The sequence below is a fragment of the Pinus tabuliformis genome, chromosome 2_2, assembly GCF_031772625.1.
Source record: "Pinus tabuliformis cultivar Carrire ecotype Pingquan chromosome 2_2, CPIR1, whole genome shotgun sequence".
In the NCBI taxonomy this organism is placed as follows: domain Eukaryota; kingdom Viridiplantae; phylum Streptophyta; class Pinopsida; order Pinales; family Pinaceae; genus Pinus; species Pinus tabuliformis.
The window spans coordinates 437,469,997-437,542,085 of record NC_142300.1 but is presented as its reverse complement, the minus strand read 5'-3'; the positions used below and the strand labels follow the sequence as shown (position 1 = coordinate 437,542,085).

Genomic DNA, 72,089 nt, shown 5'->3' with positions numbered 1-72,089 from the left:
ATTCAATTGGAATTCTGATTGCCAGTTGGCATTTGAAACCTTGAAAACAAAAATTTCTGAAGCACCCATTTTAAGAGGTCCAAATTGGAAACTCCCTTTCCATATTTCAACAGATGGTTCAGATACAACTTTGGGAGCTGTATTGGGACAAAAAGATTTAGTTCCTTATGCCATTTACTATACCAGTAAGAATTTGACTCCGACTGAGTTGAATTATACTGTGATTGAAAAGGAATTTTTAGTTGTTGTTCATGTAATTAACAAGTTTAGACACTATATAACAGGCTATGAAACCTCTGTTCATACAAATCACTCTGCATTAGATATTTTATGAATAAACCTATTACTAATGGTAGAGTTACAAGATGGCTTTTACTTTTGCAAGAATTCAACATTACTGTGTTAGATAGACCTAGAAAACAAAACACAGTTGCTGATTTCTTTTCCAGGATTCAGAATATCAAAGAAGATTCTTAGGTTGAAGATAAGTTTCTTGATGAATATCTTTTTGTAGTAACTAGTCAAACTCCTTGGTTTGCAGATATTTCTAACTGCTTCACCACAAGAAAGTTACCTTCACATTTGCTTCCTAGAGAGAAAAGAAAAATTATTCAGGAAAGTGCAAGATATTCATGGATCAATAACAAATTGTATAAAACAGGGCTAGATCTTATGATCAGAAGATGTGTCAGGGAAGATGAAATGCCCAAGATTCTTAAGGCATGTCATTATGAGCCATGTGTTGGACACTTTGCTGACAAGATGACAACCTATAAAATCCTTTCTTTAGGATATTATTGGCCATCCATCTTCAAAGATACTAAATAATATGTCACGAGATGTAACAACTGCCAAAGGGTAGGGAAACTTGCTCTCTCAAATGAAATGCCATTACAAACTCAGGTACTAATCAAACCTCTTGAAAAGTGGGCCTCAGATTTTGTTGGACCAATTAATCCTCCATATAAGCAAAAAAAGTATATATTGGCATGCACTGGTTATGTCACTAAATGGGTAGAAGCCAAAGCATTACCTTTTTTCTAATGAAAATTTTGTAGTTAATTTTCTTTTTGAGGACATCTTCACTCGTTTTGGTGTTCCAAGAGAAATTGTGACAGATCAAGGATCTCAATTCACATCTAACCTGGTGGAAGGGCTTGTGGAAGAATACAATATCAAGCATAGGAAATCTACTCCCTATAATCCACAAGAATGGTCAAGTGGAATCTACAAATAAAGTGATTGAGGGAATCCTCACTAAGGCTATGCATCTACATAGAAGAGAATGGGCAGAAAGGCTTCCTAAAGCCTTATGGGCCTATAGAACTACATGGAGGAACACAATGGGGCATACACCCTATGAACGTGTTTATGGGAAACAAGTTATGTTCCCTATAGAGTTCAAAATCAGAACATTCAAGATGGCTGTCCAATTAGGACTAGATTTATTAGAGGCACAAAAGCATAGGCTGGAGAAATTAAATGAACTTGATGAAATCATGTAAGAAACAGTTCAAAGGACTGGTATAGTCCAACAAAAAAGGGATAAATGGCATGACAAATATATCAAGGACAAGAAGTTTCAAGTGGGAGATTGGGCGTTGTTATTTAATTCAAAGTTTAAAAATTTTCAAGGGAAGTTTCAAACTCATTCGCTTGGGCCATATGAGATTGAAAAAATCTTTAGTAATGGAGCAATGAGGATCAGAACAATAGATGAAAGCAAAACTCCTCTTCTTGTGAATGGTCATAGATTAAAGATATATCAGAAACCCATTTCAAAAGAGGAGTTTATTAAGATTTTCCAAGGCAATTCTGAAATGAAGCTAGTGAAGAAGAATTCTTCTTCTCCACTAACTTAGTCTTTATTTTTCCTATGTGTGTGTGTGTGTGTGTGTGTGTGTATTGTATAAGGTTGAAAACCAATCATTGATTAGCATACTTATACAGAAAATACAAGGTGAAAATTAGAGGTTTCTGACACTATATTTTCCATTTTCTTTCTGAATAAGTAGTGACAAGAAGCCACAGTCACTTTGTAGTTTAGATTCTACAAAATTCATCATCTCATCTCACCTCACTCCATTTTATTTTACAGTCTCACTTCATCCCATTATCATATTTCATCAATAAATTTTCCTTTTTCAGTATTCATTCCATCTCCATTTCATTTATCATCTTGTCTTACATCTCATTTCATTTCACTCACATAGCCATTTCCATTTCATTCATGATCCATAATCCATATTTTACTTTTTGTTTCACGTTCAGCAGCTAATCTGATTTTGAAACTACAATTTGTTTATCAGTTTAGGCACAAATGTATAGTTCATAATAAAATCATGTATGTAGGGAATTGAATAAAAATAAATTTTGAAGACCAATCATGCTCAAGGTACCTCTGGATCAACATCAAAAAAATTAGCAAGCAAAAGGTAAAGGTTCCAAAGGTAAATGAAAAAATTTATTTCAAAAAGAAATTTGAAAACATAAGTTTGTATAGTATGTATAATCACATGTCTCCTTAACCACAATCATTTGATTTGACCGCCACGATGTCTTTGCCATATCTTCCAACTTTAATGACAAATGGTCTCAATGATTCTTTCATAACAAATCTCAGCTTCAAACTCCATAACCTGTACTCAAACGGTCCTCCACAACTACACCTGTTAACGGTCAAGATGACGATGTGACCTACTTATCTACGACTCTCTAAAACCTTACTATCTATTTATTAGATGCCAACTCTTAAGTTTTTTTTCTCATATCCACGTAGCCATTTCAATATACACACAGTCTTTCCATTCTCATATATACACAGCCATTTCGTTTTCCATACACACAGCACTCGTTTTATAGAGAGTGAGAGTAATTTTGAAGGTTAACCGAAAACACGGGATATGGGGCTTATTGTCAGAACAGAGCTCGTAGGGGTAAAGTATATGGAGGGGTATCCACAGCTTAAAGGGATGCTACAGAAGGCTGGATGGTTAAATATTATTGAAAAATTGATGGCTACCACAAGGAAATTACCAAGTCTTTTGCAAGGTCATTTGATGGCACAGAAGTGGAGATAGGAGATATTAAATTTGCAGTCACAAAATCTTTCATAGCAGAAGCAACAGAGCTACCAAGACAAGGAGAAAGATGGTTTAAAAACAAGGGATTTCATGGTGAATCTTGGAAGGTGATCCTTTGAAACCTAGGTATGGATGTTACAATATTTAGAAAGGGAATTCCTATTACAACACTCAAGAACAAATGGAGTAATATGTTATTAATATTGCAAAAATTCATTACATGTGAAGGAAGATTTGGGTCTATGTATGTTTACCATATACGCTTATTAATGAAATTTTTAGAAAATGGAACATCAACCTTCCCTTCTTCCTTCTAAACAGTCTAAGAAGGATGGCTACAAATGTTCAAAAGAAAATTGAATCCATAGAAACAACTATGTATCATCATGGATTAGTGAAAATACTACTTGAATTCCATTTGAGAAGTATAGGGGATACATGGGAAGATTTCTTGGTAAGAAATTTTTTCCAAGATGCTCTAGAGTCACCTGAGAAGAGTTATGGCAAGAAAAGTAGGAGGAGAAAGATCAACATTAATATTCAAACCTCCTCACAAAAGAATGGTGCAGAGACAGCTTCTAAACCAGAGGATAGGAAGCAGAAAGGAAAAATGAAAGAGAGAGTTGAAGAAATCGATGAAGACATTCCTGAACCTTCATCACCACAAGAAGATGAACAGTTACTCTCCAAAAAATTGACCAAGATTAAGGAGCAAATCAAGAAAAATAAGGGGATAGGAAAGAGGAAGGACACAAGAGAAGAAACCATAAGCTTCCAAAACCTAAGAAGGAGCTCTAGACTCTGAGGTAAGGTTAGAAAGGTAACATAAAAAGAAGCCCAGTTTATAAACTTAGAAGAAGAAACCCCAGTTCAGTCTCCTAACAATATTCCATCTGAACACATTCCACAAGACTTCCCTCCACAAAATTTTGAAGGCAGTCTAAGCAGAGCTTCTCCTGGCATAGATCCAATACAGCAGCAAATCTATGACTACATAGAGTCATTAGAGAAAATGAATACTTCAATGGATCCAATTTCCTCAGCCAATCCAGAAAAACCTTTCAATCCACAAGAACCTCTGACTGACTCACTCAAACAAGAAATCTATGAGTTGGAGATATTGAACAGGCATATTAAGAAAGAAAACAAAGCCCTAAAGGAAGAAAGAAAATTGGATAAATCCATTCATGACAATACCATACCGCACTTAGGCCTATGGTACAAGAAAAATAGGAAGTTGAAGAGGAAGAACAGAAACTTGAACAAAATAGTGATCAACCTTAAGTACAGACTTCTCATGAAGAAACCAAGGATGGTTGTTACTTCAAAGAAAAGAAAGAGAAGAAAGTTAGATGTATTGGCAGAGGTATCTGAGCAGATGAAATAAGGAAAACAATTCACAGTTTTGGCAAAATTGCATGAGGACATGCAATGATTTTGCAGTGGAAATATGTTGAGCCTCAAAATTACTCTTTCCCTAACAACTCTTCTCATTCATTTTCTTTGTTTTTCCATGAGAAAGATGCATTCTCATCACCAATGACTAGTATATACTGTCTTAAGGAGGACATTTAGTGATTTACATGTTATGATTTTATGTTTTGCTGTTTGAATAAATTTTTGTATATTAGCTATGGAATGCAACCTATTCTACAACTAATCAGTTGTTCCACAACTACCTTCATGCTTTAACAGGTTCCAAGTGTCAGAAGGAGAAATTAGCTACATGGGTAGCTTAGAAATCATCGTGACATGGACCCTGTCCTCTTCACTTAGCCCAAGTCGAAAAAGAAGATGGCATAAGACTACGGTTAATGGAGAAGTCAAACGCAGAGACCAAAGGTAACAGGACTCTGTTTTGTGGTAATTAACACATTTCACAGTGATGGGAAGCATTATCCGAAACAACTACCTGTACCAACGGACTCCATCAGCCACCTGTACAGCCGAATCCAACAGCCACCATGTCTTGGATTTATGTCTCCAGCAGCCAAGGAAGAAATTCTGCATATCTGTCTTCTACGTGTTTGACTGTAGCATGTTTTTCTCCACAAATAGTTACATGGTTTTTCTTATAAATACTTGTGTAAAGGACCGTAGAAGTTAGTGGTGATAGTGATAGTTTTATTGTGTAATCAAGTTCTAAACTCTATAATTTCTGGGCATTTTGTGTTCCTATTTTTAATATGAAGACCGCATGTTTTATTTGAATCTGAAGGAGTTTCCTTGGAGTTGATTGAGCAAGCGTAGCCTAATCAGTTGTAGAGGGCCTCTGCACTGAAGAATGTTTCATTTCATTTTTATTTTTCTTCTTCTTGTTAACTGTAAATTCATCATTTTCTTTCACAGTGTTTATAGTCATTTTCTTATTGACAATGTTTATAATGCAATTTCCATCATTTTCTTATTAACAGTGTTCATAATTTAGAGTAGCTTCCATTTTCTTGGTCTCTTTCTAGTCTTTATCAGTAGTTAGAAGATGAAACTCAGTAATGTAATTTAGTTTACTTCATTCACTGTTTTGCTAGTTTAAATTCTCAATTAGACTGATCTGTGCCATTTGTTGTCTTTGCCATTTTATTTTTAGTTTATTGACTCATGGTGTTAATGAATGTTTCTAAAAAACACTTCGAGTTGATAATTTATCCTAAACTAAGTGGTTGAACACTTCATTTATACAATGAGTCTTTGTTGCATCTCTGTATTTTCTTTCTCTTAGATTAATGAAGTATAGAATTCCTCAAATGTCATCCCAAGGAGACTTTCTCCCAAAATTGAGAGGCATAGTAACTAAGTATTTCATTTAGTTTTATTTATGTAATTAGTTAGGCATCAATTGCAAGTTTCACTTTTAGTTCTTAATTCATGAGTTGGAAATAATGGTAAAATAGGAATAGAAACTTTGTTTTCATTTCTTGCTTAAGCTTTGCTTCCAAGTCCTTCTCAGCTCTGTTTTCATTTCTTTCTTAAAAGCTCTGTTTTCACTTTTTATATTTTGAGTAGTCCTTACAAACGTTAGATTTAAGTTTTTGATAATTACATTGTAAACCATTAGGGATTAAAATACCAAAAAACCCCCCAAAACAATGAAGTAAGAAGGGTTATCTAGCACAAACAATGCACTACACCATCAGTTTACGATACTCAGATTGATAATTTATGTAGAGCAATTTAGGACACTAAATTGACCAAACACCTCCTAAGGGAGATGTGTGCAATTCATTAAGAATATTTTGTTTGAGTTGTGAATTCTTACAGAGGTATAAGTGATCTTTGTACCATAATGAATCATTTTTCCAGCTAAATGTATCAGATATACTGGGATCTTGCTGCAAATTTTGAATGAGTGCCCACACTTCTTCATCATTCTTCCATTCATCCCTTGCTTTGTTTATCTAATCTGGTTGGATAATATAAATGGCACAAAGCAATGCTTCCACCTCCTCATCCTTTCTTGAGAGTGCATTTGCAACAACATTTTTCTTCCCTTTTTTGTAGGATGATTTCAAATTCATAACCCAACATCTTTGTGACCCATTATTTGTGCTCTTTTGAAGATAATATTTGTTCTAAAAAGTATTTAAGACTATCATGATATACTTTTACCTTGAAGTGTCTTCCCATTAGGTAAGGTCACCATTTCTTAAGTGCATGTAGTATTTCCAACATTTCCTTCTCATAAATGGCTTTGTGTAAATATTTTCCTTTGATTAGATGACTTTCGAAAGAAATGGGTCTTTCTTCATGCATTAAAATGACACCAATTCCATTTCCCGAGGCATCACATTACACAATAAAGGCTTTTGTAAAGTCTTGTGTAGATAAGATCGGTGCTAGGCACGTTGCGTCTTTAAGATGTTCAAAGGCTTTCGTTGCTTCTGGAGTCTAAGAAAATGCATCTTTCTTCAGTAATGTTGTTAGAGGTGCTGCTATTCTCCCATATTTCTTAACAAAATTACAATAGTATCCTGTCAACCCAAGAAATCCTTGCAGATGCTTTATGGATGTGGGGATTTTCCATTCCTTAATGACTTTAATTTTGCTAGGGTCTACCTTAACACCTTCATGAGATACAATATGACCCAAATATTCCACCTCTTGTACTCCAAAGAAAAATTTGGAGGTTTTTGGATATATTTGTTTCTCCTCCAATAGTTTGAGCACTCTGTCAACCTGTTGAACATCATCCTTCCAAGACTTGCTGTAGATTAGTATATCATTAAAAAATACTAAACCCAATTTTCTAAGGAAGGGTTTGAAAATGAAATTCATCAAACCTTGAAATGTAGAAGGTGCATTGGTAAGGCCAAAAGGCATGACAAAAAGTTCATAATGACCCTCACGAGTTCTAAATGTTGTTTTCAGAATGTCTTCAATCTTCATTCTGATTTGATGATATCCTGAACGAAATTCTAACTTGGTGAAGTAAATTGCTCCATGCAATTCATCCAGTAATTCATCAATGACAAGAATGGGGAATTTATCTTTAATAGTGATCTTGTTGAGCTCCCAGTAATCTAGACACATGCGCCATGATCCATCCTTCTTGTGCACCAATACTACTAGAGTAGAGAAAGCACTTTAACTAGGTTGAATTATACCAGCCTCTAGCATTTCTGCAACCATACATTCAATTTCACTCTTTTGGGCATAGGGATATCTGTAAGGTCTAATGTTTGGAAGAACACTCCCTGGAATCAAATGAATAGCATGATCATGATCACGAAATGGTGGGAGGCCTTTGGGAGTCTCATATACCCTAGAATGATTGTCCAAGACTTTTTGGATATCTGGAGAAATATATGATTCCAATGTGGGAACCTCTAGCAAACATAATTGTGAAATTACTCCTCATTGTTCTTTATTTAGAATCCTTTTCATGCCGTTAGAGCTGATTATATTTCCCAGTTTCCCTGTGGTTCCCCTTAATTGAAATTCCTTTCCTTTCAAAACAAATTTGAAGAAAATTTCTTGAAAATTAAAAGTTATCGTACCCAAATATTGTAGCCATTGGACTTCTAGTACAACATCAGTGCCACCCATTGGAATGGAAAGCATTGGACTATTGAACACATATTCTCCAATGGATAGCTTGACATTATGGCACTTTCCAGAGAAATTTATGGTTCCTCCATTTGCAACCATCACTTGAAACTCTGGTGCTAGATATAGGAAGCAATTCAATTCATTGACTATCTTACAACGAATAAAATTATGGGTACTTCCCAAATCAATCAAAACTATTACCTTTTTCTTCTTCATATGTCCTTCTATCTTGATAGTTTGAGGAGTGGTAATTCTGGCCAATGCATTACAAGATATGGTTAGATTCATTTCTTCCTTCTATAGGGCCTTTTTTTGGTGTGTATCCTCTTCTTTTGATGTTTCTTGTTCCTTTTCTTCCTCCTCTTCACAATATATGTAAAATATTTCTTCTTAGCACACTTATGACATTTAATGTATTTGCTATCACAACTATAACAAAGGCCTTTTTCTATTTTTTCTTCCAATTGTTGTGGTGTCAACCTTGTAGGTTGTGGAAGGCTAGGGGCAACAAAACTTCCATATTTATAGTTGTGAGTGGTAGGCTTCCTTGTTTCCATAATTTTGCTTTCAATTTTTCTTGCCAACTTGAATGCCTTCTCCAATGAATCAGGTTCCCAAAGGAAAACCTCATGTTGGATGTTATCCTTTAAAGTCCCTATGAACACATCAATCCTATGCTCCTCTAGAATATATTTTACCCTTATATTCAATTTTTGGAAGTCCTCAATGTGCTCCACCATTGAACCCTTTTGTTTGAGATTTATCAATTGGCTAAAAAAGGTGTTGCTTTTTGTATCCTCATAATGTGCTATCATTTCTTCCATAAAAATTTCCCAAGTGAAAATTTGTTTACGAGAGCAAAGCCATCAATACCATACAAATTGATTGGGTTCCAAATATAAAGTTGCAATGCATACCTTTTGTGTTCTTTGCACATTATGGATATCGAAATATTGCTCCATCTGTAGTATCCATGTTACAAGATCCTTGCCATCAAATTTCCTCATATAGATATTTGGAACATGGTGGGTCTTTAGTCCAACATTAGAGTCTATGAAATCATGACTAACATTTCTTTTGTTCTCATCACAAGTTTCCTTTACTACCCTTTCTCCATTAGTAAGCATTTCTTGTAGCAAGTTTGTCAAATCTATCTTCAGATCTTCCATGTTGCCTTTAAGTCTTACTTCTATACCATTTATCTTAGCTTCCATGCCATCCATATTATCTTCAATTCCATTCTTTAAACCATCCATCTTAGCTTTAGTTACCTTTTGTGAGGGAAAAAATTGTTGCACTTGGTCTCATAATTTTGATAAATCATGTTGCATTTCTTCCTCTTCTTCATGTATCATAGTAGAGATTTTAGGTTGCTTACTAGGTGTTTCCATTTTATTTGTTTGGGTCATCAATGAATGATAATTATGCTTTAAAATTCTCGTTGAATCACTTCAAACTACTTTCTAAAACACGGCTTATGAGTCTTCTTTCCAACCCCGCAAGTTAGATCGCAATTGGATTCCCGAAGAAATAGCTATGTCTAATCTCCCGCGATGACCTAATTATAGACTGGTTCAGTAGATAAAAGTTGAACGATGTTCCAAATGTCCCTATTTCGACCTTAGGCTCTGGAAACAATACCCAACAAATTACAGTCCATCTGTTTTTTGTCACCTTTTACGAAATTTGAATCAGATGCTCCGAGAGAAAGTTACAACAATTTTCCCAAGGTGACCTGTTTGAGATCCAATTCTGGAGCTTGCAACAACCCTAAATTCCTCAGTACATATCTTCCACAATATAGTGAGAAAAGATCTGAAATTCAGTCATGTGGTTCATCACGATTTTGGCTCAAGTGGGTTTTAATTTCAACTTTTGAAGCTTCGTATAAAAATAGTTATAGTGAAAATGCCACAATGATCTGTTTGAAGCAGCAAAACCCTAGAATCCAAAGCCTCTGATACCAATTGTTGTGCAACCAGCTCAAAAAAATAGAAGAAAGAGATAGATCAATGACTTAAAATGTAGCCTCTTTGAGGGGGAAACCTCATTTACATTACATAAATGAACAATTCTTGGATGATACAAATGAAAAGACCTCCTTTCTATATATAGGAGTCTAAGGGGTCACAATATAATGAGAGCTAACATAACAATAATAATGTAAGGGCACAAAAATAACCATAGTGGGCTTTTATAGGGAAAAATAATAACAATATGGGGACAACATGGGCACGACAATAACAATAAGGGGTACAATGACAATAATAATAAGGGAATACACTAGTATTATAGGGACCTAACTGGAGTAAAGAGAAGCTACAGGAGTGACAAGCCAAGACAAAGCAGACCTATCACATATGCAAAGAGTAAGAGCCATATCGGAGGAATGAAGAAATATTGATATGTAATAAAAACATATTAGATATATCGCACGAAATATTGGAGGAAGTAATAAACCATGGAAACCCTTTTAAGTTCAAAACGTATGTAATAAAAACAAATAAGAGAAATCATATCGGCAATTCTATTATCCGCCACATCACAAGTCTCTTTAAATCCTTGTCACATTGAAACCCCCGATTGTGATTTGAGATGCGGACCTAATTGCTCCATTATAACATGCCCTATTGTAATATCACATTCACTGTATCAAAACTCTTATATCACAAGTCTTAAAGGATGTCACACTAAAAACGTCGTTTGTGATATGTACTGTGGACCTGACCTCTCCATTAGAATACACTTTTATATAACATCGCGTCCACCTATCAGGAGTTACACAAATCATAAAGGGTTGTCACCATTGGACTGCCAATTGCGATAGACCTGACGAATCGCCGATTGCGATAGTTTCACGGACTGCCGATTGTGATAAAGTGGTGGACTCGATAGGCTTATCAAAAACTACTTAATAGAATATTGCATCTATAGTATTGCTAGTTTCAAAGGGATGTTAAAAGCTTCGATTGCGATAATATTGTGGAGCCAATTGGATTATAAAAAATATTTTATTGAATATCGCATCAGCTATGTTATATCGAAAGACAGAGCATGTGCATAACTTGAAATACCTTCAATTTTCATGAAGGTTTCGATTGCGGGGGTAAGGTGATGATGTGGTAGGTGGGACCACCCATTATCTAGCATAATATGGTTTTTTTCTATGTTGCTATGTAATTTCCATGAATAACAAGTCTATGTTCTAATTGGTTTAATATTAAAAAGTTCCTTCGATATATTTTAATATACCACCTCATTCATAAGTCAACCCCTCCGCCAATGAACGTGTCTTTTCATTTATTGGTAAAACTCATATATATATATATACAAGTTAAAATGATTCATTTGAGGTAGGTGAATCGGGCATCGATTACAGACAGAAGAAGTAATAGTTCATAATGCGTGAGCTTGAAGGAATAGAGGAAGTTGAAGAACGAGTGGGAAGGAAGAAAGCCAAAGGTCCAGCAGGAAGGAAGGAAGCCGAAGGACGAGAAATTCTGTTGATCGGGTTAATCTTTGAAAGGGTCGAACCTATGATGAATTAATCAAGTATAGAACGCAACCTGAAGAATAGTGTTGTGAAGGGAAAATAAAGTTTCATCTGTCATCGTTTGAAGGGAGCAGTAGCTAGCACCAACATTGAAGTGTTTGTGAGTTTGTTTCTTGCAAGTAAGATATCGCGACAGTAAGAACAATGAGAAGCAATCACTCCTTAAACATTTTCCACAATAGTAAAGAACAAAAGGTTTAAAACAGAGAACTGTCTTTGTGTAGACATTGAGGGCTTAGCACAGCTTATCAAAGATATCCTATTGAAAAGCATTAGCAGATCTTGGAGACATTGTTGGGGATCATGATGGCTATTTAAAATCACCAGGAGGTAACTTCGTAGGCTCTATTTGGGAAATATGAAGAGTTGTGAAGACTCCTTCATATGAATACAGGTTGTCATTGATGTAGCAGTGAAACTTAGTAGGATTATCTTTGAAGGGGCGCATATTGTTGATCAAAATCAGGGTGAATTTGTATGCCCTATTTGTCTCCTTGCAAATTCGGTTTTTCAAGTACTTCCTCATGGGCCAACAACTAACATCTATAGAGAATATATTATTCTTACTAATCCCCATATGTTGTTCTCAAAGGAGTCTCTATTGGTTTCATCCATTGATTTTCATAACCTTCAACTTCAACAAGCTTTATCTTTGCTTATCAATGCTAAAGATTTGACTGGAAAATGTGGATACCGAAAAACTGTGTCATGGAAATTTCTTGAATCTACACAAGGGAAAAATTCATATGCATAAACTCAGAGGCTTAATATCAAAGTTATTAACACATAATAACAAGAAACAACTCGCCTATGCACTAGATATGAGAAATGAAAACCACATAAATTATCCACAATGATAATGCTACAACAATTATATAAGAATTTTCTATCCTACTTACTAGTACAAGTATGCCTTTCCAACCTTCTTATTAGACAAGAACTCATATCTTGCTAGATTATGTGCTAGGACAAGACATTATTAAACCACTAATACAACCCATCACTGCTATCCCTCCACAAAAGTAGGAAAATCATGACACATAATAAAATTAGCATGTCTCAAGCCTACTCACTCGGTCAGGATTCATATACACATATGGCTTCATAGATATTCATTTTCCAACCATCATGCACACAAAATGAGAAAAAACACTATGTTGATATTCTTTCATTTCTTTTTTGAGATAGAGCCCATAAGGTCCAAGTGTTGAACCTGGGAGCTCTGATACCACTTGTAACAGACCCCCTTATGGGATCTAATGGTTTTTTTAGTTCATTGTTGGACCTTTTACACATCTAGGGACAATGTTAGAGTTGCTCAACATCACCGTGTTTGATAAACCAAACTGAATCCTTTCAAGAAGTGAACACTATATATTCAAAATACTAAAAACTTCCAATACCATATTGCAGGGGATAACTATCTACAAGGAGTTAGTGAAGTTTGAACTACATGGTTCAACAACCTCCTACTAATGTTTTGGGTGTGCCCTGCAACCTACATGCCTCTTGACATAGCCCATGATAATTGACCCACTAAATTGGTGAGTGTCCTTCTCGTGGACAACCACACATCCTAATTATAAACCAAATCCACACCCATATTAGTGCTAGAAGTACAAACTGGGTGTACATTGTATCGGTAGAAAATACCTATGAGTTAAGTTAAAATGTGAGAAATTTAATTTATTGCACAAGCATAGAATTATAGAGTCCAAACTCCCCTCCAATTGTGTGACCAAATCGTGAACGGGGTCAACAAGTACATGGCTAGATAATCACACTAGGTTTGAGTCCAATGGGCCCGCAATGGACTACAATGGTATTTATAGTCAATGGGAGATATTTTGTCCTGTCTCTCCTCTCTATATGTCCTATACTTTGGATTATTTACCATGTAATTTGCACTACATACAATTTATAAAATAAGCATGATATGGTGACTTGATATAATTTACCCCTAGGAAGCTCCCATCATTCACATATTATGATCATATTCGAAACAATGGGAATTTGATAAAACCATCAATCCCGCCCCTTGAAGATTCTAAGAATATTTCTAAACATTAAAGGCCATAATTCATAAGCTCCTATTTAGCTTAAGGTCATATTTACAAACAATAAATACCCTGATACATTGTTGTAGCAACAAGGCAACACAAGCAGTTCAACGTTCTAATGCTAATATTTTCCTCAAACTCACCTTTGGTGGTGAAATTTTTTGTTCTCTTACATTTGCATTATAAGGAAACATCATTCATATGAGTAAGATTGAAAAGATTCATGTATAAATTACCTCCTTACCTAATTGTAAGGGACAAACCAAATAACCTATTTCCCATTATAACTCACAATCTATATACAAGATTCAAAAGACATGTCTTGCTAACACCACAAGTGACATACATCAAAATGGGAATTTAGAATGCACAACTAAGAAAATATGTTAGAACAATATATGATGGATCAAATGCCACACTGTCAATGTTGATTCTAAAGTAAAAATAATACATTGACCTATTTTTTGAAAGCCAACATACTATCCTACCAAGAATTATATCGAGTGTTGTGGCACATTTTCAAACACATTATAGATCCGTCTAATTTTGGGGCATGATTGTAAACCATTGTCACTGTAACAATAAACCTTTTATTGAGAGAACAAATGCATCTAATATGACATTCAATATTCAATAAACTTACCTCATGGAATACATCAAGGGTGAAAGAAATACTAGTGTGCCTCCTTTTCCTGATATAAGCAATGATAAATAACATTTATACAACTAATAAACATGTTTTATAAATGCAACTCATTATAAATAGTACAGTCACCAAATGTGTATGACTACGCAAAATGTATTAGAACAATATGATGACAGTTACAACATTCGACTGAAATATCTCTAACACTTTTATGCTATATATATATATATATATATATATATATATATATATATATATCCTAGGGAATGGGTTATCACCTTATGAATTCTCAATTAAACCCATCACCTTTACCTCCTAAAGTAATATTAATAAATGTGATTGATTTGTTGAAAAATAGGACTTCAAACTTCTCCTTACTTCTTTGTAGTGATATTATATCATTGTTGGAAATTGATATTTATCGCAAAGGATTAGAACATTCTTTGACAACTAGTGTTAGATATAGTTCCAATGAAATTGTATATTCCTAGAGTAAAATGGTTTGAAGTATTATGGAAGATAAAAAAATCCTTATCCATGTATGTTGCATATGACAAGGAGCATTAGCATTTTCATGTTTAAAATTTGAACGTGTAGTAGCTAATGTGATCATTATTGTAAACATTTTTCATTAGGAGTAAAATTAATTGCACTAAATTCATTTCATATTTTTACGACTTCTACTCCTTGCCCTATGACAATGGGTGTTCACTAATCCATACCCTTATCACTTCTTGGATGTTACAATCCTGATTAGAGTGGTTGAAAAGAATCACATGTATGGGCTTGATGTAACCTCCATCTATGACACCAACACACATTGCTAATATGCTTCCCGGGTAGCCCGAACCTAGGAATTGCATACGACAACCGATATTAGTTATTCAAGTAGAGAGGTTTAAACCCCATTTCTTAGTTTTATGAGCATTTGTACCTTTGGGTATGGTGAAACCCTATATATGTGTGTGTGAAATTAAGCCTGTAGGTTTTCCATAATCGCTTGCTCTTTACACTAGATGGATTCTTGCAACAATAAATTTCTTACATTAAGAACTAAGTTGAATGTTCTGCCTATACAGGAATATGATGCATCGTAATCGTACATCACATTCCTAAAAACACTTAACAACACTTTCCATTGTGCATAAAGAAATTTAGTCATTTAAGGGCTCTCATTAGTTCTAGAAGCACATATAGCTAAGTTATTCATAATATTTTAGGTTCTTATTCTTAATACCACATAACTTCTACCTATCCCATATCATGAACACATATAGCATGCAATTTAAGTATATTTACATATATATTTCAGGTTTCACGCTTATGAGATCAAATACATTCGCAAATTCGAACAACATAAAACCAACACAACCTAAGAACAACATTCCAACAATACTGTGTCATATACATGTTTACCAACATATTTATAAACATGTATATACCTTTCCATGAGTCATACAATAGAGTCACCACTATAGATGATGCTTAACAGATAGCCATAGTCTAGTGTGCACTCAAAAATAGTTGTAAATTGCAATACCATTAACATATGACAACTTATATCTTGAACTAGAATGGGAAATGATTAGGGACAAAACTCACCTGCCAAACCACAAACTCACTGCAATCAATTTTCTTATGCAATTGTATCTCTTGAGCTAGATTCCAGGGTTGGTGAAGGCTGCTCCAGGGACTAAATGATGCATTCAACTGAACACGAAATCCTAAAGTCACTGCAGAACCAGTCAAGATCCTCTACCCCCTTGAATTTTGTACTCCCTCACTCTCTAAAAACAAAGTTTCCTCCCTATCCGAATTTGTTTCTCCATGTTTATTTTCCATTCTAGCCTCATTTCCTTTGACCAATCAACATAATTCCTTCTTTCCTTTTCCCTCTGATTTTTATGGTGGTTGGCCCAATCATCACTCGTTAGTTTTGCATGCCAATCATCCCCATTCCATTTGGTAATTACCCCATGCTTGCCATCTATCCCAAGCATCATGTCCACCTCAGCCCTAAAACCAATAGTCCCTTTGACTCAACCCATGTGCATATATTTATTTTTAATTTAAAATAAATTGAAAAGGTAATTTGGGTTGTCATAGTCCACAATTATGATAACATTGAGTAATGTTATCCTTTCTATGGGACACAACTGGAGCACCTATAAAGCTGACATAACACAGGGTTCCTAGGTTATATCTTCTATGATAGAATAAATGTATGTGGCCTTGGAGTTAAGATTATGCATCACACTTTTAAGTGAGCCTTTTGGCACATGAGTTATATACTTAGCCATAAGTATCTCCACATGAAGATATTCCTATAGAATGGAAGATTGTTTTCCCTTTGAAGACTCAAGTTCTCCATAATCATAGACATGAGTTGAAAGATCCACATTAGCATTGAAATTATAAATGTTCGGTGGAATTTCCCTCAAACTCAAATCACTTTGGTTTCCCTCTTGTTGAGGACCAAAATTAGGAACAACACCAATAAGAAATTGTTGACCCTGGGGAAAGGGTTATTTAACACAACCTACTAACTAGAGGAGGCCTACTATGCTAACAAGCACTATTCATATTGCATAGTAGGGAAAATATGAGTCAGGTGATATCCCTTGCAAAGCTTGCATGGGAAATTCACTTTCCTTTTATGTTCCTTCTTAAACCCTCCAGTATTATTGTTTACATTAGGTGCATTATCCTTACCCTCTATGCTCTTCATTCAACCCTTAGTATTTCTCTTCCCTCGAGGTTTTTGGTTCCTTTTAGGAGTAGAAGACTAGACCAAATTAACTATGGATGATTAAGAAGGGATTAAACTATAGGTTAAGTTTTCTCGGCATATGATTGATGAAAAGACAAATCATCTACTAAAATTGACTTACAAGCAAACTAGCAATGGTTGAATCAAGAGAACTCACCATCGATGTGAGGTCCTAGATTTGGTTTGACTGAATTAGTATTTGGTCTCAGTGCATCTAAAATGATATCATAAAGAACCCTTGATTGTGAGTAAATTATGTCTAATTGTGGGGATCTAAAGATAGTTTTCTCTTTCGTTTACACTCTAGAGAGTGGCACATATTTTGAAATTGGTGGTTGTAAGGACTTTAAGAACCATTCCAATAGAAACTAATCAAGAATTTCTACCTTTTTCATTCGCTTCATCCTACGTCATTCCTAAATGTGGTCAGATACGTGAGTGGATTTATATTATTTTAAGTTAACTAGGACCTTAGTCCTAACATCATATCTCACAGGGTGTTGCAAATGATTCAAGAATATGGTATCCAAATTGCTAAAAGTAGAAAATGATCCCCCCTTAAGTTCAATGCATTACTTAGCAACATTTCTAGTTAAGGTGCATTGAAAGAGTCTCAACCTAATAGAATCATTAATCAACAAGTACAAAGACCACAAAAGGTGAAACATGGTAATATGATCTGTCATACCCTCACTAGAGTTACCTTCAAATTAAGGAATATCTGATGGAAATAAGGTGAGAATTGGATGCCAATTTCGATTGTATTGCACTGAGTCATTTGTCATATTTCAAATATCTAGAAAAATCATAGTTTATATAAAAGGAAGACATGGTTGAGTCATTGGGATCCAAGCCCCAAGAGTAGGATCCCCATGATGGCCCAAAGCTAGGAAAATAATAGATTGGGTTTTGATTGGCCCTAAATTTCCAAGGGTTGTTCGTAGAATCCCTTAGGTTAAAATTAAAAGGTTTATTTCTAGGAATACAGGAAGAGAAACCTCCACTAATGGGATTCCCATAAGAATAAGAGGGGTAACCCCCTACCCATGTTCCACAAGAAGGAGGAAATCATTAGAGAGGGTTCCAAAAACTAGTGAAAGGTACATATATATATGGTTGGTGGTCATAAGCCTTATGGGTTCGACATTACTTAGGGTCGAACCCATAAGGCTTATGACCACCAACCATATATATATATATATATATATATATATATATATATAGAGAGAGAGAGAGAGAGAGAGAGAGAGAGAGAGAGATATGTATATATATATATATATATATATATATATATATATATATATATATATATATATATATATATATATATATATATATATATATATATATAGACACACACGCACACACACAAACCACACTCAACTCCAAATAAAATCATCCAAACAACAAGTGCGGATATCCAACCAAGTCTATGGGTAGAATTCAAATAGTTATGAAGTGTGCAGGATTTGTATTGGTTCTGGTTTTAAATGAAGTGTTTGATATGAAATATTTTTTCTCCACGAGGTTTATCATTCTGGTTTCTTGCCAAAAGTCTAGTTGTCTCATTTTGGTGGTCTGGTTTGGTTTCAACGTTGATAACAAAACTCATTGTTATGGCATAAATATTCCATCATTTGAAACCCTTAGGAAATAATCGAACAAGTCTAATGCTACAATTGGTGAAAGTATTCTGATGATCTCATTTGGATAGAGCTGGCCATATGATATGATCTGTTGGAGATGCATGGCTACGATAGTGGCTCTTTAGCAGTATTTAATGGAATACGATTGGTGACACGTCATATTGGCACAAGGATAGACCATGGGGATGTCCATGTCCTTGGCTCCATTAGAGCTATAATACTCAAAGTAAAACAAAGGCAAGTGGGTGGCTTAAAAAAACACAATGAATAGTAGAGTAGGTAGGTGATGAGGATTGTAAAGATGAGGTCGCAGGTTCAATCTCCTCTGATTGGCAGGTTTGATTATATATATGTGTATGTGTGTGTGTGTGTGAAAAATCACTGGTGGCCAGCTCCAGAATCCTTATATAGAAAATTTATGTCAACAGAAATTTTTATATGGGTATTTTGGATTTCTGGGATTAGTATTGGTCCAAATTCAATTCCAGAAGAAGTTGGGCAATTAGGGATCATAGATGAATGTAGCCAGAGGTTTATGAATCTATTTTGATTCTTGTTTTATGATCATAATATCTTACATGTTCTTTGAGGGTTTATGAGCCTGTTTTAGTTTTCTTGGATACATGATGAAAACACGATACAAGAACGGGTTTGTGTGACCAAATTAATGAATTGTTTCAAGATGAGTATGGGAAGCAACTTAACAACCAACAATAATTATTGATATGAATTTTCTGGTAGTATAATGGTTGCAGGTTGTGTTTGTAGTGATGTTGATTGTGTTAAAGAAAATGTTTGTAGGTTGTAGTAATAGTAAATGTGGTAGTGACAATGTTTGCATGTTGGAGTGACAATGATGGTGGTAGTGAAATTTTGTGTAGGTTGACATGATAGTGATGATGACAATAGATTTTTTATTATCATATTACTTATAAATCAGTGATATATGATGGTAGTGGATCTAGTTTGAAAATGGGATGAAATAAAGGTCCATAAGGAAGTTGAAGAAGGAGGTGGTTTCCTCCACTGAGTTGGGAGCTTAAAGCAGGTGGAGCTTACTCATTCTCTAGTTGGGAGCCTCAACCAAGTTGTAGCCTACAATTTGTAGCTTCTTGCATCTTTCAAGGTTGGTGCCTCAAATAAGTTGTAGCCTGCTACAAGTGGGAGCTTGTATTTCTTAGGGGAAGTTTCCTCCAACATATCAAAGGCTACAAATTGATGTAATGAACTGAAGATAAAGAAGAAGAATATTGTGGTTTTATCTTGTATGGGTTTCCACCTAAAAAACTTGTATTTTGTGATGTGATGGATTCTTATGTTGTTGATAGCTTCTTGATATGTTATGAATCTGATGATGAATTGCTATAGTTGATGATATAATACTTATGGTTCATAGATTTATGGTTGTATGATTAATAAAGCTTGTGAATTGTAAATTTTACCTCACATTGATTCACCCCATCCCCCTCTCAATGAGCCCTTTAGGACAACAATTCGAATCAAAGTAGGTTACCTTCAAAACAACTAACTACTGGAAGGTTGAAGATCAAGGATAAATGGCTACAAATAGAGTAGTAAGGAATCCCCCTATGTTTGATGGAAATAATTATTAATTTTAGAAGATAAGGATGGAGACATATCTCATCTCCTTGGGAGTAGAAGTTTGGGCAATTGTAAATACCAAATATAAAGTTCTGAATGTCATTCGAACAAATACAACACAGAAGGAAATTTACACATATAATGCACAAGCTAAGCATGTTATCTTAAGTGACTTGGAAGAGTTAGAATTTGTCAAAGTAATGCAGTGTAAGTCAGCTCATGAGGTATCAAATAAACTTGAAACTTATTATGAAGGGGATAATAAAGTTAAAGAAGTTAGATTGCAAGCTCTTAGGGGATAATTTGAAAGCTTGAAGATGGAAGCAGGTGAGGGCATTGACTCACATTTTCTTTGAGTAGACAATATATTCAACTTCATTACAGGCCTTAGTGAAGAAGTATTGGATAACTATGTTGTTCGAAAAGTATTGAGATCACTTCCATCAAGATTCAATCCTAAAATATCAACCCTTCATGAACTAACAAAAGTAGAGAAGATGTATATGGATCAAATTCATGGAAATATTTCCACATATGAGTTAAGAATCAAGGAAGATAAATCAGGAGTCAAGCATCTTTCAAGGTAGAAAAAGAATAGAAGAAGCAAAAGGATTAATAATACTCTAATTCCGATGAAGAATAGGCATAGTTTGTTTGAAAGCTCAAGATAGGAACTAGCAAGTTCAAAGGTAAGCTTCCTTTCAAACGTTTTGAATGTGGAAGAATTGGTCATTATGCATCCAAATGTCCCTCTTCGAAGATGAATGATAGTGATTATGAATCAAGATTCAAACCCAAGTATCAAAAAAAGAAGCATGCAAGTAAGAAAAATAATGTTTACTCAAAGGATATGTTGAAAGCAATGAAAGTGTAATTGATGAAGAAAGGGGTGAAATATTGTTCATTGTTGAGGCTAAAGAACCTGGAGAAAAATTTTATTACGAGGGATAACTTAAAAGTGCATTGAAGGAATAAGGATTGTAACAGCCCAAATATATAATCAACACGCAATTTATCAACTAATTAACAATAAATTTCAAAAGGAATGTGAGGAGAGACAATTTACCTGTGGAACGCTAGTTGAACGCTTAGTTCAATTCTGCTACCTGCAACAAAGTCTTGGGGACGACTCTCCACCCAACCGTAGGCTCAATTGTGCAAGGACTTGCTACAACTGGCCACCCCCGAGCCCTCAATCAATGTACTACTACCAGTGGCTCCTCTGTCTTAGAACACTATTCTCCCAAGAGAATGAATGATAGAATCTTGGAATGATGGAATGCCTCTCATCTTCCTCACCATCTATTAAATAGAGCAAACATTGGAAGGGGAACCACATGCACACACTCCATGTGTCTACATGCAACTTTATTGCTTTCTTGTTTTATTTCTTTTGTTTTTACTTTTTGATAGCTTTACTGATTTTTACTGCTTTCTTGTTTTATTTCTTTTTATATTTATTTAGAGCTTTAGTATTGTTATTTATTATTTTATTATTATTTATTATTTATTTACTATTACTATTTTTTTTTATTGTTTATTATTATTTTTTCATTTTAATATTATATTATATTATTTGTTATTTATTATTTATTATTTATATTATTATTATTATTTATTATTTATTATTAAGGGACATTACAAGGATCCTTAGAAAGAAAGAAAGTTAATTGATATGGTAGCTTCAAAATCAAAGTCTAAATGAAGACACCATTCTTGCTCTGAAATTTGAACTAGAAGAAGTAAAAACAGTAAAGGAGTTTTTGTCTAAACAACTAAATGGAAAGAAAAATTATGTGAGAAACTAGAAGAGGAAGTTGTCCTCTTAAGATAAGAATTGGAGCAACTTAATTTGAAGTTCAACAAAGGGACTAAATCCCTAGATCATATTATCAACATATAGAGGTCCCTTCTTATTAAGACATATCTTGGAAATCAAGAATGTGAGCCATCCAATAATAATGGTCCCCCAAATTCATCAAATAAAGGCCATTCCAAGAATATTGGTCATAAATTCATATAATCTAGAAACAACCCACTTGAATATCCAAATCAAGTAGTGCATCAGGTAAAGCATGTTCACTTCAATGAATCTCAAGCCAATTCCAGAAAGGAGCATAATACAATGAATCAAAATGAAGAGAAAGGATCCATAAGGAAAAATAATGCAAGGAAGACGGTGAATATGGCTCATGAAAAATATTCCACAAACAACATTAGAATGGGTGTTGGTAATCAACAAATGAGTAAGGCTCATGCAAGGGGTGGAACAACAATGACACATGTTTCCTCCAAAAGGTAACTTCAAAAGATCAAGATTTGCTTTTATGCCTAGATGTCAAAATAAGTTCTTTGGTTATTATTTCTCATCCACAAAGTTTGGATACAAAGTGCAAGATTGCAAAACCTATGGTGTGGTCAGGTATACAGGATAAGATTAGGAACCTAGATGGAGACACATGAACCTAATTAGAAGAATGAATTAGCCATTTCCAAAAATCCTGATGTGGAATGTCACAATGAAGTTAATATAACATGAGATTGTGGATTCAAATCTAGATGGTACAATAAAGAAATACTTCCTATCAATACTAGTAGATGGGGAAGAGGTTAAACATGACCTTGATTTGGTATGATCCATCAGGTCTAATCCTTTGGAGAAATATTCTTCAATGTCATTATTTTTCAAATCAAAACTTGAAGAAGTAATTACATGTATGAAGGAAGTATATGGAAAATGATTTGATGAAGATATCTCAGATGTGAATGTAAAGCATGCATATAACAGGTACCTATAGATGAAGGAAAGACCATGATATTAGGGGGAGTACATGTATATCATGAAAAACAATGGATGAATGGTATTAGGGGGAGTACAGGAACAAGTAAAAGTGGAAGCATGATATAGGAACAAGTAGGAAAAGCATAGTCTTAGGGGGAGACAATATATCAACTGGAAGGAAGCACGGTTCAGTTAGGTCCATAGGATCATCGAGGATTAGGTACTCATGCATGATCATTAGCATGGAAATTTTCAACAGATATATGTATCCCTTTGACATTGATGCAAAAGGGGGAGATATTACAGCATAAATTGATTCAAATCTTAAAATTGACAAAGGGAGGCATTTGAAAAGAGCAAGAGTCTAGACTTTGTACTTGCAAAGAGAAATTGCAAAGGAAGATTTTTTTTTTTGAATTGTTTGACATTAGATGACCATCAATGTATGATAGTGTTGAAATCAATGATAAAGGGGGATAATATTTCACTTAGTGACGTCATTGATGTCAATAAGATGTCATTGATGTCAATAAGATGTCATTGGTGTCAACAAGATGTCATTGATGTCAACGGGGAATATGAGACGATGGCAACAATTGATGAAATGAGAAGGAATAAGATTCTTTATGAAGTGATATGATAGTTAGATCTTTCATAAGGTATCATCACATGAAGATGTGGGTGATTTAATTTATTTGAGTTTTTGACGAAGTTATTATGCTCAGAAGATCCTACAAACAATACGGTTGCATAGAGATCATTGGTACCTTTCCAATGATATATTCTACTCAAAAAATCTCCTCCAGGATAAGAAGTTATGGCCAATTGAAGTTTTAATATTTATTAAGGGAATAAACTTTAGGGCCAAAGCCTAGAAAATTAATGTGTTAAATAGTGGGAAAGTTCAGTGAAGATCCACCATTAGATAAAGAAATCAATGACCATGGGCATGTGAAGTTGCACACTAATTAAGGTTGTTAAATGGCATGCATGTATCAAGTCAAGCAACAATGCTCCTAAAAGGTCAACAACCAGATCAACATGAACATGCATGATTTTCAATTAGTCCCATTGGACGAACCATATGACAACACGTGGTAGTATCCCATTTGATGATGATGTGGACCTATTAATGAACAACACGTGGAACCCTCACACAATCAACATGAACCTCAAATAATTGATGTCAACATGATGATTTGGTGCTACCAGAGGCTACCATGTGGCACGGTGAGTTGGCACACTTTGGTTGGTGAATAGTCTAAAACAAGGTGACATGTGGCACCACTCATGGCTTTCCATGTGGCTCGATGACACCATGATGATGTCATCAAGGAAACAACCACTACACTTGGGTCCTAGTTTTATGGGCACTATCACATGGTCATGGAGTTCCATATATTCATAAAACTTGGTCATATGGCATGGGAACCATGAAATAAAATTTAACAAGGCTTGGCTCAGAATTTGTTGGTTGGATGGTTACAAAGATAGATTTCATGGGCACTCAGGTTTGGCCCCATAAGGTCTACGACTACTAAAAAATATATGTGTGTGTGTGTTTTGGAAATACTGAGAGGGGGGTGAATAAGTATTCCTTAGCAATTATCACTTTTAAATCTTTTCACAGCATTAGTTAATCTTCAATTATTACTAATGTTTATCTAGTAACAACATTAAACAAAAGAACAAAATAGGCACAATAAAAGAACAAAATAGGCACAATAATTTTAGGTAAAACCCCCTCCAGGTCAAAAACCATCGAATGTTTTTCTAATAAATTCTTTAATGTTCAACCCCAACTAAAATGAAGGATAAAACTTCCTAGAATTCTAGAAAAACATTCTTCTCTAGCTCCCACTAGAAGAACGTCGCAATGCCCTTGTTTCTTTAGTAGTCAACTAAATGGATGCCCCAACATCCTAGACCAACCTACCACCCTAAAGTGTTCATAGGCTCCAACCTGTAGGTGACTTCATACACCTACCTAACACCTCCCTACCACCCTATAATGATTAGAAGTGAGACAAGAGTGTGGACTCCCGTACCAAGGACAATGATCCATTATAAAATATGGTTTACAATGATTTTATTGTACTTGACCAAACACCCAATCACACTATGACCTGAAAACCAACCATGACATCATCCCAACAGTGACTCCTATACCTCCCAACAATTCCTCTTCAACTCTAGGAAGATTGACTCTTTTACAATAATGACTCTTTCAATGATGACTCTTTTACAAATTTAAAATGATGGCTCTTTTAAAAATTTACAATACTGACACTTTTACAAATTTACAATGATGACTCTTTTACATCACTGGCTTTTTGACAAGACCTGAAACTTGACTTGACATTGCTTCTTGGATCACTTGCAGCTACCGAGGTACTGTTATGCTTGTCTCAAGTAAGGGTACTTTGGCATTGCATGTCCTTCTAGTATGTGTCCGAGTTGTTCTAAAGTTACATCCTTCATGCACATGCATTAACAAGAAAGACCCAAACAAATACAAAAAAATATACTTATGTTGTCCCTTGACTGTTGATGTGTGGTCCTTATTGCAGTGATCCTTGAATGCATATTTTTTCTTGCCTTCTAGGAGATTGATATTGAATCTGTTGTGATCCAGGTGGATATTGGTGGCCACCTGCCAAGTCCACCTAGACCCCCACCATTGTTTCTCTCAGCATTTTCAGTTTCCTTAATTGTAGCACAACTTACTATTTTTAGCAGTTTTTTGGGTCCTCAACTTCCGAAGCCGTTTTGAGGCCCTAAATGACGTTTTTTGGGAATTTTGGGGCAACATGGGTCCATGGACTGATGTTGCCTCCCAAAGTGGTAGTGCTCGGATAGGTCTTTCTAACGAGCTATTGTACATGTCAAACAGAGATCGTATGCCAAAGTTACGACCCCGGGAAGTTGGTGTACCAATTTACCCAAACGGGGCCCACAGTTTGGCATTTCATCTTCTAGGGTTAGGTTTTGGAATGTTAAGGGTTTTCCATTGTTTCTCAACAATAAATAGGCCTTCGAGCCTCATTGTAACATAGTTCAGAGGCATGTAGCCACCACATCTCTTCTCAGATGTAAGCTACCATCACCCTAGCTAGTTTATTTCCATTACTGTTAGTAAGCATATTTCAGTATTTTACATTAATGAAATGAAGTATTATTTCCGCTGCATATCTGTGTTTATGGTTATCTCTGTAATTTGTTGCGTTCCTGTTTAAGTCTGGACCAGTGGTATTAGAGTGGTCTGCTTTTTCTCTGTTTTTCTTTGCATGTCCCCAACAAGGTCGAGATATAAGGAGTTAGGGCTTGAACTGGTCGAACCTTTGCAAGACCAACCTCGCAAATCCTGATGGCCTCCCATGGCGGATGAGAAGAAAGATGTGGGGGTAGGAGATCCTATCAAGATCTTGCTTAAAGAAGCCCTCGAGCGACAACGGAACGCGATGATGGATAGCTTTGCCCAGATCCTTCAGAGGCTACCCAGAAGCGATGCATTGGCTTCCAGCAGCTACTCTGGAAATGCCATGCCCTTTAAGGTACAAGTTAATTTTGAAATTCCCATATTCGAGGGTCAGATAGACGCAGATGCCGTAGATAAATGGTTAAATCTGCTAGAGGGTTATTTTTCTGTTCATGAATTTTCGAGTTGAGAAAAGATTGTTTTCGTTCTTCTCAAAGCAGCCCCCCACATCAAGGACTGGTGGGAAACCTACTGCGAGCAGAAGGATGAACGTATTGGCTCACTATTTTTGGCCGCACCCACCTGGAATTCATTCCGGGATGCCATCAAGGAGCAGTACTACCCTATTGGAAGCTATGAGGATGAATACATAAAGTGGACCATGCTGTAGCAGGGAAGGGACCAAGACGTGTCGGAGTTCACCAATATTTTCCATACCCTTCGCACAAAGTTGGGTATCAAGGATTTGGAGCAGCATTTGATACTCAAATATCGCGGTTGCCTGCACAAGTACATCCAGGAAGACATACAATTCCTGAACATCTCCTCGCTTGGCACAACATACCGATATGCCGTCAAGGTCGAGTAGAAGTTTAAACAAAAGAAGCGAGACTTTGGATCTGTGAATCCAAAGAAGGGGAAAGGTGCCCCTAAACCACAGAACAAAGGACAAAGCCAAGGCGGGGCAGGCCAAAACAACCCGCCAAAGCTACAAGCAAAGAACAATGCCGTGAAGCCGAAAAAGGACACGGGAAAATGGTGTGAGTTCCATAAGCACTCCACTCACAACACAAGTGAGTGTCGGGCCAAGCAGTCACTGGTGGCTGAGCTAAAGGTTTCAGAATCAGATGCATGTTCCGACTCTGAGTCAGAACCTGACAAGGGAAATGAAAAAGGGAAGCAGATCATTGATGCGGATCCCAGTGCCACTATTGCTACCGCCTAGATCTAGAAAAATGAACCCGAAGATCCAGAGGAGGAGGAGCATCTCTTCCACTCCCAGATGTGGGTAAAGGGCTCCCCGATAAAGTTCATTGTTGATAGTGGGAGCCAAAAGAACCTCATTTCGGCAGAGGTCGTGAAGTAGTTGGGCTTACCGACCACAACACATCCACAACCGTACACCATTGGGTGGCTTCACCAAGGACGAGATCTTCGTGTGAGCCAGCAGTGTTGCCTTCCATACAACATCAAGCCCTTCATGGATGAGGTATTGTGTGACATTGCTCCCCTTGAAGTTTGTGATGTATTATTAGGACAACCATACTTGTGGAAGCGACATGCTGTGTATGAATCAAGACCCCGTGATGTTATCATTACATTGGGAAATAAGTTGTACAGGATACCAGAGGTAGCACCACCTACCCCCATCTATTTGATTACTGCAAAACAATGCAGTAAGCTCATTTCCAACACTGAGAAATTTGTTTTCTTGATGATACACCCTCAAGGAAAGAAGAAGACAGTGGTCGCAGCCTCCAGACAGGGCCCCTCCGCACGACAACTATAGATGGACAAGGTCGTGGAGGAGTACGAGGACATCTTCACCTCCCCCGCAGGGGTTACTTTGCACTGTCAGGTCAATCACTCCATCGATCTGACCCCAGGTGCGTCGCTACCCAATGGACCAATTTATTGGTGCTCCGTTCTGGAGAACGATGAAATCAATAGGAAGATTCAGGAGCTCCCACAGAAAGGTCACATCCGTCCGATTTCATCGCCTTGTGGGAGCCCGATCGTGTTGGTACAGAAGAAGTATGGGATGTGGAGACTCTGTATTAACTATCGGGCATCGAAAAAGATCATTGTCCGTAATAGGTACCCAATCCTACAGATTGATGACCTCCTGGACCAACTAAAGGGGGTGAAATATTTCAGCAAGATCGATCTGAAGTCAGGATATCACCAGGTACCAATCGAACCCTCTGATGTGTGGAAGACTACCTTCAAATCCAAGGAGGGCCTTTTCGAATGGTTGGTTATGTCTTTCGAATTGACGAATGCTCCTGCAACCTTCATGAGGCTAATGGATGACATCTTGTGGCCATTCACCAACTCATTTGCAGTAGTATACTTGGATGACATTCTGATCTTCAGCCAGAGTTGGGAAGAGCACCTCCACCACATCCTACAGGTTCTCCAAACACTATGGCAACACAAGCTATGTGCCAATTCGGAGAAATGCACTTTTGGCATGACCCAGGTTCAGTATCTGGGATACATCATTGATGAATAGGGGATGCATGTGGATCCAGCCAAGATCCAAGAAGTCATTCGGGATTGGCCATCTCCAACCACTCTAACAGAGCTCCGTAGCTTTCTAGGTCTTGACAACTTGTACCGCAGGTTCATGTTGGGGTTTTCTCATATTACTTGGCCCTTGATTCAAGTCACCAAGGGAGGGGCGAAAGCAAAATTCTTTTGGTCTAAATCTCAACAGAAGGCAATCATAGAGTTGAAGGATCGCCTCTGCATAGCACCCGTGCTTGCGTTACCAGATTTACAACAACCATTTGAGGTTGAGACAAATGCCTCTGACTATGCTATTGGGGTAGTCCTTACTCAACATGGACATCCAGTGGCAGATCACAATGAAACACTTTCAGACACAGTCCGAAAGTACCCCACTTATGATAAAGAGATGTATTCCATTGTGCAGGCCTGCCTACAATGGAAGCATTACATTTTGGGGAAGGAAACGGTCATCCACACATACCACTGACCCCTGCAGTTCATACAGACCCAAGGGAAATTGCAGAATGATCGCCATCAGAAGTGGTCTACATACCTGCAATAGTTCCACTTGAATATCAAGTATAAGAAGGGCAGCACCAATAATGTTGTAGATTGCCTTAGTCGACCACCGATCATGGCGTTAACCACCGTGCTCAACTCTTGTGGGCACGAGACTTCTGATTGGCCACTTCTCTACAAAAGCAACCCAGAATTCGGCCACACATACTAGACACTCTTGGAGGGTCGGCATGTTCCAGATTTTCTCCTCTAGGATGCCCTGTTATGCCACCTGGGTCACCTTTGTGTTCCTTCAAGTGAGCGTGCCAAGATGATTTGGAAAGCACACTACAGTCGAGCTGCTGGGCATTTCTGGGTCGAGAAAACAGTGGCAGTACTGCAAAATTATGTTTATTGGCCGAATCTTCGACAAGATGTTGGGAAGTACATCAGATCATGTACTGCCGATGCCATTGCCAAACTGACCATTAAGAAGCACGGCCTCTATACCCCATTGCCTACCCTAGTCAATCTTGGGAATCCATCTCCATGGATTACATGTCAGGCCTTCCTTCCACTAAGCATTGAAATGACTGTGTTTTTACGGTCGTCGACAGGTTCTCGAAGATGGCCATTATGGTGGCCTGAAAGAAGAATATCACAGCAGAAGCCACTGCTAAACTCTTCTTTGAATGAGTGTGGGTGCACTTTGGGATCCCACAGTATATCATCTCAGATCGGGACAGTGGGTTCCTCAACACATTTTGGTCCAGTCTTTGGTCAATGCTGGACACCAAACTCACGAAGTCCACAACCTTCCATCCTCAAACTGATGGCCAGACAGAGGTTGACAATAGGTTGATTGTGCACATTCTGTGCATGTATAACTCAAAGCATCCACGCACATGGGACGAAAGCCTCCCCTATGTTCAGCACAACTACAACTGAGCTCTTCATAGCTCCATTGGCCATAGCCCTTTTCAGGTGGGTTTGGGATTCCAGCCACTATGCCCCATTGATGTGGTCATCCCACTTGCAGCTACTCACATAAATTCAGCTCATGTCCAGTCCGAAACAGATAAGGCCACCAGCTTCATTGAGCGCATCCAACATATTCGCCAGCAGGTCCATGACATTTTGGAGAAATCAAATGACAAGTACAAGTAGCGACATGATCAACATCGGGTGCCACACAAGTTTCAGGTGGGCGACAAAGTCTGGTTGCATTTGCAAAAGGAACGCCTCACTGGAGCCTATTGGAAACTGAGACCACTCTGATATGGTCCTTACACCATTACTAAGGCTATGGGAGACAATGCATTTGAGCTTAGCATTCCCCCATTCCTTGGCCTGCACCCAGTGTTCAATGTGGACCTCCTTCGGCCATACTTTCCACCATTGCTAGACACATCCGACATTGCAGAACAGCTCACACCCACAGAATTAAAACCAGATTGCATGGAACAAGCTGCAACTGATCGGATCATGGACACACAGATCAAGAATACTCGCCAACAGAATATCCAACTGTATCGAGTTGTCAAAGCAGGCCAACTCCTTCACTAGGGTAAGTGGCTCACCAGGGAACAAGTGCAGCAAAAGTTTCCTCATCTCATGGAGGAACTCAACGCAATGGGGACCATTGCTTCCTAAGGGGTGGGAATGATCTAGGTGGATATCGATGGCCACCTGCCAAGTCCACTTGGACCCCCACCATTGTTTCTCTCAGCATTTTCAGTTTCTTTAATTGTAGCACAACTTACTATTTTTAGCAGTTTTTTGGGTCCTGAACTTCAGGAGCCGTTTTGAGGCCCTAAATGACGTTTTTTGGTAATTTTGGGGCAACATAGGGCCATGGACCAATATTGCCTCCCAAAGTGGTAGTGCTCGGATAGATCCTTCCAACGAGCTATTATACGCATCAAACGGAGATCGTATGCCAAAGTTATGACCCCAGGAAGTTGGTGTACCAATTTACCCAAACGGGGCTCACAGTTTGGCGTTTCATCTTCTAGGGTTAGGTTTTGGAATGTTAAGGGTTTTCCATTATTTCTAAACAATAAATAGGCCTTCGAGCCTCATTGTAACACAGTTCAGAGGCATGTAGCCACCACATCTCTTCTCAGAGATAAGCTACCATCACCCTAGCTAGTTTATTTCCATTATTGTTAGTAAGCATATTTCAGTATTTTACATTAATGAAATGAAGTATTATTTCCGCTGCATATCTGTGTTTATGGTTATCTCTGTAATTTGTTGTGTTCCTGTTTAAGTCCGGATCATGTTGTATCTATGTAATTTCAGATTTCCAAGGTATAAAATTTCATCCTGTGGTATCCCTCTGAGTCCTCTTTCCAAATCCATAGGTTTGATTGAGATTGGATTCTTCAAGGAAAAGTTATGCCCAATCGCCCACGATAACCTGATTATAGACTGGTACAATAGAGCAAACTTGTACAAAGTTCCATGTGTCAGTGTTTCAACCTAAGGACCTGAAAACGACACCCAAAAAACTAAAGTTCGTCCTCTTTCTGTTACTGTTTATGGAATTTTAATCCAATTATCATAGAGAAAGTTATGATGATTTTCCCAAGGTCACCTGTTTGACATGGAATTTAGGAGCCTGTAAAAACCCTAACTTCCACAGATCATATCTCTGAAAATATAGCGAACCAAGATTTGAAATTTGGTCAAGAGTTTATCAATATTTTAGATAAAATGGGTTTTAAGTTCAGCTTCTGCAACGTTGTAGAAAAAAAAGTTATAGTGCAACTACCACGATGACCTGTTTGAAGCAGCAAAATCCTAGAATCCAAGGCTCTAAACTTGCCTCAAAACAAACCTTTAAACTTGATCATAATTTTGTACCCTAACCAAACCTCAACAAAACCTTAAAATCCTTGCAATGGATCCTGCGTTAGAAGCTCGTGAGGGCGTAAAAATTACAAAGGTCTTCTCAAAGATAGTTCGTTGAAAAGTGTTGCTAGAGGAGGACATGAGGGTCATTATTTATAGAAATGTCTTGAGTTGAGAGGGTCCTCAACAAGTGAATTTTGGAGGGATTTTAGGACCATAAAACATTATTAATTATTGAATATTCAATGACCACAACCAATGATGAGTGCCATGCCACAACCCCATGGGGTTTTAGCCCACTAACTGGGGTTACTAACTTCAAACATGAATAATTCTCAAACTGTGAAGAGCTATGTGGCATGCCATATATCAACGGAAGCATCTCAACGAGTAGAATCCATTTGGAAGATCCTTGCTTTAGAATAGGATGATTTTTCAAGTCAAAATTCCCATGCAATATCGGGGTAGCCCTGGTGCTGCTTGGGTTGACATCAATGACAACCACTGATCAACAATCTCCCGCTTTGGAATTCATGGCAACACAAGTACTCCCCCTGTAATCATGACACCTCTTCCTATTGCCTTGTCTCCCCCTTTGTCATCAATGGACAAGGGTAACTCCCCCTGAAAAATTGTCATCCTATGGACCTGTACACACCTCCACTCCCCCTTTCTACTTAGTTATATAAGAGAAAGAGTCTAATGAGAACTTGGGAGAATCCCAAGCTTTTGGTGAAGATACTCAAATGCTTCATGAGGTAATGGTTTAGTAAAGATGTCTGCAATTTGTTCCTTCGTGCCAACATATTCAAGCTTGTTATTATTTTCAACGACCTTCTCTCTAATGAAATGATATTTGATCAAAATGTGCTTTGTTTTGGATTGCATCATAAGATTATTGGACATACTGATGGCACCAGTGTTATCACAGAAGATGGAAATAGGCTCTTCAAATTTGACCTGAAGATCTTGCAAAGTTTGCTTCATCCAGAGAACTTGAGTCCAACAAGTTGTTGTTGTGATATATTCTTCTTCCGCTGTGGATAATGAGATTGAAGATTTCTTTTTACTTTCCCATGAAAAAAGGCAACCACCTAGATAGAATGCTACTCCCCTGGTACTCTTTCGATCATCAACACTTCCTGCCCAGTCTGCATTTGTATAAGCTTGGATAACTAGATCATTTCCTTTGGGATACCATAAACCATATTTTGTTGTGCCCTTAAGATAGCAAAGAATTCTTTTGATGACAATAATATGAGATTATTTTGGTGTTGCTTAGAATCTTGCTACTTGTCAAACTTCCAGCATTACATCTGGCCGATAAGCTGTCACATATAGAAGATTCCCAATCATATATCTATACAACCTCTATCCACATCCTTTGATGAATATTCTAAACTTAACTTGCAACTTGTTACCATTGGGGTAAGGACATGCTTGCAATCTTCCATCTTGAATTTTTTGAGCATTTCCTTGATGTACTTGGTTGGATATATAAATATTTCTTTATCCCGTTGAGATATCGAAAGCCCTAAAAAGTATGTCAGCTCACCAAGAAGAGACATTTCAAACTCACTTTGCATCTTTGCAACAAAGTTTTTACTTAATCTGTCATCGTTGCTTCCAAAGATTATATCGTCCACATATACCTCTATAATTGTTAGGTTATCTTGATCCACTTTCACATAGATATTGTTGTCGACGCTTCCTTTCTTGAATCCTTGTTGATGTAGATATCCATCAAGACGAGCATACCAAGCTCTAGGAGCTTGTTTGAGACCATATAATGCCTTCTTTAATCTGCAAACGTAGCCTTCCTTGTTAGAGAGAAGAAAACCTTATGGTTGTTCAATGTAAACTTCTTCTTCCAATTCACCATGTAGAAAGGCTGACTTAACATCCATTTGTTACACCTTGATTTTTCTCGAGCATGCATAAGCGAGAAACATCCTAATAGCTTCCATTATGGTAATGACAACAAATGTTTCTTCAAAATCAATTCCTTTTACTTGTGCATATCCTTTGCAGACTAATCTTGCCTTATTCCAAGTAACCTTTCCATCCTCATTCAATTTGTTTTTGAAGACCCATTTAGTTCCAATAACATTTTTATCCTTTGGTTGTGGAACCAATTCCCAAGTGTCGTTCTTCTCAATTTGATCCAGTTCTCCATTCATAGCTGCTACCTAGTGTTCATCTTGACTAGCTCCCTCAAAATTGTTAGGCTCAAAAGTTGCTAAAAGAGAAAGGTGGGCTTGCTGTGACGAACAAAGGTGTTGACTTCTTCTGGTTCTAATTCATACATTTATGTTTTGATGATTTGATTTGATGGATGATTCTTTTGACACCATTCTTTTAAAACTTTTGGAGAAGTTTCTTGTACATCCTGCTAATTATTTATTATTTCCTCTTGGTTCATTGTTGTTTCCTTATTTGATTGGTCTTGTTTTGGAGCTTCTTCTTCATCCTTCACAGATTCTACCTCAAGCCCCTGAGAGACAATCTCATTGTTTTCCTTTAGGACACATTCTTGATCAAAAGTAACATTTATGATTTCAACTATTTGTTTTTTCCTCAGATTGTAGCATCTATAAGCCTTTCTTTCGCGTGAATAACCAATGAAAATACCTTCATCAACATGGGAATCAAACTTGCCCAATTTTTTTATCTTCTCTTTTGATGTAGCATTTACTTCCAAATATTTTGAAGTATTTGATGTTAGCCAGTCTTCCCTTCCATAGTTTGTATGGATTCATGTTACAATTGTTCCTGAGCAGACCTTTGTTTATAATGAATACGGCTGCATCGATTCTTGAACCTAGAATTTATCATCCAATTTTGAGTCATTTAACATTGTTCTAGCCATTTCTTGTGCGATTCTATTTTTTCTTTCAGCAACTACATTCTGTTGTGGCGTTCTAGCTATTGAGAATTGCCTTTTTATTCCATTTTCGTCACAGTATTGTTGAAATGCTTTGGATGTGAATTCTTTGCCATTATCTGATCTCAGACATTTGATCTTAAAATCGGTTTAGTTTTTGAACAATTCCTTGTATATTTTGAAACATTTAAATGCCTTAGATTTTTTCTTTAAGAAACTGATGACTGTCATTCTGGTGTAATCATCTATCATTATCATAAGTTATAATTCACTGTCTAAACCTTTTGTTCGCATAAGACCACATAGATTAGTATGTGTTAATTCCAATGGACATGACACAAAGTGTTCTTTTGCCTTGAACTCAATTTTTTTTTGTTTGCCATGCCAACAAGATTCACATATGGTATTGGTAGGTTTTGAAATTTTAGGCATTTCTCTTACTACTTCCCTTTTATTGATCCTGACCAAATTGTCAAAATTTATATGTCCCATTCGTTTGTGCCATAACAAATGTTCATCTTATTTTTTCAAAAAGCACCCTTTAGGTGTTCCATCCAAAATGTGTATGTCATTTGAATCTTTGCTTGTTGTAGCCCCAATTTTTCCAAATTTTCCTTTCGTGATTTCACATTTCTTAGAGTTGAATAACATCATGTGTCCTTGATCTCACATTTGTCCAACACTGAGTAGATTGTGATTCATATTTTCAAACAATAACATATATTTCGCTAATGCATCCTTGCTTCCAAGTGTGACCATACCTTCTCCTATGACTTTTGAAGACACGTCATTTCCAAAAGACATTGTTCCATCTTTTCCTTCAAGGGTATGAAATTCTTTTTATCTCCAGTCATATGCGTTCAGCAACCACTATCAACATACCAAACTTTTCTATTGCTTTGAGCCTTGAGAGAGTTAACACATTTTTCAGTCTTTTTTTTCCATACTTGTTCATTCTGATTTGTGAGAATTCCTTTGAAGAGCTTCCAAGTTTGCAATCTTTAGCTAGATGTCCAAAATTGTTACATTTGTAGCATTTGTCATCATCTCTCAAATGATCAAATTTGTTGATATTCTACTGAGTTCTGGAATGTCCATTTCTGAAAGATCTCCTAGAACTATATTCATTCCAGACATACATGCAACATTCTACAACTCTATGTACAAACCTTCCACATGAATAACAATGACCATAAAAGGTAGTATGATACCTGGGAGGAAATCTTCTTCGAGGAATTGTTTTCCATGGTTCTTTCTATGAGTCTTGATCTCTTGATTTAGTTGAGAGATCTACCTTCTTGGTATATTTTTCACATACATCTTATTTTTTTGTCATAGAAGGACTTGACTCCTTTTCATATTTTTATTTGTAACCAAGACCATTCTTGTCACTACATGATCACTGATTGCTAATGAGTTCTTCCAATTCCTTTGAGTTGTTGGCGTAGTTTGAAGAGTTTTTCCATTTTTTACTTCCTTTCGTAGAGAGACTATTTCAGTTTTCTTTTTATTATTTCCTCAGTGATTCTTCAATTCATTTGTATTCTTCAACCATGATTTTAAGATTTACGACATGTTCCCTTTCTGTCTTTAATTCATCTTTAAGAGTGTTGATGTGCTTCTTTTCAGCCTTGAGCTCTTTGATAACCCTGGTCATTTCATTTTGAAATTAAACCTTAGTCATCTCTTCTTCTCCTTCTTCGTCAGATGCCTCTTTCTTATTGTGCTTCACCATAAAAGTACTCTTCCATTGATTTCTTCTTCATTATCACTACCTTCATCACATGAGGATCTATCTTATTTGGAGAAGAAGCTCTCCTTAAACCATTTCTTCTTGCCTTTCTTGTTGTACTTCCTAGGACCTTTCTTTCCCTTCGTAACAACCTCATTTTTGTGAGGGCAGAAAAATGCCCAACCTCACCACAATCAAAACATATTAATGGAAGTTTACCTTTGAATTTTCCCGTACCTGTTCTCATTTTCTGCGTGAAGTAGGAAAATTCTTTATCTAAAAATTCTTTTACATCTTCCTTTTCTTCATCCTTACAACTACAATTTTTTGCTTTCGGAGTCTGCTTGTCCTTACTAGTCTTCTTGCATGCGACAAATGTTGTTTGAGATGTGCCATCCTATTCTTCAATCCTCATTTCATATGCTGTAAGAATTCCATGCAATTCATCTATGCTAAGATTGGTCAGATTCAATCTATCTTCCAAGATAGATACATTTGGGTTGAATCTTGCTCGCAAGGTTATGAGGATCTTTCGGACAACAATTTTTGTGTTAACAGGTTCTCCCAAACCTTCCAATGTATGTTTTGTTTAATCAACACACTGAAAGTATGCAGCAATATCTTCATCTTCCTTCATTCTGACTTGCTCAAATTTTTCCCTCAAAATTTGAAGCTTTGCTTCTTTCACCTGTGAGTCACCTACGTATATATTCTCAAGCTTGCCCCATACCTCTCTACCATTTTTCAACTCAATACCTTAAGATAGACAGGTATGATAAGCCCAATGATAATAAGAGCTTTAGCCTTTGCATCATATACCATATGTTTCTTACCTTGTTCATCTAGGGTCGATGTGAATCCTTTTTCAACGATTTCCCATACTTCATATCCTTGTGCCAGCAAATGAACCTGCATTCTTCCACTCCAAAGTGCATAGTTATTTCCATTGAAAAAAGGAACTCTATTCTTGGTGTATTCCATGATCTCCTTCTAGTTGTTAGACTGCTATTGAAGGAACCAAGCTCTGATAACAATTGTTGGAAATAGTGAGGGGGGGGGGGGGGGGGGGGGTGTGAATCTGACTTCCTTAGAAATTAGCACTTTTAAATATTTTCAGAGAATTAGTTAATCTTCAATTATTATTAATGTTTATCAAGTAACAACAGTAAACAAAATAATACAATAGGCACAAGAATTTTACGTGGAAAATCCCTCCAGTTCAAAAACCACCGAACACTTTTCTAATAAATTCTTTAATCTTTAGCCCCAACTGAAATGAAAATTACAACTTCCTAGAATTCTTGAAAAGCATTCTTCTCCAGCTCCCACTGGAAGGATGCCCCAATGCCCTGGTTTCTTCAATAGTCAACTGAATGGATGCCCCAACATCCTAGACCAACCTACCACTCGGACGTGTTCACAGGGTCCAACTTGTAGGTGATTTTATGCACCTGCTTAGCACCTCCTTGCCACCCTACAATGATCAGAAGTGAGATAAGAGTGTGGACTCCTATACCAAGGACAATGATCCGCAATACAATATGATTTACAATGATTTTCTTATACTTGACCGAACACCTAATCACACTATGACTTGTAACCCAACCATGACATCATCCCAACAGTGACTCGTATACCTCCCAACAATGCCTCTTTGACTCTAGGCAGATTGACTCTTTTACAATAATGAATCTTTAAATGATGACTCATTTACAAATTTACAATGATGACTCTTTTACAAATTTACAATGATGACTCATTTATAGCACTGGATTTTTGACAAGACTTGACACTTGACTTGACATTGCTTCTTGGATCACTTGCAGCTGTTGAGGTTCTATTGTGCTTGCTTCAAGTAATGGTACTTTGGCATTTCATGTCCTTCTAGTATGTGTCCAAGTCATTCTAAAGTTTCATCCTTTCCACACATGCATTAACAAGCAAGACCCAAAAAAATACAAAACAATATACTTATGATGTCCCTTCACTGTTGATGTGTGGTCCTTACTGCAGTAATCCTTGAATGCATACTTTTTCTTGCCTTCTAGGAGCTCGATATTAAATCTCTTGCATCTACGTAATTTTAGATCTCCAAGGTCTGAAATTTCATCCTGTGGTAGCCCTCTCAGTTCTCTTTCCAACCCCACAAGTCTGATCGAGATTGGATTGTTCAAGAAATAATTATGCCCAGTCTCCCACAATGACCAGATTATAGACTAGTTCAATAGAGCGAAATTGTATGAAGTTTCACGTGTCAGTGTTTTGACCTTCGGCCTTAAAAACAATACCCAAAAAACTCTAGTTTGTCATATTTTTGTCATTGTTTACTAAATTTTAATCCAAAGCTTAGAGAGAAAGTTATGACAATTTTACCAAGGTCACATGTTTGACATGGAATTCGGGAGCTTGCAAAAACCCTAACTTCCTCAAATCATATCTCTGAATATATAGCGAACCAAGATCTGAAATTCAGTCATAAAGTTCATCAATATTTCAGCTCAAATGGGTTTTAATTTCAGATTCTTGAGCTTCGTAGAAGAAAATTTATAGCGAGAATTCCACGATGACCTGTTTGAAGCAACAAAATCCTAGAATCCAAGGCTCTAAACTTGCTTCAAAATAGACCTTCAAACTTGATCATAATTTTGTACCCTAACTAGAGCTCAACGAAAACATAAATTCCTTGCAACATATCCTACATTAAAAGCTCATGAGGGCTGAAAAACTACAGAGGTCTTCTCACAAAATAGTCCATTGAAAAGTGTTGCTAGAGGAGGATAAGAGGGTCACTATTTATATAAATGTATTGAGTTGAGAGGGTCCTCAACAAGTTAATGTTGGATGGATTTTAGGAGCATAAAAAATTATTAATTATTGACTATTCAATGACCACAAACAATGATGAGTTCCAAGCCACAACCCCATGGGGTTTTATCCCACTAATTGGGGTTAATAAATTCAAACATGAATAACTCTCAAACTGTGAAGAACTACGTGGCATGCCATATATCAATGGAAACATCTCAACAAGTATAATCCATCTAGAAGATCTTTGACTTAGAATAGGATGATTTGTCAAGTCAAAATGCCCATGCAAGAGCGGGGTAGCCCCTGGTGCTGCTTAGGTTGACATCAATGACAACCATTGATCAACATATATATATATATATATATATATATATATATATACAAACACACATGAACCACACCTGACTCCAAATAAAATCATTCAAACAACAAGTGCGGATATCCAACCAAGTTTATGGATATAATTGGAATAGTTTTGAGGTGCGAAGGATTTGTATTGGTTTTGGTTCTGAACAAAGTTTTTTCTCTGAAGATTTGATCACAACAAGGTTTATCACTCCAATTTATTGGAGGAATTCTAGTTGTCTCATTTTGGTGGTTCGATCTAGTTTTAACTTTGACAACAAAACTCATTGTTATAGTGTAACCGATGCCTGCATTAGAAACCTTTAGAAGAATCCAAGTCTAATGCTACAGTTGGTGGAATTATCACGGTGATATCATTTGGATAGGCTTGGCTATATGATATGATATGTTCAAGCTACATGGCCATGATAATGGCTTGTTGGTAGGAGTTAACAGAATACGATTAGTGATATGTTAGTTTGGCATGAGGATAGACTACATGGGTGATCCACATCCTTGGCTCCATTAGAGCTATAGTAATCAAATAAAAAAGAAGGAAGGTGGATATATTAAGAAGCCACAATGAATAGAAAAGTCGATAAGTTACAAGGACTGTAAAGTTGATGTCATGGGTTTGATCTCCTCTAATTGACAAGTCCATTTTTTTAAAATTTAAATATGTTGCCATTTTTTTTCTTCCTTAAAAATTACTAGTGGTCGATTCCAAAATCAAGAGAACTATTGAAAGGCACCCATAAAAGGGCCTTATGTGGAACATTTAAGTTAATATAACTTTTTATATGGTTATTTTGGATTACTAGGGTCAATATTGGTCCAAATTCAATTCTAGAAGTAGTTGGGTAACCATGGATCAGAGATGAATGCAACCAAAGGGGTATGATGCTCTTTTGACTCTTGTTTGATGATCACAATATCTTATATGCTACTTGAGGGTATATGGGTATGTTTCAATTGTCACTAGATACATGATGAAAACAAGATCCAAGAAAGGGCTTGAGTGGCCATATTAATGAACTAGTTGAAGGAGAGTATGGGAAATTGAACAAAATCCAATAATTGATTCAAACAAATGCAATGAGAAAAATCACTTCAACCAAAGCAACCCAAAGATTCTCAACAAAAAATGCAAACTTGAAATCCATCATAATTGCTTACCAAGCTTCTTTTTCTTTTTCTTTAATTCAAGTTTACTAAATTAAATGCAAAAATAAAGTTATTAATGACAAAAAAAAATATTTTTCTTTTTCAAGTTATAATAAAAACAAGAAAGAAAAGAGTCAAAAAGTACAAGTTGAGCAATCACACAACATAAACAAGGGAAGAGATGCTAAACTCACCAAGAAACCAATCAACTAAAAATAGAGGCACAAATGAAAATAAACAAAGCCAAAACCACTTATAGTCAATCAAGAAAATTGAAAAACAAAGTAGAACCCTAAAGGGAAAGTGAAAGTCCAAACCTTAGGTGTACTTCAAAGAAACGTGTTTAAAATAAGGAAAAAAACCCAAAAGCTAGATTTTAAGAACATAACGCAATAAAATCACACAGATAAAAACCTAACCAAAAAAAAAATCTCTCATAAAGCCCTCAGAAAGACAAATACATGAATAATTTATTCACCTTTAAGATGTATACACAACTATTTCCAAAGAAAAGCATGTGCATGCCTAATTGTTACTGAAACAAAGTGCATATATACGCAACTGTTTCTAAAGAAAGCAGTGTATAAACACTGTAAAAGGAAAAATAAAAAGAAAAAAAAATTATTTAAAACATCGGGTTGTGCCAAAGGCTAAAGAAAACTAAAAAGGGATCAAATATAAAAATAAAGCTTCATGAAAACCCTGATACTATGATACAAACCTAGGAGAGAAACTATAAAGAGTTTCTCCCTAGTGGAGTCACCAATTCTGTTATGGGAAATTATCCCCAAAGGTTAGGGTTGAAAACTTTAATAGAGTGGGTACAAGCAACTCAGGGCACAAGCTCAAATATAAACATAAATGAAGAAAATACTAATGTACTAGATAAGAACCCTAGTTGTGAATTTGGTGGTTGTAGTAGATCCCTTTGCCTCTTCTCTCCTCGCTACCCCTGAATTTCAAACTTGCAACCAACACATGTAGAAAAAAACCAAAAAAAAGAATAAAATCATATAAATATCGATTAGGTCAATTCAATCAAATTGTAAATCATAGAAAAAAATAAATTACATAGGACAATAAGATTGGAACAAGAATGAGTTTCTTTTTTTTAACTTGCAACAATCGTACATACACATATACCTACTCCTTAATAAATGCATTTCATGGAATTTTCCTCCATATTCCTCTTGATTGGGTCAGTGAAGGTCCCATCCTTGATCTTCCACCCCATGGTGATGAAGAACAAATCACAATATAGGGAGGGATAAGGAAGATAAATAAACTAGGGTTGCCTAAGGGGATGTGCTTAAAACACAGAAGGAAATAGTATTGGATCATGAAAATTTCACAAAACATTGGATTATGATGGAAATAAATGGCTTTTATCATTCCCATTGTTATGAAACCAGCTCAAGAAAAGATAGAAAAGATAGATCAACGCCTTAGAATTCAGCCTCTTCGAGGGGGCAACCTCCTTTACATTACATAAATGAACAATTCTTGGATGATCCAAATGACAAAACCTCCTTTCTATATATAGGAGTCTAAGGAGTCACAATATAATCCAACCGACCTAACAATAATAATATAAAGCCACAAAAATAACAATAGAGGGATTCTATGGGGCACAGAAATAACAATATGGGGGTAATAGGGGCACAACAATATAAATAAGGGGTATAACTACAATAGTAATGGGGTAATCACTAGTATTATAGGGACCCAACATGCCCCTCTCCTTCAAAAAAGTGTTGTCCTCAACGCTTGAGTAGTTCTGGATACTTCTGCATAAAATTCTCATCCTCCCATGTGGAATCTTCAGCGGATAAGTTCTTCCACTTGATAAGATACTCTGAAATTGATCGATTTCGTAGCTGTCGAGTTCTTGTTTCTGTGACTGCTTCTGGTTCCAATATAATTTTTCCTTCCTCGTCAAGTTCTGGCAATATTGTTTGAATTGGGAGCTTGTCACCTATAACCTTCTTTAAACATGAAACATGGAAAACTGGGTGCAATCGAGAAGCTGCAGGAAGCTCCAATTTGTATGCCATAGTACCAATCTTTTGCAACACCTTGTACGGACCATAATACTTTGGTGATAATTTATTATCCTTCTTAGCTTGCTTTAGGGACATTTGCTTATATGGTTGTAGCCGTAGGAATACCCAATCACCTACATCAAAACTTCTTTCACTGCGATGTTGATCTGCCTGTTGTTTCATTCTATTTTGTGCCAACACGAGGTTATCCTTTAAGAGTTGGAGGACTTGTTGTTGATGTTCGATGTGATGTTCCACTGCCTGAACCTTAGAATTTTCTCTTAAATATGATGTGATGGATGGTGGTTGATACCCATAAAGTGCCATAAATGGGGTCATTTTTGTTGTTGTATGGAAGGAAGTGTTATACCACCATTCAGCCAGAGGCAACCATTTGACCCATTGTGTCTGTTTATCAGATACAAAGCAACGAAGATATCCTTCCAAACATTTGTTTACTATCTCAGTTTGCCCATCAGATTGAGGATGATAAGATGAGCTATGAGCTAACTGAGTACCAAGACAAGAAAATAATTCTGTCCAAAAATTTCCAGTGAAAATGGGATCTCTGTCACTTACAATAATCTTTGGGTTTCCATGTAGCTTTTGAATTGTTTCCATAAATGCAGTAGAAACTGTACTGGCTTTAAATGGATGTGATAATGCACAAAAGTGTGCATACTTGGTAAGTCTGTCAACTACCACCATGATGACACTCTTTCCCTCAGACTTGGGTAAACCTGTGATAAAATCCATTGAAACCTCCTCCCAACGTTGGCTTGGAATGGATAAAGGTTGTAATAGACCCGGTGTCTTAATTGTTTCAACTTTATTTTGCTGGCAAACCAAACATTCCGCCACAAACTTTTGAATATCTGATTTAAGGCCATCCCAAAAAAATTCCTTCTTAACCCTGTGGTAAGTTTTTAAAAATCCTGAGTGCCCTCCTAAGGGAGAAGTGTGCAATTCCATAAGAATCTTTTGTTTTAGCTGGGAATTCTTACAGAGGTATAAGCGATCTTTGTACCATAACGAATCATTTTGCCAGCTAAATGTATCAGAAGTACTGGAATCTTGTTGTAGCTTTCGAATAAGTGCCCACACTTCTTCGTCATTCTTCCATTCCTCCCTTGCTTCGTTTATCCAATCTGGTTGGATAATAGAAATGGCACACAACAATGCTTCCACATCCTCATCCTTTCTTGAGAGTGCATCTGCCACCACATTTTGCTTCCCTTTTTTGTAGATGATTTCAAAGTCATAACCCAACATCTTTGTGACCCACTTTTGTTGCTCTTCAGAGGATAATCTTTGTTCTAAAAAGTATTTAAGGCTATCATGATCCGTTTTTACCTTGAAGTGTCTTCCCATTAGGTAGGGTCGCCATTTCTTAAGTGCATGGAGTATTGCCAACATTTCCTTCTCATAAATAGCTTTGCTTAAAAACTTTCCCTTGATTGGACGACTTTCAAAAGCAATGGGTCTTTCATCTTGCATTAGAACAGCACCAATTCCATTTCCTGAAGCATCACATTCCACAATAAAGGTTTTTGTGAAGTCCGGTGTAGCTAAGACCGGTGCTTGGCACATTGCCTCTTTAAGATGTTCAAAGGCCTTTGTTGCTTCCGGAGTCCATGAAAATGAATCTTTCTTCAATAATGTTGTTAGAGGTGCTGCTATTCTCCCATAATTCTTAACAAACTTGCGATAATACCCTGTCAACCCAAGAAATCCTCGCAGATGCTTTATGGATGTGGGGATTTTCCATTCCTTAATGGCTTTAATTTTGCTAGGGTCTACCTTAACTCCTTCATGAGATACAATATGACCCAAATATTCCACCTCCTGGACTCCAAAGAAACATTTGGATCTTTTTGCATATAATTGTTTCTCCTCCAATAGTTGTAGCACCCTGTCAACATGTTCAACATGATCCTTCCAAGACTTGCTGTAGATTAGTATATCATCAAAAAATACTAACACAAATTTTCTAAGGAATGGTTTGAAAATTGAATTCATCAAACCTTGAAATGTTGAAGGTGCATTGGTAAGGCCAAAAGGCATGACCAAAAATTCATAATGACCCTCATGAGTTCTAAATGTCGTTTTCGGAATGTCTTCAATCTTCATTCTGATTTGATGATATCCCGAACGAAGATCCAACTTGGTGAAGTAAATTGATCCATGCAATTCATCCAGTAATTCATCAATGACAGGAATGGGGAACTTATCTTTAATAGTGAGCTTGTTGAGCTCCCTATAATCCGGACACATGCGCCATGATCCATCCTTCTTGTGCACCAATACTACTGGAGCTGAGAAAGAACTTTGACTCGGTTGAATTATACCAGCCTCTAGCATTTCTGCAACCATACGTTCAATTTCACTTTTTTGGACATAGGGATATCTGTACGGCCTGATGTTTGGAGGAACACTTCCTGGAATCAGATGAATAGCATGATCATGATCACGCATAGGTGGGAGACCTTTGGGAGTCTCAAATACCTTGGAATGATTGTCCAAGACTTTTTGGAGATCTGGAGAAATAGATGATTCCAATGTGGAAACATCTAGCGAACATAATTGTGCAATTACACCTCTTTGCTCCTTTTTTAGAAGCTTTGTCATACCATTAGAGCTGATTATCTTTCCTGGTTTCCCTGCAATACCCCTTAATTCAACTTCCTTTCCTTCCATAGAAAATTTGATGAAAAGTTCTTGAAAATTAAAAGCTATTGTACCCAAGGATTGTAGCCATTGGACTCCTAGTACAACATCACACCTCCCATTGGAATGGAAAGCATTGGGCTAGTCAATACATATTCTCCCATGGATAGCTTGATATTATGGCACTTTCCAGAGCAATTTATTGTTCCTCCATTTGCAATCATCACTTGACACTCTGGTGCTGGATATAGGAAGCAATTCAATTCTTTTGCTACCCTACAATGAATAAAATTGTGGGTGCTTCCTGAATCAATCAACACTATTACCTTTTTCTTCTTGATTTGTCCTTCTATCTTGATGGTTTGAGGAGTGGTAATTCCCGCCAATGCATTACAAGATATGGTCGGATTTATTTGTTCTTCATCTAGGCTTTGTTCCTGAAGTATATCTTCTTCTTTTGACCTTTCTTGCTCCTTTTCTTCTTCCTCTTCACAATCTATGTAGAATAATTTCTTCTCAGCACACTTATGACCTTTTGTGTATTTGCTATCACAACTGTAACAAAGCCCTTTTGCTCTTTTTTCTTCCAATTGTTGTGGTGTCAACCTTATAGGTTGTGGAAGACTAGGGGCAACAACACTTCCGTCTTTATAGCTGGTTGCCATAATTTTGCTTTCCATTTTTCTTGCTAACCTGAATGCCTTCTCTAATGAATCAGGTTCCCAAAGGCAAACATCATGTTGGATATTATCCTTTAAAGACCCTATGAACACATCAATCCTATGCTCCTCTGGAATATCTTTTACCCTTATGTTCAATTTTTGGAACTCCTCAATGTGCTCCATTATTGAACCCTTTTGTTTGAGACTTATCAATTGGCTAAAAAAAGTGTTGCTTTTTGTATCTTCATAATGTGCTATCAATTCTTCCGTAAAAATTGCCCAAGTGATAAATTGTTTACGAGAGCAAAGCCATTGATACCATACAAACTGATTTGGTTCCAAATATACAGTTGCCATACGTACCTTTTGTGTGTTTTGCACATTATTGAGATCGAAGAATTGCTCCATCTGTAATATCCATGTGGCGGGATCCTTGCCATCAAACTTCCTCATATCGATTTTTGGAATATGGTGATTCTTCGATCCAACATTAGCGTCTATGGAATCATGATTAACATTTCTTTTGTTCTCATCATGAGTTTCCTTTACTACCTTTTCACCATTAGTGACCCTTTCTTGTAGCAACTTCTTCAATTCTTCCATGTCTGTCTTCATATCTATCTTCAAATCTGCCATGTCTCTCTTCAAATCTGTCTTCGAATCATCCATCTTAGCTTCCATGCCCTTTATCTTAGATTCCACGCCATTTATCTTAGATTCCACGCCACTTATCTTAGCTTCTGTTAGCTTTTGTGAGCGTGACATTTGTTGCACTTGTTCTTGTAATTTTGATATATCATGTAGCATTTCTTCCTCTTCTTCATGAGTCATGCTAGAGCTTTCAGGTTCCTTACTAGGTGTTTGCATTTTCTTTCCTCGGGGCATCAGTTACCGATAATAATGCTTTACTATGCCCTTTGAATTCCGTTAAACCAAGCTTACACAAAAATTTAAAAAAAAAACTACACACCTTTTTTCACTTTATAGAAGCCTGATATTGAATCTGATGTATCTCTGTAATTTCGAATCATCCAATTCTGAAATTGCTGCCTGTAGTAGCCTTCTGCGTCCTCTTTCCAATGCCACAAGTCTGAGCCAAATTGGATTCTCCAAGGAAGAGTTATGTGAAATCTCCCACAGTGACTTGTTTTTAGACTGGTTCAGTAGAGCGAACTTGTACGACGTGCCACGAGTCACTGTTTCAACCTTTGAATCTGAAACACACATAAAAGAAACTACAGTCCGTCCTCTTTCTGTACCTTCTTACGAAATTTCAATCCGATCCCCAGAGAGAAAGTTATGACGATTTTCCCCAGGTCACCTGTTTTGAATGTAATTCAGGAGTCTGCAAAAAGGCCAACTTCCTCAGATCATATCTCCGCAAATATCACGCGAAAAGCTCTGAAATTTGGACCCAAGGTTCAGCACGAGTTCTTCTCAAATGGGTTTTTTTTGCGACTTCTGAAACGTCACAGAAAAAAAGTTATAGCGAAAATTCCACGATGACCTGTTTGGAGCAGCGAAACCCTAGAATCCAAAGCTCTGATACCAAATGTTATGAAACCAGCTCAAGAAAAGATAGAAAAGATAGATCAACGCCTTAGAATTCAGCCTCTTCGAGGGGGCAACCTCCTTTACATTACATAAATGAACAATTCTTGGATGATCCAAATGACAAAACCTCCTTTCTATATATAGGAGTCTAAGGAGTCACAATATAATCCAGCCGACCTAACAATAATAATATAAAGCCACAAAAATAACAATAGAGGGATTCTATGGGGCACAGAAATAAAAATATGGGGGTAATAGGGGCACAACAATATAAATAAGGGGTATAACTACAATAGTAATGGGGTAATCACTAGTATTATAGGGACCCAACACCCATGGAACCCTTTTATACCACCAAAAATTGGTAGGGGTGGTTAAGGTATAAGATACAATAGGTGGATTTCAGTCTAACCCATATACCCTTCCCAAAAATATGTAAAAAATACACACATTTAAATTTTTTGATGCACTTTTGATGCATACATGAATTACTTTAAGGAGACTTAGATATATACATGACTTTTTTTGATAAGGGTCGCATACATACACACGATGCCAAAACAATAAGTGTGCATGATTTTTGAAGAAGTGTTTTCTAAAGACTTCTTAGGGAACATCAAGTCTGCATAGAGAATAAGGAGACAAATAGGCCAATATAACATCTTAGAACAATGTGGTAAAAGATTCTACAACATGGAATCAAATAAGTCTAGCATTACTTGTTGAAATTTAAAGTTTAACCCAATTTTTCATATGGGTTAAACTATGTTTTAACAAGTTCCTGATATTTGGGTTCATATCATCATATGGAAGCACCATCATTTTAAATTTTCCAACACCCTAATAAGTAATTTCATTACATGTGAAATTCATGCATGTTTGCATACATGGATGTATCTTCTACGTATCTCCTATGTCACCCTTTCTAGGAGAAGGAATAAAGAAGGAATATAGGATGATCATAACCCTGCTCATAGTTATTTGACGATTTTTCCATTGGAACAACTTTGCAATTAGAACATATCCCCTGCAATTGATTAGGTAAACATATTACCTATGTAAATAATATCATAAATTAATAATTTAAAAATATGATTATTACCATGATGGATAATTGATTATGAAAACACATTAGGCCATTGTGGGAATGGGGCTTCATCATTAGTACCATTAGTAATGTGAATCTCTCCCTTCAATGAATTCCATGCAAGAAAATTCTCTGTATCTATCATAGCCTCATGAAAAATTTGTATCCTAATTTTGTACAACACTATGCATCATGCCAAAATATTTCTATAAGCTTTTGTATATGGGTTGTGTGATTTTTTCTAAAGATAACAGGATATGAATGTATGATCATATAAATATTTTGGAAACAAATAGGTGTTGAAACTTTCCTATGTAGTTTTTTCATGCTTTTAATGATTATTTTTCATACTTTCCTCTATGCTTGCATGCAATGAACTTTCCAGCTTCTCCCTCATCATTGCCACTATCAATGAGCTTGCTGTTGGAAATAATACTGAGAGCAGGGATGAATCAGTATTATCAAATTCTTTTCAATATTCCCTCTAGATTTATAATTTAATTTATTCTTCAGATGTTGACCATTAATTTGAATGTCAGTACCATATAATAATGAACAGGAATAAGACAAACAGACAGTCACACCAAAGAACACCAGATATAAGGTGGAAACCCAATGTGGGTGAAAACCACCTGCTGCAATGTGTCTCTATCTTCTTTCAATTAGAAACTTCTTTTTACAATGATTCTGTACTGGTGCAGTCCTTTACTAGTACACAGGCTGCAACCTACAGAGAGCTACAACCCTCTCTCGTTTTCCAGACTCTCCTGGAAGCGAGCTACAACCCCCTTAGCTCTTGTACTAGCTGAGCTACTAGTACGTAGGTGCTGACCTACTTCTTTTCTTCCAGGGACCACGTTTCATAAATTTTCAGACTGGATCCATGAACATTAGATAATCATCAAGTACATGTGAATCAACCAATCTCCTTTTACAATCAACTAATGAACCAACCAATAGCTTCTCAGAATGTAGTAACCAAAAAAGCAATACAAGTAATCAGACACAGATTCTAAACCCAGAACTCTGCAGCAATAGACAAAAGGCAGCCAACATATATTTCAAGAAAAGTCCGCAACTTCACCAATAGAAACCTGCGAATATCCGCACTTCTGCTGTGTCTAGCCTGCGTAGCTCTGCACCTGCTCTGTCTACTCGACAACGCATCCCCACACCTGATCAGTCTACTGGACAGCACACCTCCGCACCTGCGCCGTCTACTAGACTGCGCACCTTCGCACCTGCTCTGTCTACTGGACTGCGGACCTCCGCACCTGAGCCGTATCTCGCCTGTGGACCTCCGGATATAAACACTTTATCAGTCTTCAATTGTACCCCAGTCTGTCGGATTCACAGATCTGATCATGCGCCAAAGAGACCTCGACTTACCAGTAGATCCGCCTTATAATTCACGGTTTCCTCCTAGATTCAAATCTAGCTTCACAAACCGATTACCAAAATTTCAGGTCTTAAGATATTCAATATTCACTAGTTTCTGGCCCAAATGATCTCCTTCCCTTTTATAGTCTAGGCCTTTCTCAAACCATGGACCAAAACCATTGAGAAACAATACCAAGGACTCAATACTTGGGTTCAAATCTTATGAATGCAATACCACGGACCAAAACCATAGGATCAAAAACTGCGGACTAAATACCATGGATCAGTCATAAAATTTCCATGTGCGCGCGCTTTTTTGCATTGAAGTGAGTGAATTTGACGTCGGCACCTTTTGTTCGGAGAACCTGCAGGTATTTCCGCTTCTTGTTCGGGGCACCTGCGGGTCCGCAGCTTTTGTTAGGCGCACCTGCGGGTATCTCATTTTCTATTATTTTGAGAGCCTGAGCAGTGATTTGCCACTTGAGTGAGTTGCCATCAAGGACAACGCCTGTGCCATAGCACCAAACCTGAATCATAAAGCCAACAATCTCCCCCTTTGGACTTGATGGCAACCCCAAGATCCTCAAAGTCATTCTCCCCCTTTGTCATCAAGGGCAAAGGGTTATGCTCCCCCTAAGAACATGCTAAAAACTTTGCTCTGCTGTGTTGATCATGCTCCCCCTAACTCTAGGCCAGATATGCAAAAGAAATTTTTTTATGCTCTTAACCTGTAAAAAGATACCCAAATACAGAATATGCGAGGAAATATACCCAGAACATAGAATAGTGAGAGAGAACAACAAATATTTTATTATTCAGAAAGCAATGTTCACTGGCCTCTTCGAGGGGGCAACCTCCAATAGAGCAGAGCTCGATTCAAAAATAAGACATGATGCTCCTCGCAGGGAGTCTCTATCATTTATATATGACTCATACATGCAATACCATGGATCAATACCATGGGTTTTATTAATACCATCTATCTAATACTACGACCCATTTGCAACTAACTGTGGTCCCGTCATTAATTGCAGGTTAACCACTTACAATTATTAATATGGGCTTTATTGACTCTTGACTATGACTCGATCCCATTACATAAATAAGGGGGTTAGGGTGGGACCCTAACATGCCCTCCCCCTTAAGACTAGCCTTGTCCTCAAGGCCGAAGTTACAGAAATTGTTGAAGAATAGTGGTTGGTTCCCAAGTTGCATCTTCCGGAGAGGTGTCTTTCCACTTGACGAGGACTTCCATAATCATGCGGCCCCGTAGGTGCCTGTCTCGTGTGTCTAGGACCTGTTTAGGTTGGAGCCAGATTGACCCTTCTTCGTCCAATTCAAGTAGACTGGTTTGAATTCTGTACTTGTTCCCAATCACTTTCTTGAGGCATGAGACATGGAAAACTGGATGGATTTTTGCAGTAGGTGGCAAAGCCAACTTGTAAGCCACTTCTCCAATGCGTTGAAGTACTTGATATGGTTCGTAGAATTTTGGAGATAGTTTCTGACAACCCTTGTCTTTGAGTGATGTTTGCTTATATGGTTGCAGCCTCAAAAAGACCTGATCCCCTTCTTGAAATTGGTGCTCTGAGCGATGCTGGTCTACTTGTTGCTTCATCCGGTTTTGAGCTTGATGAAGATTCTCTCTAAGATGGGCGAGCATGGTTGCGCGGTGTTGTAGGAGTTGATGCACTGCTTGTACCTTTGAGCACCCCTTGATATAAGAAGTAAGGGAAGGAGGGAGTTGACCATATATTGCTTCATAGAGAGTCATTTTGGTGGTGGCATGATAGTTAGTGTTATACCACCATTCAGCCAGAGGTAACCACTGTACCCAAAGTTGTTGCTTTTCTGAAGTGAAACACCTAAGGTAGGTTTCTAGACATTTGTTGAGGGCTTCAGTTTGACCATCCATTTGTGGATGATAGGAAGTACTGAGTTTTAGTTGAGTGCCTTGTAGCTTGAAGAGTTCCTACCAAAAATTACTGGTGAAGATTGGGTCGCGATCGGACACAATAGAAGTGGGCATGCCATGCAATTTGAAGATCTGATCCATGAAAGATTGATAACCAAAGTCGGTGTAAACGGGTGGGGTAGGGCACAGAAATGAGCATACTTCGAAAGTTTGTCCACAACCACCATGATGACTGACTTGTTTCAAAACTTTGGAAGACCTGTAATGAAATCCATAGAAACCTACGTCCATATTGATGCCAGGATGGGAAATGGTTGTAATGTGCCTGGTGTGTTGACGGTCTCCCCTTTTTGGCATTGACAGACATCGCATTCTACTACGAAAGTAAGGATTTCTTTTTTCATGCCTGTGCAAAAAAACGATCTTCTGGTGTGAGCATACATCTTCTGAAAGCCTGAATGTCCTGCAATGGGGGATGAGTGCAATTCTGCCAAAATGTGACTTTTAAGCGTGGATGTTGGTGATATTACAACTCTATCCTTGTAGCGAAGAATCTCATCCTGCCACGAGTAGCCCTTGGTGGAATTTGGATCTGCCTGCAATTGAGAAATGAGTTGGGAGAGCCCGGGATGTGAAAACCATTCCCTGCGAGCCTCTTCAATCCATTCTGAAATGGGGAGGGAAATTGCTAGCAGAGTACTTTCCTCCTCAAATTGGTGAGATAATGCATCTGCTACACTATTGTCTTGCCCTTTCTTGTAAATGATCTCATAATCATATCCCAGCATTTTGACGAGCCATTTATTTTGTTGTGGGGATGATAGGTGTTGCTCCAAAAAATATTTAACACTGTGATGGTCTGTGCGGATTTGGAAACGTCGCCCCAATAAGTAAGGTCGCTAGGTCTCTACTGCATGTAAGATGGCCATCATTTCCTTCTTGTAGGTAGATTGGCCCAGAGTCTTCCCACTTAGTTGTTGGCTTGTGAAGGCCAAAGGTCGTCCTTCCTGCATTAAGACTGCCCCAATACCCGTACCCGAAGCATCACATTTAATGACAAAAGATTTGGTGAAATCAGGTAATGCTAAGACTGGAGTGGAACACATGGCATTTTTGAGAGCTGTAAAGGCCTGTTGTGCGTCCTCATTCCAGAAGAATGAATTTTTCTTCAGGAGTTGAGTGAGGGGCTTCGCTATGCCACCATAATTGCGGAGAAATTTGCGATAATAGCCTGTGAGACCCAAAAATCCTCTCAGGCTCTTCAAGGTCTTAGGTTGAGGCCAATTCTGCATTGCTTGGATCTTTTTGGGGTCCACCTTGACACCTTCACGCCCCATAATGTGGCCCAAATACTCAACTTCTTCCATGCCAAACGAACACTTGGACATCTTAACAAATAATTTATGCTTGCGGAGCAGTTGCAAGAGTAGATCTACATGCTGAAGATGTGCGGCCCAAGTGCAACTATAGATGAGGATGTCATCGAAGAAGACAAGGACAAATTTCCTGAGATATGTTTTGAGAATATGGTTCATAAGGCTTTGAAAAGTAGATGGGGCATTACAAAGACCGAATGGCATGACCAGGAACTCATAATGGCCTTCATGAGTTTGGAAAGTAGTCTTTGGAATGTCGACTTCCTTCATGTGAATTTGGTGGTAGCCTGAGCGCAGATCCAGCTTAGTGAAGGATTGAGCCCCATTGAGTTCATCCAGCAAATCATCAACCACCGGGATGGGAAATTTATCTTTGACTATCAACTTATTGAGGGCCCTGAAGTCTGGACACATCCACCACTCCCCATCTTTCTTGAGCACCATGACCACCGATGATGAATAAGGACTAATGCTGGGACGAATGACACCTGCTTCCAAAAGTTCCTTGATTATGTTTTCTATTTCATTCTTTTGGGTGAACGGATATCTGTATCGGCGCACATTTGGGGGTTGGGCTCCTGGAACCAAGGTGATGCTATGATCATGTTCCCCTCTCGAGGGTGGAAGCTCATGAGGCTTATCAAAGACCGGCAGATGGTTATTTAAAATCTGTTGCATCTCAGGATGAATTGGCAGAGACTTGGTTGCGACTGCCTGGATAGCATTAAATTGAGCTATAACTTCATGATGGCCCTTTTTTAGCAATTTTTCCATCCTATGCGAGCTGATGATAGAGAGAGCTCCTGCCTGGAGTCCACGGAGGGTATGTGTGGAGTTGTTCTGCTTAAAACTCATATATAACTCCTAGAAATCCATTGTGATTGGCCCACAAGTGCGGAGCCATTCAACGCCGAGGAAAATGTCGCACCCTCCCATGTGTATGGCAAACATGTGGGTCTTCAACTGATAATCCCCCATTTGAAGTTTGACATTTTCATAGCGGCCTTCACATTTCATTATGCCCCCATCCGAAATTTGGACTTGGAAGTTAGAAACTGCTTGTACAAAACAATGCATTGCTTCTGCGACTTTGTGATGGATGAAATTATGTGTACTTCCACTATCAATCAAGACTACTACTAGGTGATGTTTAATAAAACCTCTGATTTTGAGAGTTTGAGGTGAAGAAATCCCTGCCAAAGCATGCAGCGAAATAACTGGTTCATCAGGGACATGGTCCTTTTGGTTGTCCTCTTCTACCGCCTCATGTTCCTCAAGTGGTGGATCTTCCTTCGATGAGCTGTAGTCAGTGGCATCAATTTGAAAAAATTTGGGCTCCTTACATTTATGACCTGGGGAGTATTTTTCATCATAGTAGTAACATAATCCTTGCTTTCTTCTTTCGGCCATTTCTGCAAGTGACACCTTTTGGACCTTAAGTGTTTGAGTCGTGTTGTGAGCCTGTGGGGGGCGACCCTTAGCAGAGAAATTTGGACGACTGTGTTGGGTTGCTAACGCACGTTCCATGTTACGAGCTACCTTGCAAGCCTCCATCCATGTGGGGGGGTGGTGCAGTAGGACTTGGGCTTTTATGGCTTCTTTATGACCGCTAATAAAAGATTCTGTGTAGAACACATCTGAGAGACCCCTAGTGTGGGAGGCTAAGGCTTCAAAGGCTATAATATATTCATCCACTGTGCCAGTCTGTCGGAGCTTACTAAGACGACCCAAAAAAGAATATTCCTGGTCCCACCGTCAAATTTATGCATATCCAACTTGGGGGGTCGCTGACGGGATTGTTGGTGGGTGCCCCAGACGTGAGGAGAGTGGCTAGACTCACCCTCACTATGTCCATTGCCATTATATGCCTCCTCGTGGGCTTCCTCCTTTCCCTTCGAGATTAGGGTAGATAGTCTGTCAAGTTGACTTTGGATGGATTGCAAGGTTAGTTCAAGTTTGTCAATCCTCTCATTGGCCATAGCTTGAGCTCTAGTTTGTACCATGCACCGATCAGATGTTTTGAGATTTGGGACCGCCCAAAAAAAATAAAATTAGTAAGAATTGAATGGTACCACCGTGCTCAGCTCGTCGTCCTAATTCTGATGGGCTAGATCACCAATATATATATATATATTATTTATTTATTATGATTATTATTTATTTATTTATTTTTTTTCTGAAAACTCCTAACGGAGTTTTACTCCTTCCTTATGAATACTGCAGTCACCAAATCCTCAAAATGTCAATGCTGCCAAAAGTCCTGCGAAAATTGTACCCCGGCATAGGAACCCCACACAACTACTCAGATCTGGTGGATCTGAGAGATCTGAATGGCGGATCTGATAGCTCTGGGTGGTGGAATATATTGCTGCTACGGATCTGATGGATCTAATAGATCAGAATGGCTGGTCTGCTAACTCGGAACTGCGGGACTGATGCCTGCTGCTGCTACACCCCTTTGCACGAGCAGATCTGGCAGAGATGATGCGTGATCCCAAGATAGAAAGGGGAACTATGGTCTCGAGGAGTGTCAGGTGATACAGATCGCAATATACATAAGGGTCTGACAGTAGTACTCGGCCCAATGTTTCAAGGCTCTAACTAAGGAGGATCAACCGTACCCTTAGTCGTACAACCCAACTACCCTATTGTACGAGTGAGTAATCTCTCCGAGTGCTGTTCTCGGTGTACTGTAGCAGCAAGACGGTGGACAATTTATCTATGGCGAGGTTGCGGAGGAGCTAAGGGGCTTCCGATATACCCAGAAGGTACTTGGAAGACAGTTCGTACGCGGTTCTGTCTAATGCGCTACTACTCGAAGGGGTACCCACAGGGGTTACAAGGGAGTCCAACAAGCGTGACCACCTCTTGTATTTCCTGCGTGCATGCCTCCCCAAATCTGCAGGTTTATGCGCTCAATGACAGATCCCATGGTTTAAAGATGTCGGAACACGTCTCTAGCCAAAAAAAATTTTTGCTAAGAAATGGAGATCCCACCGGCCCTGGAAAGTGCTCTGATACCACTTGTTATGCTCTTAACCTGCAAAAATATACCCAAATATAGAATATACGAGGAAAGATACCCATAACATAGAATAGTGAGAGACAACAACACATATTTTATTATTCAGAAAGTAATGTTCACTGGCCTCTTCGAGGGGGCAACCTCCAATAGAGCAGAGGTCGATTCAAAAATAAGACACGATGCTCCTCGCAGGGAGTCTCTATCCTTTACATATGACTCATACATGCAATACCATGGATCAATACCATGGGTTTTATTAATACCATCTATCTAATACTACGTCCCATTTGCAACTAACTGTGGTCCTGTCATTAAATGCGGGTTAACCACTTACAATTATTAATATTGGCTTTATTGAATCTTGACTATGACTCGATCCCATTACATAAATAAGGGGGTTAGGGTGGGACCCTAACAAATTTTCTTCAAGAAGAATCATAAATGACCTTCCTATCACAAAAAGACTCTATACATACATTCATCACCCAACCAAGTGGGGATCATCCTCCCAACCAACTGGGGTTACATCAGAAATTTACATATGAAAACCAAGTACATTATATCATTCATCCCAGACATAGGATGTTACATGACCTTGACAAAAGAAATATAAGACATCGAGACAAAACATTAGCAGCAATATTCAAATCAACATCCATGTTCTCCTTCTGTACTTGCTCCTCCAAGATCTTCTACAATAATGCCAACAATGCATTATTAGAAGAATATATGCTCCCCCTGAACCTGTGCCATTTGGTCTTTGACCAATCCATAAACCAGCGAATGTACTCGTATACCCCATATGAAACTCGCATACAACCAACAATCTCTGAAATAGACAAGATTCAACAGCAAGATGATGCATCAACTACCCCTAGCTTTTTCCTGAGGTATTCAAAGGTCTCCCTAGGTAGCGGTTTGGTGAGTATATCAGCAAATTGTTCCTTTGAGGGAACATACTCCAACTTGACCTTTTGTTCAAGCACTTGTTCCCGAAGAAAATGATATTTGATAGGTATATGCTTGGTCTTTGAATGCAGGACTGGGTTCTTTGAAATGCTGATAGCACTTGTATTATCACATAGGATGGAGATAGGTGGATTACAAGTGATATGAAAATCCTGCAAAGTTTGCATCATCCAAAGAAGTTGTGTGCAACAAGATGCAGCAGCCACATACTCTGCTTTAGCTGTAGATAATGCTATTAAACTTTGTTTCTTGCTGAACCAAGATACTAATCTGGAACCCATGAAGAATGCACCACCACTAGTGCTTTTTCTGTCATCCACGCTTCCGGCCCAATCTGCATCTATATAAGCATGAAGTCTGAGATCTGTATCTCTAGGATACCATAAGCCATAGTTTTGAGTTCCTTGAAGGTACTTGAAGATTCTCTTAATTGCCTGAAGATGAGTTTCCTTTGGATTTGCCTAAAATCTTCCAACTATTCCCACTGCATGCATGATGTCTGGTCAGGTACCTGTCAAATAAAGCAGACTTCCAATCATGGATCTATAGGTTGGTTGATGCACAACTTCCGATTCATCATTTGCATTGAGGTTGCATCCTATAACCATAGGGGTACATACTGGTTTCGAATCTTCCATGCCATATTTCTTCAAGATCTGCTTGAGGTACTTGGTTTGAGATAAAAAGATACTGCCTTCATTTTGTTGGACTTGTAGATCAAGAAAATATGTCAGCTCTCCAAGCAATGACATTTCGAATTCTTTCTGCATTACCAAGGCAAAGTTTTGACTCATAGCTTCTTCATTGTTACCAAAGATAATATCATCTACATACACAACAAGTATTAGCAATTTGTCATTTTCAATTTTTATATAAAGATTACTATCTGCTAATCCTTTTGAAAAAACTTGTTGATGAAGGTATTTGTCCAAGTGATAGTATCAAGCCCTTGGAGCCTGTTTAAGACCATAGAGAGCCTTTTTTAGTCTGCATACAAGATTTGGATCATTCCTAAGAATGAAACCATCTGGTTGCTCAATGTACACTTCTTCTTCTAAGTCTCCATTCAGAAAGGTTGATTTCACATCCATTTGAAATACTTTGAACTTCTGAAAGCTAGAGAGAGAAAGGAACATTCTGATGGCCTCAAGTCTAGAAACAAGAGCAAAAGTTTCTTCAAAATCTACTCCTTCTTGTTGAGCATACCCTTTACACACAAGTCTGGCCTTATTTCTAATTACTTCCCCATTTTCATTCAACTTGTTTTTGAAGATCCATTTTGTCCCTATGACATTCTTATCTTTTGGTCTAGGAACGAACTCCCAAGTGTTGTTCTTTTCGATCTGCTCATGTTCTTCATCCATTGCTTTGACCCACCTTTCATCTTTGCATGCCTTTTTTACATTTTGTGGTTCAGTGGAGGAGAGTAATGCCAAATAGCTTGAAGCTTCTGCAATTGTTATTCTTGTTTGTATACCTGCCTCCTTTTGCCCCAAAATTTGAGATTCTGGATGATTCTTTTGAACATACCTGGATGGAGTCTTTTCTTCTATCCTTATCTGTTCCTCTAGTGCCTCATGGGTTTCTTCTTCATCATGAATCTGATTTGATGTTGATGGATATTCCTCATCATCTTCGAAGTCTTCAGATCTTACCTGTTTGGGAGTGATTTCTTTTTCATCCACCACTACATCAATGTTGTCAACAATTCTTCCAAGACTTTTATTGTAACATTTATATGCTTTGCTATGAGGAAAATAACCAAGGAGAATGCCTTCATCTGCTCTAGGTTCAAACTTGCCAAGATTTTCATCATTATTTTTAATATAGCATTTGCTTCCAAAAATTTTGAAATGTTTTACCGAAGGAGTCTCACCATACTAGAGCTCATGAGGAGTTTGAGTGCTGTTCACCCAGATATTTGTCTTGTTGAGAATCAAAACTGCAGCAAATGCGGCTTCACCCCAGAAGGTTGTGGGAGTTCCAAACTCATCAAGCATAGCATGAGCCATTTGTTGAACCGTTTTGTTCATCCTTTCCACTACTCCATTTTGCTGAGGAGTCCTAGCTGTAGAGAATTCCCTTCTTATTCCATGTTCTTCACAAAAATCGAAAAATTCATTCGAGGTAAACTCCCCACCTCTGTTAGACCTGAGGCATTTGATTTTGTGATCTGATTCGTTATCCACCAAGGCTTTGAATGATATGAACTTTTCAAAGGCTTTGTCTTTGTGCTTCATAAGTCCTATCTAACACATCCTGGAAAAGTCGTCAATGAATAATATGAAATATTCTTTTCCTCGAGGTGACCTTTTCCTAGATGGACCACATACATCAGTATGGACAAGTTCAAGTGGCCTGCTCGCTTATCCTTCCTTCTCAGGGAAGTTAGTTCTGGTTTGCTTACCAAACTGACATGATTTGCAAATTGTATTGTCTGGAAATTCTGATGTTTGGAAGACCACAAACTGCCTGGTATTTACATGCTTTCCTTATCTGTGAGAAGCTAAGATGCCCCAATCTTTTGTGCCATAGCCAATGTTCATCGTTCTTGCTTAGATAGCATTGATGTTTTCCTTCTTTGAATATGTATAAATTATTTGGAGTCCTTATGCCTTTGATCACTGTTTTTCTTGTATCAAGATCACGAACACTACATCCATTTGATCGAAATATTACCTCTGTTCCTTGATCGCACATCTGACTGACGCTCAATACATTATGCTTTAAGCCATCAACATACATGACATTTCCAGCTTTGACCTTTTCTTTTAACTGAACAGAACCTTTGCCTTTTATGAGAGTAGGGGTGTCAATTCCAAAAGAGACCTTCTTCTCCTTCTCTAAGGCACTATATGACTGAAGTTTTTCCTTATCACCCGTCATGTGTTTCGAACAGCCACTATCTATGTACCATTGATTTTCTTGCCCTTCCGCATATAAAGCTATACCACATCTCTCTGGTTGTGGTTCCTTCATTCTCCATGTTTTGACACTTGAGGTTTGCTCCTTCTGAGTTTTCTGCCGAAACCTGCTCCTGCATTCAGAATCTTCATGACCGAAGTTGTTACAAATAGAGCATTCTATTTCATTTTCAAGACCAGAAAATTTATTGTAGGTTCTTTTCACGATCCCAGTCATACTCCTTTGTTTTTGAGCTTCTCTAGTCATGATTGTCTTATAGGCAACACATTGAGCTGCTTTGTGGCCAAATTTATGACAAGAGAAACATTGGCCATTGAAGAAACTCTTGTGATTATCAAATCTACCATCCAAATGATTGTAGTTTCTATTGACATTCATTCTTGAGGCAAATTGAGAAGGTTTTACCTGAGGCTGGTTGTAGCTTCTGTTTTTCCTTAAAGTAGATTGCCCCCGATTTACCTAATAGTCTTTGTTCATTCTTGAGGTAGATTGTCCCTGATTTACCTGATGATTCTTATTAGGCATTTTCTCGCTCCTCCTTACTGCATCAAGATAAATTTTGGAGGTGGATGCTTGAGATGCTTCTTCATTATATCCCAGACCTGTCTTGATTAGCGGAGAATGCTGCACATTGATAATCTCATCCAGAGTTTCAGATCCTTTAACAAATCTAAGATTAAGAGCTTTTGTTTTCTCAATCTCTTTTCTAAGACCAACAATTTCACATTCTAACTTTTCATGAAGTTTTTCTTTTTCAGCCAGTTGGAATTACAGAGTATCAATAATCATATTTTTCTCTTCTAAACAAATTTTGAGTTTAGAAATCTCTTCATACATGCCTTCTTCATCTATAGCATCCATGAAATCATCATCTTCAAAAGCCATTAAAAGTCTATAATTATTACCTTGTTCATCTTCATCACTATTTGAAAGTCCATCACTGTCTTCATGAGTGTAATAGCTTTCTTATTTACATTCTGTTTCTTGTTCCATCTGACAGGTTCCTTACCTTTATCAAGCTTATCTTTATGAGGACACTTTGCAGCATAGTGACCGACTCTTCCACAAGCAAAGCATTTGAAAGACAACTTACCTCTGAATCTTCCAGCACCTCGTTGAAGGTTCTTGACAAAATTTGATTCCTCTTCTTCTTCTGATAGATGTCCTAACTCATAGTAATCTCCTTTGCCTGAAGCCTTGAAAAAAGCTTCTCTCCTGTCTGATGGTCCTCCTTTCCTCATTTCGTAAGCAGTCAGAATTCCGTGCAGTTGTGACATGGTAAGGTTTCGTAGATTCTCCTTTTCTTCTATTGCAGAAAATTTAGATTCAAACTTAGGGGACAAAGATCTTAGAACCTTTTCAACCACAACAGCCTCTTTTATTTCTTCACCCAAGTTTTTCATACAATTAACAATCTCATCTTAGCCACACTTTCATCATTGTGCATTCTGAGATTTTCATACTGAATTCTGAGGGTTTGAAGTTTTGCTCGTTTTACCTGTTCATCTCCTTCATAGCTCAAAACAATCTTGTCCCATACCTCTTTTGCGGATTTATACTGCATAACCTTGATGAATTCTGATTGAGATAGACATCCTAATAGAGTATTGACAGCGTTTGCATTTGTTTCATATTGCTTCTTGTTAGATGATCCAAAAATACAATTTTATCATAGGTTATAAAATTAGAATAAAATAATTATTAATTTAAGATATTAAATTAATAATTATTATTCTAGAATGTTTAATTATTTAATGGAGACTTTTAGAATTAGCATATTGTTGTAACTAGATATGACTCTCCAAATGTGTCGTATCTTAGGCTCTATTTTATGAGATTAGTTAGCTAGTTGGTTTGAATAGCATTTATTGTAAATGGACACTTGTTATTTAATAAGTGATCCATAATTAGAGGTAGTTAGGACATGGAGCTTATAAATAGCTCATTGCAAGAGTGCTTATGTTGTTCGGGTGTAAACTCTTGCAAAATCAATTATGTAATTGTTTTTTTTCTGATTAATAAAATTACGTGTCTGAGGACACTTCTGCCATTATTGTGGTATCAGAGCTCCAGTAATGCTGCAGTGGATGTGAGGAGGAGATTCCAGCTGTACAAATTTTTGGAAAACTCCATTGAATTGTTCAGTGAATGTTGGGCTATTAAAGAAATCGGAACCATCAAGAGGCTTCTGCCATTATTGACGAATGGAAGGCGATGATTGTGTTTGAAGCAAATATGCTTCGTCTGAGTCTCAAAGCACCGATGAGATTTCCCCCGTAGGACTGTTAAGATTTCCCCGCACATTGAAATTTTTATTTTTAAATATAATTGGAATCGTCACGTTGCGCGATCGCCTTGTGACAAAGAAACTGATCTGATTTCACCAGATTTCAAATGTGTTGAGGCGAATTGGTTCACGATCTTTTGTCATTTGAATTCTACAGTGCTACTCTTCTTTCTGCCATCTGAGTTCAGCAATGATGTTGACAACTCCCATGCAGTAGAGCCTGCGAAAAGTGTGTTCGAGCTGAAAGCCAAAGTCCGTCGGGGAATCGAGGCTGAGGGTATTCCTTATACATACGTTTCCAGCAACTGTTTTGCAGGGTATTTCCTTCCAACCCTGGCACAGCCTGGCCTTACGGCTCCTCCAAGGGATAAAGTTGTTATTCTTGGAGATGGAAATGCCAAAGCGGTGTATGTGAATGAGGAAGACATTGGAGTATTCACAATTAAAGCAGTGGACGACCCCAGAACATTGAACAAAACCTTATACTTACGGCTTCCTGCCAATACTCTGTCGTTCAATGAGGTTGTGAGTCTATGGGAGAAGAAGATTGACAAGACTCTAGAGAAGGTCTACATCCCTGACGAGCAGGTCCTGACATTAATCGCAGAAACACCCTTCCCAGGTAATATTGGCATAGCAATCGGTCACTCTATTTTTGTGAAAGGTGATCAAACGAATTTTGAAATTGGGCCTGATGGTGTTGAGGCTAGTCAGTTGTACCCGGATGTAAAATACACCACTGTTGCTAAGTACCTTAGCAAATTTGTGTGAAGTATGTGAGGTTGGCTTCAACAGACTGAGATTAGACAGTGGTTTTCAACAGATCGAGATAATATAGCAGTTTCAATAAAAGTTTGTCCTGCTTTTGCCCAGTTATAGGCTATGAAAACAGAGCTTCTTATATGGTTTAGTAAGATCAGAAAACTTCTTGTATGGTTGTGTAAGGTCAGAAGTAGGCACACGCAGATCCTTAACATATTTGTGCTCCATAATAAGCAAGCAAATGGCGTTTTGTTTGTTTTCTTTTTGGAAAAATAAGGAATATTGTATTGTGTAGAAATATGGTGATTTTTTAATTTTGGGAATTTATGGTTGATGGAGCAATAAGGTGATTTGTAATTTTTTTGGAGCAATAAGGAGTTTTTTTTAATTTGTTTCTTGGGAGATAAACCTGGTTCTGATAAGCCTGGCATTGTAACTCAAAGTAATTTTACTTTGAGGGGGGGTAACTTTTTTTACCAGATTGTGCAAAAGCACCATTGTAAAAGTCAAATTTTGAAAGTTGCCTTGTAAAAATTTGAGATATTGACTAGAGCCAAGTGCAAAGCTCAGTCAATTTTCTCCTGTTTTGACGACTATTCGAGGGTCAAGGCCAAGCCCCAATAGATCGTGTTGTTTTTTGCGTGGTGTGTTGTGTTGACTATCTTGTCATTTCTGTTCTGATTCTTGATGCGACGCTTCAACACTAAAATGTCTAAGTTGATTAATTTGTTTTCTGATTCCGACAAACTTGAAGGCACCAAATCTTATAAAACATGGCATCGTCTCATCGAAAGCACACTCATTTACAATGAATTATGGCAGGGAATATGTGATGGAGATGTTAAGCCGAATAAACCCACAGATGCAGCTGCACTAGCAAAATGGGAAATCAAGAATGCTAAAGCCTTAGCTCTTATTAAATCGTCTGTGAATGATGAAATGTATGTCCATATAGAAAATGCTTTAGATGCATGGACTGCTTTGAAAACTTTTAAAGACCTATTTGATACTCAGCCTGAATCAAAGAAAGTCGATCTACAATTAAAATTGTTGCAACAAAAATTAACTGAAGGCGGTGATGTTCTTGAATATATCTCAAGACTTAAGAATATCAGGCAAGAAATTATTAATTCTGGTTTTCCCGCAATTGATGATAGCTTTATGGTCACAATTGTAATTGCTGGGCTTCCTTCTTCCTATACACATTTTTTGGAGACTCTACAAGTAACTGGGAAATTAGAGAAATTAAAGTTTGATGAACTCTGTGAAATGTTAACTCAACATGATAAAACTTTTGGGAAGAAGAAGAAAGTTGGTGAAGATGTTTTTCTCACAGAGGCCAGCACTAGTAAGTCATCAGCCGATAGCTCTCGAGGCAAAGGCAGATGGAATCAGAATCAAGCAGCACATAATAGAGGTCGAAGCCAAAGCAGAGGAAACAATTTTAACAGAGGAGGAAGAAATAATTTTCAAGGTAGAGGAAACAACCAAGGAAGAGGCAATTTTCAAGGACAAGGATATAATAATCAAGGTAGAGGACAATCTCAAAATAGAGGTCAAAGCAGAGGCAGAGGAAAATCTTCAGGAAGAGGAAGAGACTTAAGTCAAATTGTGTGTCAAAGATGTAACAAAATTGGCCATTATGCTGAAGATTGTCAACATCACTTAATAAAATTCCCAAGTTTCAGCAGCATTCAGCACAATTTGCAAATGATCAAGATGAAGATAACTCAGAATATGTTTTTACTTCCTCACCAGCATCACAAATTTCATCCCATCTTAGAAGTGACTATGAAGATGCCTGGATCTTGGATTCCGGGGCAACTCAGCACATGACTTGTCGACGTGATTTTTTCTGGAATTTTCAAGATTGCCAACTTGATTCCATTTTTCTTGCTGATGATACAAAACATAATCCTTATGGAAAAGGAGTAGTAAAAGTTTTTCTCCATGGTATTGGAGAAAAAATGATTTCCAATGTATGGTATGTACCCAGTTTCAAGAAAAATTTGCTCTCTTTAGTCACGATTCGACAAGCAGGACATCAGGTGATTATGGAAGATGGTTTAGTGAATATTAATTCAGTGCAATAGAACTTGAAAACAGTCATGATAGGTTATGAAGATGGAAAACTGTTATGGATGAAAGGGACAGTTATTCCAAGGCATTCTGATTTTGCAGGGGCAGTGACTACAGGTATTTCACCTATAAGACTATGGCATGTAAGATATGGTCATTTGAATTTTGAGAGTCTTTCTCAATTGCATAAACAAGGAATGGTTAAAGGACTTCCCACATTCAAAAGGGAAAATGCAAAATGTGAAGCTTGCATTGATGGCAAACAAAATCGAGAAAGTTTTCCAACAAGTTCATGGCGTGCAAACAGGCGGCTACAACTAGTTCACAGTGACGTTTGTGGTCCACTACAAACTTCATTTGGTGGTTGCAAATATTTCTTACTATTCATTGATGATTTCAGCAGAATGACTTGGGTTTACTTCTTGAACAACAAGTCAGAAGCATTTGATAAGTTTAAAATTTTTCGCCAACTTGTTGAAAATGAAGTCAAAGAAAAGATAGGTACTCTCAGGACAGATAATGGGGGAGAATTCACTTCAAATGAATTAAAAACTTATTATAGTGCAAATGGCATCAGACGACATCTTACTAATGTTTACACTCCACGGCAAAATGGAGTAGTCAAAAGAATGAATCACACTTTGTTAGGCATGGTGAGATCCATGTTAACTTTCAAAAGGTTAAGTCCAACATATTGGGCAGAAGCAATCCATACCACTGTCTACTTAAGAAACAGATCTCCAACTACTTCTTTAGACGGAATCACACCTTATGAAGCTTGGTTTGGTTTCAAACCTCGAGTTAAACATCTTAGAGTTTTTGGGTCAGTGTGTTATGCCTTAGTTCCGAAAGAAAAACGAACTAAGCTTGACTCAAGAAGTTTAAAATGCACAATGATTGGCTATTCTGATGAGAAGAAAGGGTATCGTCTTTTGACCAATGGAAAATTCATTGTGAGCAGGGATGTCATTTTTGATGAAACAGAGAGTAAGAGTGCTGAAGAAATTGAAAATCTTCTTCACAAGTTAGAAACTAAAGGAAGTAAAAGAAATGGAAAAATGCAAAGTCAACCAACTTCACCAAATTGGTATGAACTACATTTTCCTTCCTCTGAAGACGAGTCATCCAGTCCATCTACATCAACAACACCATCTGGGTCTTCTAGCAGTTCATCCGCATCTCCAAGAAGCAGTAGATCTTCTGACAGTGATTCTCCACATTCTTCACCTGAACGACAAACATCAGTTTATATTAATCCTCTTTACAATGATGGGGACTTTACAGAAGCGCAAACAAGTGAGCACCAACTTCTGAAATGGGCAGTTCAACTTTTGAAAGATGTCAAGCCTGATGAACAGAATAAAACTGGCACCAGAAGGGCACATAGAAGTGAAGGCAATTTTGCCTTGATAGCAAATGATTTTACTGAACCTTCCACATACAAAGAGGCAGTAAAACATAAAGAATGGCAACAGACTATGGTTGAAGAATATCAAGCAGTAATTGATAACAACACTTGGAAACTTGTTGATTGTCCAGCAAATGTTAAACCCATAGGATGTAAATGGGTTTACAAAATTAAGTATAACCAGAAGGGTGAACTTGAAATAAAGTACAACTTGTCGCAAAAGGTTTTGCGCAGCAGGAAGGCATTGATTATGAGGAAACTTTTGCTCCTACAGCTAAATGGAACACCATCCGATTAACACTTGCATTGACCGCTCAAAAAGGATGGAAAGTTCATCAAATGCATGTGAAAAGTGCTTTTCTCAACGGGGATTTACAGGAGGAAGTGTATATGACCCAACCACCAGGTTTTGAAGTTGAAGGACAAGAACATAAAGTCTGCAAATTGATCAAGGCTTTATATGGATTAAAACAAGCTCCCCGAGCTTGGTATGCAAAGATGGATGAATACCTTAAGAAAGTTGGTTTTCAACGAAGTGAATCTGATGATACTTTGTATGTGCGACAACAGGGAAAATATCTAGTAATTCTTGTTATGTATGTAGATGATTTGATCATTACTGGCAACCATGATGATCATATTGCACAGGTGAAAAAGGAATTACATGCAGGTTTTAAGATTACAGATTTGGGATTACTTCACTACTATCTTGGAGTTGAAGTCTTCCAACGTCCACATCATATTTTCATTTCTCAGAATAAGTATGCAGTAGAGGTTCTTCAGCGATTTTGCATGCAAGATTGCAAGCCCGTTCTCACCCCCATGGAGCAAAACTTGAAACTTTCAAAATTTGAAGGGGGGGAAAGGTGGACAGTACAACTTACAGACAGTTGATTGGCAGCTTGATTTATTTGACAAATACTTGTCCTGATCTATCTTATGCAGTCAGTATTCTTTCACGTTTTATGCAGGAACCACGAGACAGCCACTGGAATGCAGCCAAAAGAGTTCTTTGATATATCCAAGGAACAAAAGATTTTGGTCTTATTTACACAAAGACTAAAAAATTTGTACTTGGTGGATATTCTGATGCCGACTTTGCTGGGAGTATTGATGATCGAGCATCAACATCAGGTCATTTAATGAATATGGGGTCAGCAGCAGTATCTTGGAGTTGTAAGAAACAAGCTACAGTGGCCACTTCTTCAACAGAAGCAGAGTACATTTCAGCATTGGAAGAAGCATGTGAAATTGTTTGGTTGCGCCGAATTTTGCAGGACTTGGGCATTTCTCAGACAGAAGCTACATCATTATTCATTGACAGCCAGTCAGCCATCAAACTTGCCAAGAACCCAGTTTTTCATTCAAAGACAAAGCATGTGGACACCAAGTATCATCATATCAGGTCTCTCATTGCCAAAGATGTCCTCAAACTAGTTTATTGTCCTTCCGAAGATCAGATCTCCGACATTTTCACGAAACCGCTCGGCAGAATAAAATTTACTAAGTTCAGGGATGAACTTGGTATCTGTTGTAATGTATCTTTGGATCATGGGGGGAATGTTAGATGATCCAAAAATACAATTTTATCATAGGTTATAAAATTAGAATAAAATAATTATTAATTTAAGATATTAAATTAATAATTATTATTTTAGAATGTTTAATTATTTAATGGAGACTTTTAGAATTAGCATATTGTTGTAACTAGATATGACTCTCCAAATGTGTCGTATCTTAGGCTCTATTTTAGGAGATTAGTTAGCTAGTTGGTTTGAATAGCATTTATTGTAAATGGACACTTGTTATTTAATAAGTGATCCATAATTAGAGGTAGTTAGGACCTGGAGCTTATAAATAGCTCATTGCAAGAGTGTTTGTGTTGTTCGGGTGTAAACTCTTGCAAAATCAATTATGTAATTGTTTTTTTTCTGATTAATAAAATTACGTGTCTGAGGACACTTCTGCCATTACTTCTTACCAGCGAATCTATAGAAGTTGTGGATGGAAAAGTGTACCCTGTATCTATGATATCCCAGACTTCTGTACCAAGAGATTGAAGATAGGTTGTGACTCTTACCTTCCAATAAACGAAGTTGGTCCCATCAAAAATTGGTGGCTTGATAGACGCTTCTCTCTCGTAGTTGCTCATGATGATGGATCTTCCTTCAAGCGATCAAGCTTCTTCATAAGGACCTGCTCTGAAACAAATTGTTGGAAATAATACTGAGAGGGGGGGTGAATTAGTATTATCAAATTCTTTTCAATATTCCCTCTAGATTTATAATTTAATTTATTCTTCAGATGTTGACCATTAATTTGAATGTCAGTGCCATATAATAATGAACAGGAATAAGAAAAATAGACAGTCACACCAAAGAACACCAGATATAAGGTGGAAACCCAATGTGAGTGAAAACCACCTGCTGCAATGTGTCTCTATCTTCTTTCAATTAGAAACTTATTTTTACAATGATTTTGTACTAGTGCAGTCCTTTACCAGTATGCAAGCTGCAACCTGCAGAGAGCTACAACCCTCTCTCGTTTTCCAGACTCTCCTGGAACGGAGCTACAACCCCCTTAGCTCTTTTACTAGTTGAGCTACTAGTACATAGGTGCTGACCTACTTCTTTTTTTCCAGGGACCACATTTCATAAATTTTCAGACTGGATCCATGAAAATCAGATAATCATCAAGTACATGTGAATCAACCAATCTCCTTTTACAATCAACTAATGAACCAACCAATAGCTTCTTAGAATGCAGTAACTAGAAAAGCAATACCAGTAATCAGACACAGATTCTAAACCCAGAACTCTGCTACAATAGACAAAACGCAGCCAACATATATTTCAAGAAAAGTCCGCAACTTCACCAATAGAAACCTGCGAATATCCGCACTTCTGCTATGTCTAGCCTGCGTAGCTCTGCACCTGCTCTGTCTACTTGACAACGCACCCCTGCACCTGATCAATCTACTGGACTGCGCACCTCCGCACCTACGCCGTCTACTAGACTGCGCACCTGCGCCGTCTACTGGACTGCGCACCTCCGCACCTGCTCCATCTACTGGACTGCGGACCTCTGCACCTGAGCCGTATCTCGCCTGCGGACCTCCAGATATAAACACTTTATCAATCTTCAATTGTACCCCAGTCTGTCGAATTCACAGATCTGATCATGCGCCAAAGAGACCTCGACTTATCAGTAGATCCGCCTTATAATTCACGGTTTCCTCCTTGATTCAGATCTAGCTTCACAAACCGATAACCAAAATTTCAGGTCTTAAGATATTCAATATTCACCAGTGTCTGGGCCAAAGGATCTCCTTCCCTTTCTCTAGTCTAGGCCTTTCTCAAACCATGGACTAAAACCATTGAGAAACAATACCAAGGACTCAATGCTTGGGTTCAACTCTTATGAATGCAATACCACAGACCAAAACCATAGGATCAAAAACTGCGGACTAAATACCATGGATCAATTATAAAATTTCCGCGTGTGGGCGCTTTTCTGCATTGAAGTGAGTGAATTGGATGTCCGCACCTTTTGTTCAGAGAACCTGCGGGTATGTCTGCACTTCTTGTTCGGGGCACCTACGGGTCCGCAGCTTTTGTTAGGCGCACCTACGGGTATCTCATTTTCTATTATTTTGAGAGCCTGAGCAGTGTTTTGCCACTTGAGTGAGTTGCCATCAAGGTCAACACCTGTGCCATAGTGCCAAACCTGAGTCATAAAGCCAACACTTTCTAGCTTCTCGACCAATGCTTCCATTATCAAGACAAACATATCAATGAATATCAATTGTAGGTTCCTAAAAAATAGAGGTATTCCAATCCTAAGCTCTCCTTTAAAAAAAAACCCATTTTCATATTGCAACATTGTGCATAAAGCGTTACTACAAGAAATCATAATAAGAAATATAATGTTTTGTTTCACATATTGTATTTTCAAAAGAGTGGGTGAAATATTGAATAAGGAAGCCATGGAATTAGCAATTTTCACCTCAACTCAAGCTACTGTTGAATTTCCACGATCTTGGGTCTAGGTTAGAATCTTAAAAAACTCTTACGCCACCAAACGAAGAATCTCAACATAACTACTTTGCATGGCAGAAAATATAAAGAAGTAAATCACATATGCACAATTATAGAGAATTTTTAACAAGATATTGTACAATAATGTACAACCCAATCTTCGTTATATTAAACCAATATGAATAATACAACAATATATGGAATACAAGATATAATGACAATCACGATGTAGATCCCTTTTTTCTCTCTAGCTACCCCTTCGTCCATTAAAGGAAAATGCATAGAGTCTCTAGGAGGGTTTCCACCTATCATTGCTGCAAGTCACTTCTGCTATAATGAACAAGAACTGATCCAATCTTCTCTCTAGGTTGGCCAACACCTAAGCTCCAATCTGCCTTCAAGTAGCCTCTCTCATCCATCAAATAGCTACATATAGGCTCAAAAACTATCACACCTCCTTTAGGACCGCTAGTCACAGGGCTACTTTGGGTAGCCAACACACTTCCCTCCACTAATCTAATGCCTCCCAACTCTTCACTACAAGATCAAATCCTAGTTGAAGTCTCCAACTTCCTAAGTCAACCTCAACTCATGGGTCCCACAGGCTACAACAAAAACTGATCCAAAATTGGTCAACCCTTTGACCCAATGTAAGACAAACTCAACTACAATTCTATTATACCATTTATGTCCTTGACTGTTCTGGTTAGGGCACCTAGAACACTG

At 37.6% G+C, this 72,089-nt stretch overlaps 1 protein-coding gene across 1 annotated transcript; it reads left to right on the top strand.

Annotated features, from left to right (window-relative positions):
* Positions 1–20,432: 20,432 nt before the first annotated feature.
* Positions 20,433–63,848, top strand: LOC149193138 (phenylcoumaran benzylic ether reductase PT1-like). The gene is made up of 4 exons (XM_089407224.1): positions 20,433–20,613; positions 20,791–20,989; positions 62,936–62,975; positions 63,246–63,848. The coding sequence occupies exons 1-4, from the start codon at positions 20,433–20,435 to the stop codon at positions 63,846–63,848; spliced, it is 1,023 nt and encodes a 340-aa protein (XP_089263350.1).
* The last annotated feature ends 8,241 nt before the right edge of the window (positions 63,849–72,089 follow it).

What these genes read in the sequence shown, in the direction of transcription:
- LOC149193138 (XM_089407224.1), top strand. Translation starts at nt 20,433, where the DNA reads ATGGAGACATATCTCATCTCCTTGGGAGTAGAAGTTTGGGCAATTGTA. An exon ending in GGAGTCAAGCATCTTTCAAG is followed by an intron (nt 20,990 to 62,935) that starts GTAGAAAAAGAA and finishes TGAATTGTTCAG; the next exon opens with TGAATGTTGGGCTATTAAAG. An exon ending in AAATCGGAACCATCAAGAGG is followed by an intron (nt 62,976 to 63,245) that starts CTTCTGCCATTA and finishes GTGCTACTCTTC; the next exon opens with TTTCTGCCATCTGAGTTCAG.